Source organism: Coptis chinensis, chromosome 4, assembly GCF_015680905.1.
Source record: "Coptis chinensis isolate HL-2020 chromosome 4, ASM1568090v1, whole genome shotgun sequence".
NCBI classification, from domain to species: domain Eukaryota; kingdom Viridiplantae; phylum Streptophyta; class Magnoliopsida; order Ranunculales; family Ranunculaceae; genus Coptis; species Coptis chinensis.
Window position 1 is genome coordinate 25,528,197 of NC_141459.1, and position 72,089 is coordinate 25,600,285.

The following is a 72,089-nucleotide window of genomic DNA, read 5'->3' on the forward strand; positions in this document are numbered from 1 at the left end:
CCCACTAGATGAAAACAAAATACACAAAAAAAAGTCAAAGTGGGTTGACCTAATTTTTTTGTGTGTTCAATACTTCCCTAATTTCTATCTAGTGGGGAAATCCTAATTGGCTCATCTAGTTTAATATAGATTCAAAATTAAAAGGTAGTGATTCGTTTCCATCCAAAAGTACTTATGCAGCCACATTACTTGTCTAACCACTTGGAGACGCAATCAAAAATTAAGTTAAAGAGATGTATTTGAGAATTCAATAATGACATTATTGTAAGCAAATAAATTGCTAAATTCAATAATGACATGGTAAGAAATAATCATGGTAAAGTAATTAGGTTTTAACGTGAATAAAGAAATTACCGTTTTCCATTTGTTCATCCACTTAAGTAAGCAATCGGTTAGACCTCCATCTTTCTTCCATCTTGGATATCCGTTGGTTTCATTGGAGAAGAAAGATAAAAACACAACATCTATTGGGCACAAAAATTGATTCAAATTGGCAAAAAAATCATCTTTCAGTAAAGAAAAGCTAATAAGAAAATTGTCAAATTTCAAATGAATCAAAAATAAAGGTGGCAAAGAGCATACCTTGAGGCCTGCTAAAATCGTTTGAACCCCATTGATGACATATTAGCAATTTTGAGACCACCCTTCTTCATTTTTAAGTGTTGTATGATGATGCTTTCACTTATCATTGGAATCACAAAGAATTCTATAAGAAAAAACCAAGTAGCGTATGAGATGCCAACAATATGAAATTTTTACAACGACTGAGGTATCATATGGGTCGTCAAAAAGTTCCATGGTCAGAAATTCAAGCACCCAACACACAGGAAAACTGAACAAAACAATGTATGAATACCATGTAAACTCCTAAACCAATCAAGAGGAACCAATGTATCTCTCAGGATTCAGTTCCTATAAACGACTAATGACTACACTCATAATTTTTCAGCTTCAGTCCTTAATTTCAAGAATACCAAATCTACAATGTGCACCTATTTAAATGCATTTCAGTGTGCTCTAATCCTAGCCACACGTTTCGAATCTGTAATCAGAAAGTAATTAAAACATAAACAGGACAAAACCGACATAAAACTTTTAATTTGAACACCTGGTTAGACCCATAGTGGCTTCCATCTTTTTATCTTCTTCTCAAAGCCAAAATTGAGACTAAAATCTTCAAAACTTTCCCACCTTCTAAACCCTTTTTAATGCTACTCATTAGATTACAGTCTTTTTTTCTATGAAAACCGTTTAGCAATAGCATCATGTCAAAAACTTCAGTTGATCGAACTCCCGTTCGCGGCCACCGGTTCATTTTTTAGTTCTTGGGATGGGATGATAGTTGATATATGCTTGGAGAACACTACTTAGAGTTTTGAACTCTCTAAATTAATGTAAAAGCAATCAAGATTCCTTACTCACGATCTTCGTTTCGTAGAGTTTGAATAAGGATTCGAACTAACCTAAAGCTTAGAACAACTAAAAATTAGATGTTACAATAAAGGGAAATTAAGGAGTAAGGATATAATATAAATGTTAGATTTTTCTTTCCTATACAAACATTAATAAAAACATTAACAATGAAAACATGCACTTAATACCGAAATGGAAATTTGAAAGAGAAATTGGAGAGTTAATCCTCCTCATGTGAAACTATCATTAGTGTTGATTTGAAATAGGTTTTGATTCTTCCTAGACTCATAGACAAGTCCCTAACGGAAAAATAGATTTGATCCCTAGCATGCATGGCTCACTAAAGAGCTCATACATGCTAGCAAGTGAAACCAAACAATGACTTATCTCTAATCTCATTGCTTGATTTCTAACTAAACTCTACACCAACTACCATTTTGGGGTAGGATGTAGAGTTAGTTGTTCTTCCTAAACCTACCAAACCAACAATTGGTTTACCCTCACATGAGTTAGACTAACTCCCCAAAAGGGAAGTTAGCTCATGATCCTTGGGACAAAGACTTATGAACTAATAAAAACACCAAAGAGAAAGAGAGAGAGAGAGAGAGAGAAGAAATATCCACAACCAAACTCACTTCTATATTTTCTAGAATAACAAGTGTTCCTCCATTAAAACTATTACAAGCTTTTTTTTAATAAAAACCAAAACTAACTTCTCATTTTCACTAAGGAACTAAAATAATGTCATGTGAGGAAAATAAGTTAAGGGAGTAAATGGAGTGTCCCCACATTTGTCTAATTTCTTCTCCATTTGAGAGAAATCTCATTTCCTCCCACGTGAATTATCAAACCACATTGATTCATTTTTATCTACCACATTAAAACAAAGTGACACCTTGCCTTTTTTTTCTATTAACACCTAATCTAATTTATTACATGCAAGGTGTCAACTTTGCACCAATAATTTGTTATCTTTGTCTTGACATGCTCCATGATTGATGACTCATCCAATCTTGTGGCCCCCATATAGTGGGTCCATGTGCAGTCCATCGATGGCGATCCGGGTATTTTGGCGGTTTACAAACTTCCCGCCTATCGTATAGAGTTCATCGCCTCGATTGTCCGAAAGCGACTCTCTTGTCGCGATTCGAGTCCCGGTTCGAGAGGTAGGAGCTTTGGAAGTTTGATGCTTCTACATGGATTTGAGAGAATTCATATATCTGCCGCCTCGCTGCTATTGTGCGAGTTTAACCAATATTTCCATGTTTACTTGCAAATACCCGCAAAAGTATGAAAACATATTTATTTCATGATTATTAAACACATAATGAACCAAATTTATATGTCTCAATGGGGTTTCATAATACACTTTTGGGTGCTTATCACACTACCCCAATGACTTTGCTTGTCCTCAAGCAAAGAAGAGACACTAAATTAGATAAGTGACAAAAAATGTGTAGTCCTAAACTAATTCTCGTTTTCAGAGTGCGATTGCATTGACCATATGCAACAAGGCCTTAAACCACTAGGAATTTCCTAGTGGACGAAGTTATAGCCTCGTGAGAGTTTTCCGAAAAGATACTCACAAACTTCATTTATACTACAACGACTTCGACGTAAAAACTTGTTTCCTAAATTAATCTCGGATATCCATACATCTCCTTAGCGGGGAATGAGGATTTATTTCTTTGAAACTCAAGTTAATATGTATTCAATAATTAAAACATCTACATATGATTATTCATGCGGTAAACTTTTCATTGAAATATACTAGCGGGGTTGTTTACCGGATCCTTGGAGAGTATACCTAAATGGGTTCTCCACGGTATGTGTTGAAACACATATTCACTCAAAATTTTTTCACTTTCGTTTTGTTAACTCCGATTAATGCGGTGGGCACCGCGTTTCCTTACATCTCAATGATGATCGGAGGAGCCGATGTCGATCAATCACGTCTACTACTTATTATCACACCACCCTACTCCTAATTGAGCTAGAGGTCTTTATTAGGTATTGTGGGGCTTAGGTGATAGTGTACAAGAAAATGGAAATGGATAATCAAAATTTACGAGTATGAGAGAATAGGGTCTTCATATATTTACACTAGAGAAATCCTTGTTTCCTTTCCTTCTTCTAACTGAGTTTTTCCAACCTTGTTCTTAAGCCTCTGGCTACTAAGGATTTTTTTTTTTAATATATATATATATATATATATATATATATATATATATATATGTGTGGCTTAAGAACATGATTCTATTTTCCTTTCTTGAAGCAAGTAACTGACTTATATTTAGGACAAGTCTTTCTCTTTATTCTTCCACATTTCATCCTATTTCTCATACTCATCACTTAGGTAGGTTCTTTTATTTGGTTTAATAGATGGGTAAGGAATTTTTGTGGTGAAAGTGAAAGGTTTGATGAAAGGTTCAGTGGAGTGACTAGCGGTAATATCTCAGAATGGTAAGAATTTTTTTAGCTATGTCGATCCAAAGAAGGCCTAAATTCTCGCCTAGGGTTCGGTTGGTGATCAAGTAAGTAGATCGTAATTTCCTCTAATCGAAAAACTACTCCTCGTGTCATCACACACAAATCACTCATATCAAGGCTTTTGGTTAGATTCTCACAGGATTTATAGTTTAAGTAACTAACCGTTGGTTCCGAAACTTCTTGTTATGTACAATCAATGATACTCGATTACATGAATATTCATGAAAAGATGTATAAACTATTGCATAATGTTATTATCTAAAGTTTCTTAAAAACAAATCCTAATTCAGATACTAATGTGAGATTTCTAGACAATTTTCATCATTGAAAAGGAAACAAGACTTTGTCACTAAGTACAATTATTAATATGAAAATAAAACTATATATAGGCTACAAGATGCCTAATTTTTTGCTTTTCTGAGTTTAAAGCACCCCCAAAACGGAATGATGCTTAGTCCTCGAAGGATCAATAATTAAAGAGAGAAAGTACACGAGAACCGTAAGCAAAAAATTAGGGCTAGATTACATTGAACAGAGGTTGGAGATCATAATATATTATTCGAGAAAAGAACAAGAAAATGTTCAATAGCACACTAAACATAGCACCGCGATATAATGAACCATAGCGTCATTTAAACATGAAAAACAATAGCACACCAAATAGAAGGTTTAGCTAGATATATGTACAATGGCAAACTCAAGTTTACCATCCGTGGGGGCGTGAAGATGTCAAGGCGTCCTCTTTAAGGAAATGCATTTCCTTAGCATCACGCCAATAGATAATAGTGCGCCATTTTTCGCCCATTCTTTGTCTCCTGATTCCCTCAAATTGGTCTTCATCTTTTTCGTCCTTTGGGTAACATCGAACATGCCTCGGTGTCGAAATGGACGCTTCCATTGATGAAACCTTTAATGAAGCGATGATTACGCTTTTGTCACATGGAATCCACCTTGATCCATCATGAAAAGTAGCCGCAAAACCGTGGGAAATGTGTCTTCATGATTCGCAAAGCGGTGACCGGTAAAAGTATATACTTATCCCGAAAAGTGCGAGCTCGTTTTTGTTTGGAGACAACACAACCTAAAATGTTAAATAAAGCATGACCCCGAAGCTAGTGCAAAAGAATCGACGACGCGGCGACCTCATTGGCGAGAGAAATGCCAATCTCCCATAATGTTCGTGAGTACAAATAACATTGCAAAATCCCCATGTTCATGGTCATGCTTGCTAATGGAATGGTGATGTTGCGCCATGGTACATGGCCATCTCCTTCTCGTTTGATCTCAAGACCATTACCATAAGAGTCGCGAAATGCTTGCCAATCAAAAGAACGGTAAGAATTATGATAGATGTAATGCCAAGATCAAAGCAGGTTCGTGATATGGAAGGTCCAAAGTTAGGGCAAGTTGTTGTTCGAGAAAAGATATGGGGTGTGTCACCAACTCGGATTGTGAACCCTTCTAAGTAGAAACCATGTGCATGGTTGAATCTGGTGTGTCTTCCATATTAGCATAAAAGTATGCAGCCAAACTTGGAGAATACGTTTGGTCAGGTTGAAGAATTAGGGAAGACCACCCAATGTTTGTGATGTAATCATGGAAGAGATGGCCATAGGCATTGGAATCCATCATAGATCGAAAAGGATTACTTTCGGGGAATGAGTTTGGGAGGGACCATGGATGATGAAGATGCTGTGTTTGATGAAGATGCCATGATGGATGAAGTAATGAACTAGGTACGGCAACTGGATGGAAAAATGAGTATGTAAGAAAATAGACCCTCATGTAGCACATGTTAAAATTATATTAGTCACAATGGAAATGATGACAATTCTACAAAAGCATTTCATACAATCTTTGGTTTTTATTTATTTATCCTTTATATACAAATGTACAAGTCGAGAAGAACGTGTCAACAACATCGGAAATCCAAATAAAACAACACATCACAACAAAAGCAACTTCGAGGGCAACTTTCATGTCGGCTGGGGTGAACCCAATCCAGCCGGTGTGGCTTATCCTTTATGTTTTGGGGGCCTAGGGTTTAGGGCGGTACCATCCTTGACCAATGTGCAATGGTCTAATAATAATATTACCCTTAGTACATATGGTATAGCCTCAAACCGCCCAAAACGATCACATAGAAAACTGAACGGGGTTGGCCTGGGGGAATCCATTGCCCGTACGAACTAGGAAATGTCCGATGGTGCATATCACGACTCTCTTTGGGCACCATGCTGGGTGCTAATAAAACAAAACGAGTATATACATGTTGAGTCTTTTAACGTCAGATCCTCAAGACGAAAGTGAGTCTTTTAACGTCAGATCCTCAAGACGAATGTGAGTCTTTTAACGTCAGATCCTCAAGACGAATCCCAACCTGTGGGAGCAACGGGACGACGACGAAGTTTATCCTGTTGAGCTGGTGTCAGACAATAATATACCTTATACCGGCTCATCTCGGATAAAAGATCAAGACACAGACAGAAAAGGAGTTTGACAGTTCATACACCACCCCATCCTTTTAAGCTCGTTAAACTTCGAGCAAAAGTACTACGACCATTACCAATTCGAGATGGGTGAGATTTGGACCAAATGATGAGTTGGAGTTCGCGAGGAAAAGAATAGAAAAGGGAGGAGAAAGAAGGAGTTGAAATTTTGGTACCCATTGTTTTCTGGAGGCACGCGTTTGCTCGATTATCGAAGACATTTATACTCGTTCACGAAGTAGAGTTTTCGTGGACTAAGGTTCAGTTGCAACCACACACTCTAGGGAATTTTAGAAAAGAAAATAGAAGAGGGCCCAGCTACCCTAATGGCATACTTTTCCTGTTTAAATACATGGAAAGAAGTACACCAGCGAATCTATTAGTCTGTGTAGACTGGATCATTGAGAAGAGTCTCTTCGACATCTGGAGAGCGCAACTCATGATAATGTTTAAGGCGCTGGCCATTTACTTGGAATTCGCTACCATCATTTTCGTTTTTCACAGAGATAGCCCCATAAGGGGTGACAACAGAGACAGTGAAAGGACCAGACTATCGAGTTTTTAATTTTCCTGGAAAAATGTGTAATCTTGAGTTGTACATCAAAACTTTTTGACCGACTTTGAACTTTTTTCGCAATATGTGCTTGTCATGCACTCTTTTCATGTTGGCTTTATAGGATTTCGAGAGATCATAGGCATCACTCTGAATTTCCTCAAGCTCATTTAACTGCAATTTTCTTTTTTCGCCTGCCATGTTAGTGTTATAATTGAGGCTTTTGATGGCCCATAGAGCACGGTGCTCAAGTTCAACCGATGACAAGGTTTTCCAAAACGAGGCGATCACGGAGACATCCCTATAGGTGTCTTAAAAGTCGCTCAGATGCCCACAAGGCATCAGATAATCGTAGAGACCAGTCTTTTCTAGATGGATTGACAGTTTTTTCCAAAATGGATTTTATTTCTCTATTAGAGACTTCTACTTGACCACTGGTTTGAGGATGATACGGAGTTGCCACTTTGTGCGTGACTCCATATTTCTTTACTAATGATTCAAAAATTTTATTGCAGAAATGTTTTCCCCCGTCACTAATTATAGCTTTTGGAACACCAAATCGAGAGAAAATATTTTCTTTTATAAACAAAACGACCGTTTTATGATCGTTAGCTCGACATGCCAATGCCTCAATCCATTTTGACACATAGTCAACTGCTACAAGTATGTATAGGAAGCCATGAGAATTTGGAAATGGACCCATGAAGTCGATGCCCCATACATCAAAGATTTCCACAATTAGAATGGGATTTAAGGGCATCATATTACGTTGAGTAATGCGACCTAACTGCTGGCAGCGATTGCATGTTTTGCAATGCTCATGTGCATCTCTAAACAGTGTTGGCCAATAAAAACCACATTGTAGAACCTTGGCTGCAGTTTTCTTACCACTAAAATGACCACCACAAGATTGTTCATGGCAGAAAGATAACACATCGTTGTGTTCCCAGTCGGGAATGCAACGGCGGATTAGTTGGTCTGAACAATACTTGAAGAGGTAGGGATCATCCCAGAAATAGAATTTCACAGTGGATAAAAACTTTTTCCGGTCATTCTGAGACCAAGATAAAGGAACTTCCTCGGTAACTAAAGTAATTTACTATGTCGTCATCGCCAAGGGGGACGAAAAATATAGAGTACAAGTGTTCATCCGAAAGGAATCACGAGATAGGTTCGATGATCGATATCAACATCACCGACAAGTCTTGATAAATGGTCTGCAACCACATTTTCGCTACCTTTTTATCTCTAATTTCGAGTAAACTCTTGCAAAAGGAGATCCATCGGATCAACCTTTGTTTTGCATCTTTTTCTCGCTAATAGATAAACGGCGCCGCATGGTCGTGCAGTAGACAATAGTTGGAGAACCCACTAGGTAAGGACGAAACTTATCTAACGCGATATACAACGGCGAAAACTCTTTTCTCGGTGGTGGTATAGTTACGTTGAGCTTCATTAAGGGTTTTACTCGCATAGTAAATGACAACCGGCTTATCTTCTCCGGCGTTGCCTTAGTACGTACTCCTATAGCATAGTCGCCGCAAGCGTCATACATTAATTCAAAAGGTTTAGACCAACCAGGTGGTTGAATTATGGGAGCGGTAGTTAATCGCGGTTTTAATACCTCAAAGGCTTGTTTGCAAATCAAATCCGAAATAAAAAGCGGCATCTTTAAGCGGGAGATTGGTTAAAGGTCTAGCAATCTTTGAGAAATCTTGAATAAATCTCCTATAGAAACCTCGCGTGTCCTAAGAATGTCGCGAATGTCTCGAATCGCTTTTTGGTATAGGAAGTGAAGCAATTTTTTCTATCTTAGCTTTGTCGACTTCGATTCCGTCCTTTGAAACGATATGTCCTAAAACTATTCCTTTAGTAACCATGAAATGACATTTTTCCCAATTAAGAACAAGGTTTTCTCTTCACAACGTGTAAAGACCTTTTCAAGATTTGATAGACAGCTATCGAAAGAATCTCCATAAATTGAGAAGTCGTCCATGAATACCTCCATAAACCGTTCAACCATATCACTGAAAATATGAAGCATGCAAAAGAAAAGTACCAGTGCATTGGAAAGGCCAAAAGGCATTCGTCTATATGCAAATGTACCAAATGGACAGGTGAACGTTGTCTTTTCTTGATCAGCAGGGTCTATGACTATCTAAAAATAACCGGAATAACCATCAAGAAAGCAATAATAGGCATGACCGGCTAAACGCTTAAAGCATCCGATCGATGAATGGAAGTGGAAAGTGATCCTTACGAAAGTGACGGCATTAAGTTTCGCGATAGTCAATGCATATTCGCCATTTTATTTGATACGAAAGCGGAAATGCATTCATCTTTATCATTTCGCACAACCGTAATGTCAGATTTCTTTGGAACTACGGTAATGCAGACTCACCCAAACACTATCGAGAGATAGGGTAAATAATACCCGCATCTAGTAATTTTAACACCTCCTCTCGACCACATCTTTCATGGTAGGGTTTAGGCGACGTTGTGGTTCACGCGGCGCCCTAGCATTTTCTTCCGGTGTATCACGATGGGTGCACACATTAGGTTCAATGCCTTTAATGTCATCGAGGGACCATCCAATAGCGTAATCGATGTTGTTGAATGACATTAATTAAACGAGCTTCCCGATCGATCGATCGGTGTGAAGAAAATAATAACCGGTGGCGACCATCGATCAAAGTCAAGCCGCACGTTATTTTAATCCGGGAAGAGGTTTTAATTCAAAGGAATTGGGTATTAAAGATTCTTGAGGAAGGTCATCATCCATGTAGTAAACAGTTGATGATCATCCAAGTTACTAGACATCACCATTGTAGGGTCAAATAATGGTAATGCCGACTCTACTAACTCATTTACTTCTTGTGTATAATCATCGCCCTCCTCAAACTCGAGTCGCTAAAGGAAAGAAATTGGTACACTTCATCTTCGTGAAAGAGTTTGTAAAATACTCTTTAAGCGGAATCTTTGTCAACCCCGCTGACCTCACCATCAATGTCGCTCGAAGTTGTTTCATCAACTTGAACACATTCACCTCGACCGAAAGATTTCCGGGACATGGTCATGGAACCATCTCTACAGTTAATAAGAGCATTAGCAAAGGGGCGAGGAACGGACGCCCTAAGATGATAGGAATGGAATCACATGCAACTTCGTATCCAAAATAACAAAGTCTACGGGATAGAAAAATCTTGGACTTTTACAAGGACGTTTTCCACAATTCCTTTTGGATACTTTATGGAACGATCTGCTAACTGTAGAGCCATGGTGGTAGGTTTAAGTTCATGAAGACCTAGTTGTTTAAATAAATAATATGGAAGTAAGTTCACACTAGCTCCTAGTTCTAGTAGAGCAGTAACCGTGTATTTGTCACCTAAGGTGCATGGAACCGTTGGTCTACCAGGGTCCTTGTATTTTACTATACCATTGTGTTCTAGGTAATGGAGGAAACCGATGAGGAACGCTTGTTGAGGAACGTTAGTTCTTCTTTTTGTGGTGCACATATCTTTCATAAATTTTGCATGTTTTGGTAATAATTTTAAGGCATCGAGAAAAGGTAAGTTTATTGTTAAATTTTGAAAAGTCTCTCGAATTTTAGCAAAATTGTCATCAGGCTTATTCTTTTCGCAAGCCGCGGTGAAAAGCGGTGCCTTAGGGCGGAATTTGGCAAAGGGGTCTACTTGCTTGTTTCCTACATTCGGAGGTGTTGACTTTGTTGAATCTGGGGAATCTTCCGTAGGTTCATTCTTAGAAATAGATTCCTTGGAACCCTCCTGTTTTTTTGGTTGATCATCCGCATAATGATCCGATTGTCGACGTTTTTCCAGATCGTAGAGTCGTGATTGCATGGACCTCACCTTGGGTGGGAGTGCTTGTACCAGGGGCATTGGTCAGTTCAAAGGCTGTGTTTGCTGGTTTAGGGTTTGGAACTGCTTGTGCAGAAACACGCCTTTCTGACTCTTTTCTTGCGCCAATTGCTTTGAAGTGATTGTTGGATAGACGTTAAAATTTGAGATCCGTTGGTTCATGTAAGCCAGAAAGTCTCATTTGTCCTATCCGTAATGGTTGGTTGGAGGTTGTTACAACAAATAGTAGTTCTCGATTATTGCTTAGAAGTTGTTGATTATAGTTGGGATTTGGATTAGCCGAACAAGGCTACGGTTGGTCGATAATTAGCATTAGAATTATTTTGAAATTGACCTTGTTGGTATTGTTGATTATTTCCTTGGCGGTATGGAATAAAATTATTGGTAGGTCGAATGGGTTGATTAAACCGAAACCAAGAGGAGCCCCCATTTGTTGGTTATTTTGGCCGCTTAAATTCGGATGTTGTCTCCACGGTGCATTGGGAATGTTGAATGCACATGCCTCCTCCGCTTGTTGAGTAGGGAAGCATATAACAAGGGGCAATATGCATCGGGATGATCGGGACTAAGACAAAGGACACAAGGAGCGGTGTCAACGCTTCATGGTAGTTTTTGGTAGTTGATCGTTTACTTGAACCTGCAAGGGCATCTACTTTTTAGTTAGGGATTCTATCAAATTTTTATTTCGGGATCGGGTTTTACCTCAAAAAAATAGATGTGGCTTTTGTAAACAAGATCCTTTGATGATCTAGACGGCTCGGTGTTACCCAGTGTGTACCTTTTTTTTCGCTTGTTTTCAAGAAAAGTATAAGCTTCCGTTAGCTCCTTTGTCCATGAAGCAACCTCCGCTCATTATATCAAGAGTTTCTTTTTGATGATCGACGCACCATTAAAGAATGAACGAACAAGGACAGACTTTTCTAGTTGGTGGTGAGGACATTCTAACAGTAAGATCGATAAAAGCGACTCCATGCTTCCGTAAAAGGGATTCATGAGGAATTTGACGGAAGAATTGAATTTTCTCAAGCATTTCGTTGTTTTCTTCGAGTGTAAACCTGAAGCATAAAAGCTTGAACTAGTTTATTCCATGTGTCTATGGATTGTGATTGTTGTCCCGCTAGCCCGATTGACGCTTTTTCCGCTAAAGTGAATGGAAACAAATGGAAGAAAGAGTTGTTCCTTAGAGATCTTTGGATGATGAAATGTTGTTGCCACTTGTTGAAGTCTACGAAGATGATTTATGCGGTTTTTCATGCTCCAAACCATGATATATTGGTAACAAACTGAAAAACGTTTGGTGGGATCTGAAAATCACCGACAATGTCCTCAAGTTTGATGCAGAAGAAGAAGGTCCTTCCTGTAATGCAAGATATAGAAGTCCGAGAGGGCTTCTCTCATTGGAGGATCGTCGGCCATAATGATAGAAGTTGATGGCGAATGAAGGATTGTGATGAAGGTAATTAGCGAAGAAGAACAATTTTTATTTGAGAACTTACGCAATTGCTTATCGTTTTTTTTCGACGATAGGTATGTTCAATTTCTTTAGTGGAACCGGACCTTAATCTCATGCAAGCATAAAATTAAATCTAACTTACGTAAGGAATTATGAGGACTCGAATTTTATTATTATCTTAAGCATTAGGGTTGAACAACATATGCCTAAGCTGCCTAGCAACGAAAGGGGAAGCTAGGAATACGCGGTGCATAAACCAAATGCCCGGCCAGTCACAAGAGAGATATGAGGGAGGATTTCGTGCAAAGCACGGTTCTAATTAAGTAACCTCAATCTTTCAAGTTTCCTAGACACCATTGGAATATGATTAAGATTTATGGAATTAAAATTTATGCAAAGGTGGTATTAAATTAATTTTAATTTAATTTAATTTTTTTTTTTTTTTTTTTTTATTTTTTATTTTTATTATTATTATTTTTTTAAGATTTATGCAAGGGTTAAAATACAAACATGCAAATACGATCTACTCAGACAATACTATGTGCAGTAGCATGTGAAGGTACTCTACTCCTACGTCATACGAATAGGCAAGCTTGTGTCATCGATAATTATTTCCATACGTACAGGCAAATAAACATCAAGAATAATGATATGTACGCTTAATTTGTAAATCGATATTACGTAAATGTATATCAACAAGAATGAAATTTGAATCACTCATAATTATATAAATACCTTAGCATACCTAATACAAGATACATACATGCGAATAGATGACAAAACTAAACATGCAAAGTATTATACCTAAACTAAAATACGAACTCTTGTATTGCATAATAAATCGATTTCGACAATACTCATTGAGATTGCGAATGTCCTATAGAGAGCGAAATTTACCCCGTAGGGTTTAGAAACAACTTTACCCAACTCAGATTTTAACCCTCGTTGGAATGTTCTCCTCTTTCTTGACAAAATTGACTTATTAGACAAGACCGTAATGCGATATCGTGAAAATATCAAACATGTAACAAGAAACATTTATACGTGAAAAGACATATACCCATGCAATACAAGCACCATTAATATGTAAATATACATTCATATGCAATTCATGTCCGTGTAATCGTATATAAATATTTACCGGTATACTGAACTTGATTCATGCATAATTCTAGACTAAAACTTAAATAATAATCCATAAATATTTCCTAATACTATATACATGGCATACATGCAGAAAAACATAAAAAAAAAAAACACTAATACTGAAAATTGGAACTCAGAAGCTTCCGCTGCGTTTTAAGAACTCAAACAAACGTTTTTAAATTGCGATCGCGATTAATCTCAAAGGATTATCGAATTTTTCATGTACAAGGGATCAGATATTTAGGCCCTGGAAATGTAGCAATATAGATCCTGTAGATCTTTGGTGGTTGAACGTAGCAACAAAAAAGAAAAAATCACTCCACGGATGCTGGTCACACTTGCTAGCGACTACACACCACCACAAGACGCGTGTCAAATAATCCACAGTAAGTTCAATTTTTTATGGAAGTCTTATAATCTCCTGTAGTTTTGTTTCCCAGTCCTAACTTTGTGTACCTGCAAGTGGAACGAAAAAATTTAAATCGAACAGGTCTATTGTAAGTGAAAAAAAATAAATTTGAACTAAAAATGCAAACGAATCCAAAGGAAAGGAATGAAGAGAATGGGGGTTCCCCCTTGATGCAACTTCCGATCTTTAGCACACGTTCTATGGCTTTAGAACAGCAGCGGCGCCATTTGATATATGCTTAGAGAACACTACTTAGAGTTTTGAACTCTCTAAATTAATGTAAAAGCAATCAAGATTCCTTACTCACGATCTTCGTTTCGTAGAGTTTGAATAAGGATTCGAACTAACCTAAAGCTTAGAACAACTAAAAATTAGATGTTACAATAAAGGGAAATTAAGGAGTAAGGATATAATATAAATGTTAGATTTTTCCTTCCTATACAAACATTAATAAAAACATTAACAATGAAAACATACACTTAATACCGAAATGGAAATTTGAAAGAGAAATTGGAGAGTTAATCCTCCTCATGTGAAACTATCATTAGTGTTGATTTGAAATAGGTTTTGATTCTTCCTAGACTCATAGACAAGTCCCTAACGGAAAAATAGATTTGATCCCTAGCATGCATGGCTCACTAAAAGAGCTCATACATGCTAGCAAGTGAAACCAAACAAACAATGACTTATCTCTAAGCTCATTGCTTGATTTCTAACTAAACTCTACACCAACTACCATTTTGGGGTAGGATGTAGAGTTAGTTGTTCTTCCTAAACCTACCAAACCAACAATTGGTTTACCCTCACATGAGTTAGACTAACTCCCCAAAAGGGAAGTTAGCTCATGATCCTTGGGACAAAGACTTATGAACTAATAAAAACACCAAAGAGAAAGAGAGAGAGAGAGAGAAGAAATATCCACAACCAAACTCGCTTCTATATTTTCTAGAAGAACAAGTGTTCCTCCATTAAAACTATTACAAGCTTTTTTTAATAAAAACCAAAACTAACTTCTCATTTTCACTAAGGAACTAAAATAATGTCATGTGAGGAAAATAAGTTAAGGGAGTAAATGGAGTGTCCCCACATTTGTCTAATTTCTTCTCCATTTGAGAGAAATCTTATTTTCTCCCACGTGAATTATCAAACCACATTGATTTATTTTTATCTACCACATTAAAACAAAGTGACACCTTGCCTTTTTTTCACTATTAACACCTAATCTAATTTATTACATGCAAGGTGTCAACTTTGCACCAATAATTTGTTATCTTTGTCTTGACATGCTCCATGATTGATGACTCATCCAATCTTGTGGCCCCGCATAGTGGGTCCATGTGCAGATCGATGGCATCCGGTATTTTGGCGCTTTTACAACTTCCGCCTATGCGTAGAGTTCATCGCCCTGATTGTCTGAGCAGCTCTCTTGTCGCATTCGGAGTCCTGGTTCGAGAGGTAGGAGCTTTGGAAGTTTGATGCTTCTACATGGATTTGGGAGAATTCATATATACGCCGTTCCTCATGCTTTATTGCAGGTTTAACCAATATTTCCATGTTTACTGCAAATACCTGCAAAAGTATGAAAACATATTTATTTCATGATTATTAAACACATAATGAACCAAATTTATATGTCTCAATGGGGTTTTATAATACACTTTTGGGTGCTTATCAATAGTGTTGAACTTTGGATAATTGATAGGCCTATTAGTGATAGAACTTTTACAGTTAATGGTGTTTACCTGCAATTCAGATTCCAAACGATGGAGGTACCTCTGGCTATCTGTTCCAAGTCTAAACTTCAACAGTCGTCTTTGGCGACTTCCAAATAAAGGGGAATGGGATATAAGGAAGGAAGGGTTCATGGAATTTGTAGAGAAAACTTTAAGTCTTCACGATGGTTTTAATGTTGACAAATTCAATCTGTACTATTATAATCCCAGCGATGCATGTGCTCGAAATCATGAATGGATCGCATTAGCAGTATCAAGACACGTTCAACACCTCTGTCTTGGGTATATAACCTTGCTTCCTGCCTGGTTACTTGGTCAGGTTGCGACTTTAGAACTAAGATCTGTCCGTATTCCAAATCAGTTCGAATATCAATTCCCTGTTTTTCTGCATTTGGTTTCTTTGACCTTTGATATTCTGTACGTGTCTTCTCATTGATTCTCCCTAAAATCATATGAATTTTTTGGATTTTTCCCCGATGAAACCAAACCCAACTCTCCCTCTCTCTTTCTTCCCACCCTCCCTCATGCCCCACCGCATGATCGCAGCTTATTCTAGTCTAATCCCTTTACCGCTTGTCAATATCTAAAAGAAATGGGACTATGACAGCTTCACACTTTCACCGATTAAAAGAAAACAATATAAAAGAATTACGTGGAGAATGTCTCCATAAAGAGATTCCCAAAAAAAAAAATCAAGGCCCTCTCTATAAAGAAAACGGATATTAGATGATGCATAAGACACGAGGCAAACTTATTTCATACCTCCGTGATGAAATTTCATGTAAGGTGTTATCAGACATTACACACGACCTTTCAAAACAAATCGGATAGAATCTTCGCTTTGTGTTGTTTAACTTCATCGATGGAAATAAACCTTTTACTTGATGCTCCCTTTAATCTCAACAAAGTAACTTTATTTGAGTAGCAATCATTAACCGTTAAAGCCGGGAATACACAGTACAATGATGAGCTAAAAATAGCAATTATAAAATCCCTACCGTGGCAGTAGTTTATAACTTTATAAGTAGCCTTAAATCTACTTGCTTCCATCAAACTAAAATTCTTGGTTCTCATACAAGAACCGATCTTTGCTCTTTTCATTATTTAATCCGATGGCTATTCGGTAATACTATAACAAAAGTAATACAGTAACTTTACGCTTCACTCGAAAACCAATCAATCAACAACTACAGTCATCCGAATACCAAATAAAATAAAATAACAAATCGGTTTTCTCGAGAAGTACCCGCAAGGTCGATGAGTCTTGCGTTAGCTTTAACCAAATCCATTTGGCTATACCCTTTCTCAAACGGCACCTTAGCTCGAACTTTATCGGTGGTGGTACCGCTTGTTTAGACAATGAAGTTTTCTCTAATGATTTACCCTTCCACAACAAAGTGTCACCGATTTGTATAATTATTATCTGTATACTTATATCAATCGATGTTCATCCTATAGAAAGGTTGCCGATGATTTTAACTTGGGTTCGACATATATACAAATTGCACATAGTACTCCATCACAATACACTTTCACAAAAACACGCTCAATAGGTCATATTGCTAAATCGGTTACAACTTACAACTACAACTATCTAAAGTAGAATTATTAGAGCAATATACCCTATGCAAACCCAAAGACTTGAGGAAAGGCCCACCAATGTACACCAACAGTTGTCGGTAAGATTAATTCAATACCTCAATAAGTTGTTTGAACACCGGACCTTTTACATAAGATAAATGAACACCATAGCTTGATTTAGTATCAAAAGCCAACATGTTCGGGAAGCCAAAAAGAGAAAGAGGGAAGAAAACATACATGTGCTAAGAGAACCATCTCTATTGGTCTCTCGTTCCTTGATAATTGTCTTAGTCACTTTCTCATGAAAGATTATAGCTTTGGAATCAACCCGGTGGAAGACCTTTTATTATCATCTTGAGATGGTTCCCCATGAACAAATGCAAAGATCTTCAATAATTGAAACAACCCAATTGTTGAGATGGGTTAGAAAGTTGAAGTATTTGATACGGGGTGTAAACAAAATAAGAATAAGGCTCATAATCAGAATCAGGTGTATTATTCATGAATGGTATTGGGTCGAGAGGCGTCTAATGATCTTGAGATTGTGATTTGTTTAGAGATTTGGTTTGGAAAAAGAAAAGAATAAGAGAAAGGGTTTGAAGAGATGAATTTTTTTTTGAAGAGTGGAAAGTATTTTGTAAAATTAAAAAGAGAGTATGAAAATAGGTTTTTATGTATTTTGGGTTACGAACAATTGAAATCGGCAAAAAAAGGCGTACAATTCCTTTTTTTTATATAAAATCTGATGTGTTGGTCTCGAGAAAAAAAAGAGAGCGACGGGGTCACCGGGAGCATTCTCAACTATACAAAGATTAATGGTCTTAGATTACTACCGTGTGCGAATCCTCTATCTCTCGGCCGCCCAGAATAATTTCGAACATTGTCAAAACCCACTTTCGTGTGGGCTTGTGGTTACACTTGAGTTTAGGCCTCACAGACTAACATAGAAGTCCATAAGTAGTGAATCATACAGGCCCAGACCGGCCCAATAAGTTTCTTTCTTCATTTTCCCTAAAACCCATCTCCATCCTTAAACCCTCTTTCTCTGAGTCTCTCCTCTCCAAAAAAAAAAAAAAAAAAAATGTCCCCTCAATTCTTCACAACAATGGAGAATGGTGACGTCATCATCCCAACTGCCTTGGAATTAAAACTAATAGAGCTCTTAAAAGAAGTTCAACTTGATTACAACTCACCTTCCATTACCACTTTCATAGAAAACACTGTTTCCACCATCAAAAACTCCATACAAAACATTCCACAAAATCTCAAGGTAATCTTTTTTGTTTATTTTCAGTTCAAAGTCTTAAAGTTTTAATCTTTTTTGTTTAAATTTGTAGGTTGATGCTAGTTTAGCTCCAGGTTTTATTAGAGATATTGGTGCTGATAAAGTTGAATTCACTTTCAAGAAGCCGAAATTTATTGAAATTGGTGGAAGTTATTTAACACAGACGATTGCTAAGCCGTGTACCAGTATCGATGTTTTCATTTGTTTGCCCAAGGTATTATCATTATAAACATTTGAGTTTTACTGTGTAGTGTGACATTTGAATATTGAAGTTTGTAATTAATAGTATTTCATATTGTTTATGGTGGGCAGGAGTGTTTTCATGAAAAAGACTATTTGAATCATAGATACCATGGAAAGAGATGTCTGTATTTATGTGTTATTAAGAAGTATTTAAGTAAATGTTCCGGGGTTAAAAAGATCGAATGGGAGACGTTTCAAAATGAGGGGCGGAAACCTATTTTAGTTGTATATCCAGGTGTGTTGTTTTACACAATGTTGTTTTTATCTGGAATTTTATAAAGAGTGTAGTGTTGAACTAATTATGTCTTTGGGTAGTAGTCAAGGAGCTGGTTGAACTACCTGGGTTTTCTATTAGGTTAATTCCAGTAGCTACGTCGTTGTTTGACATTGGAAAGCTGAAATTGACTCGAAATAACCTTCACACGCTAAAGCAAGGTCAGTATGAACTATTTTATTTGAAAGTATTTGTTATCTGGTTCCGTTTTCCAACTGATTTTTTTATTTTTGTGGAATTTGGTTAGAAGGGGATACATGCCCACCTACACCAAAGTATAATACTAGCATTTTGGAAGATATGTTCCTAGTGGAGAATTCAGAGTATATTAGGAAGGTGTTCGTCGGGTGGAAGGAATTGGGTGAAGCTTTAATTTTGACGAAAGTACGTTGCATAGTACTTGGACTGTTTGGTAGTTGAATTGCTTTCTACTATTTGCTCTTTTAGGGTGATCGAATTTAAATCAGCATTTTTTATGTTGTAGGTGTGGGCCCGGCAAAGAAGTTCTATTTATGCTTATGATTGCATAAATGGGTTCCTACTTTCTGTCATCATGTCGTTCCTTGCGACGAAGTTGGAAGGGAAACACATTATTAATAGGTCCATGAACACCTTGCAGATATTTCGTGCTATATTGGACTTCATTGGTATGTTTTTCATCATACCCAACGTCTCCGCAATCACTAGTCCCTCCCCCCCTCTTACTTACTTTGTATTTATTTATTTACTCCGAGTTTCTAGTTTTTTTGGCTGATTTGTTACCCGAAACTTGTTATTATTTAACATTCTTAAAGAAAAGGGCTACCCCTGTCCCATGAGGCTCCCTCCAAATCTGGTTGTGTGTAAGGTCAAATGTTGGCAGCCTTGTTCCAGCAAGTTAATGAGCTGTTTCCATGAGTCAAACCCATGAGCTACAGACCCCAATGGGGCAACCTCACTATTGTCCCAAGGTCCGCCGTCAATTATTTATTTATTTATTGTTATTTTTTTTACCTTTAGACTGGTTTCAGTTGATACTGGAGTTTTCTGAAAAAGATGAATATTGAGAACATTGTTGTAAACTTGATGTTACACGTGTGTTGTTGTGACGGAACAATCAAACTTAGGCACAACTACAACGTGCTTAAGGAAATAAGAACGACAGTAACAAATTTTATGATTCTTTTTTGGCCTCTTAGAAAGAAAGCAAGCTATCTGTTGGGAATAGAGGGTTGCACCTAGATGCTAGGTGGAATCTCTCAGTATTGGATCTTACTTGGTCTTGACTAATTAGTGAACCAAAAACTCAAGGTATGAGTTCCATCTCAAAGTTGCATACTTGCATCATGTATATATACACTGAACGTGGTTATGGAGATCTGGCGAGGCATTTCAGTGTCGTGGGAGTGTCATTTTGTCATATATAGGGTGCATAATGTGTGGATTGAGTGAAGCAAGTTGTGCATTTTACGGATGCCTAGTTACTTTCAATGTAGTTGTGGTAGACAAGTAGAGTCGAAAGGCGCTTACTTTCAATGTAGTTGTGGGAGATTACGCTGTAAGTTTCTGAGCACACAGAAGCAGGCATAGTTTTAAGAATTTTTTTCCTTTCGCTGTTCAACAAGTACCTGCTGTGGGCTGTTGTGGTTTTCTCTTTGGTACTTGAAATTCTACGAGAGACTTAAAATATTAGGGAATAGTTTGAGAACTAAAATCAAATCCTTAGATACCTCAATCTTGACCACTTCGAGCAAAAATAGGCGATCATGGATCTGTTGAATCTGTTTGTTCTACATTTGTTTTGTTTATTCATGCATTTAACTTCGAATCCTTGTGCATTTCCTTGGGGTCCTAGAAAGATTCCAAACTTCTAAAGCTGTGTCTTTCTTGGATTCTATGTCTGTACTTGATAGCTTGGTAACCCAACACAGATATTAGGAGTTTTTCATCTTTGTGCAAAGCATGTGTACAATTGGTTGACCGCTCTTTGATTCATTGCATCCTAGCTCAGGATGTTTGGTATTTATGTATGGTACTTACAGGAGTGTGAATCTAAATGCATTCATCCTAAGCAGTGTAGTGTTAGATATGCTTCAGAGGCGGCTACAAAGGCTCCAATAAAAACAAAAAAGAAGGTTGAGTATATGAAAAACCTTTTTTTAACTGATCAGCATTTTTTCCCACATCTTTTGAATTGATCAGCATTTCTTAATTAGATAGACAATCTTACTTGTTCCCATGAGTTTGTGAGAGCCAATTGTGCATGCAAGTTCGTCTAAGCACATGTTCGGGAGTGATGACCTGGGTGTTTTTATTTTCTTTAATTTAAAGGCGGATGAGGTGTTTAGAGAATTCTCAATAATCCTTTTTTGTGTTATTTTTTACCCTCAATTAATAAAATGCCTTCATGTTTTACATCAATTGGAGATATCTATGTTATTCTCTTGCCAGTTCTATCCTCTTTCTGTGTCTGCACGTCTTTTGTTGTGGTTGATCATCTTATTATTATTTTTTATACTCATAAATGGCCCATTGACACCAAGTATGGTGTGGGTTGAAAATGGTAAACTTTGTTTAAAAAAAAAAAAAACTTATTCGATTTAAATCAGAACACCTCGCAAAAATGGAAAGAAAGGCGAAAAAATGTTGGGGAAATAAAACGGAACTAAAAAAAAAATCAAATCAAAACCGACATTCGACAATAGATATTTACGAAATTCTAGCTTCAACACCATAAGAGAACTTGACAAGTATCAATAGAAATATATTTAGGGTTCGCAACATCACTAGAAGGTAGGAAAAATGAATATAGAGGTTTTAGAAAATAATATAATCCTTTCTTTTTTTCAAATAGAAATATGGAAATTTTAAACTTGATATTTTGAATATCACGTAATATACGCTTTTAAAAATGTTTAGAATGGATTATAAACTGAATCTCGGGTTACAAACAAATATAATACACCTCATCATAATCTCGGGTTTTAAACAACTTTTTTTAAATAAAAAGGAGTACTTTGGTGACAGTAGTCATAACACGTGATGTTGGATGAAATCATTTGAGGATGCAAGTTCTCAATAATCCATTAGCCATCGTGAAATTGTAGTTTGGCTTTAAGTAAGTTTCAGAAATATTATAGTTTGATGAGGACCATTTTTGGTGTATAGTGGTGGCAGATAAGTATGTGGAGGGGCTAGTAAGTGGTTTATGAAGGAACCTAGTGATCCTTATGGAACTTTTTTGTGGAGAGTATTGTTATTGGATGGAGCAACCTTGTCAAAGGTGTAGTAGCTTTCACACCTGCCACTGTAGAAACTTTTTCCGTTTGGGAAGATACAATATTTGGGTGGGGGAAGGACTTTGAAGGAACAATTTTGAGAAATGTACTTGTTAGCCAACAACAAAAGGGCGACTTACCTAGAATGAATTCGTAATTGGTATACTCTTCCATTGTAAGGAGGATGTAATTGGGCGCTAGCGCACTTTTCGATGCTCAAGTAGCATCTTGCTACGAGACTCACTTTTGTAAACTATTGTAACACTTGTGATGTAAAGCATTGAAACTAATTGAGTTTTATAGTTGAAATAAATATTCTTTGCTAAATTGCAAATAAATATTGTGTTTTCATTTTTTTGTCGTAGCCGGTTTTGAACTGCACTTATTTAGATTTCTAATCTTGTCAGCTTGAAGCTTGAAACTTGCTTCTCCACTTTGCTTGGCGATGTGATATTTTCAACCTATAATAAAAGTATATATGATTTTATGGCTTTAGTAAGTATTTATGTCTTCACGTTTCTTTTGCTACTATAATTTCATCTATGCATTCCTATAATATAGATGCTAATTGTTTTCATTCTTCTTTCTCGACTAAGCTATTGAATATTGATATTCAAGCACGAACTAATGAATCTGATAAATTCTTCACAGCATCTTCAAAACTGTGGGTCAGAGGCCTTTTGCTGCAGCCTGAAGGTGCTTTTCATGAGAAAGAAGTAATTTTGTCAAAGACGGTTGCTGATAAAAAAAAGGATTTTATCTCAAAAAAGGTCGTTATCCTGCTGCTCTTGTTCTTACTGTACTTACACTAGATTAGAGGTTCTAAAATTTGTTGTATTTATTAATTTTGTAAACAATTTATTTAATTATTTCTAATTATATGAGCTAAAATCATTCTAATATAGAGGTGTTGTAATATCAACAGCTGTTTCCAGTAGTTATTGTGGATTCGTCTTCTCATTTTAACTTGACATTTCGGCTTACAAGGAGTGGTTATCTTGAGGTAATATTCTGAGAACGAACATGTGGCTTACACTATTATTTATGCACTGTTGCATTTCAATGACCACATTTCCTATTTCCCTATTTCCCCATTTCTCCTTTTCCATTTTTGTTGGATATGAAAACAAGTTTTCCCCACCTGATGATTTCCAACATTCCAGCTCCAAGACGAGGCTTCTCTAACTCTTAAATGCCTCGACAAATGTAGAGATGGTGGTTTTGAGGAGGTTTTCATGACGAAGGTTGAGTTTCCTGCTAAATATGACAATATCATAAGGTAAGTAGAGTAAAGTCTATATATGTTAAATACATCATGTTATTCAAGGAAAAAACTGTATCCCGGTTCTCTTTGACCAACTACAGTATGCTCTTACTTGAGCTGTGGTTCCGTTAATTATATCAAATTATCAATTATGAGGATTATTCACTTCTTCTTCATAAACTTCGCCAGGTGAATAAGTGTTGAGTTTACAGTACTGTTGGCACAAGTTTTGTGAACCTCATACCTTAATAATATTGCCAATGCTCTTTCATAATGTAACCATCTTTAAGTGTTTGGCAACGAACTATATAGATGTATTTTATGCAACATTGTCATTCCATAAAATTTGAGCTTTCAGCAATACCCATTTTCTTTACTTTTACTAGTTGAGGATGAATATGAATGCAGCTCTTCGCCCTATGTCACTTTTATTGTGTGTAATCTGACAATTGTTTACAGGTCATGAAGTTAGAGTAGGAGCCATACTTACTGTCATTTTTTTTAGATAAGATTGTTACAACTGTTAAGTCACAACTCAAAACATTGGGTGCTGTGCCTGGATTTGGAGGTTTCATAGGCCAGTGTTCTTCTCTCCAGTTACTTATTTCATGCATGTTTGCTCTCTTTAGCTTGAATATGAGAGGAGGTAATATGGTGTATGCATCTGGATATTGCTTGGACAATGAATGCTGGAGAACATACGAGGAAAAGGTACATTCACTTTTGGAACAAGGACTGACTGATAGAGCGAAATTCATCCGCATTACTTGGAGAAACAGTTCTTCTGAATGGAAAATTGAAGAGGTGAGATCCTAACTTCAATACAATGTCTAGAGAATCAGCATTATGCTGTAACAGTCATTTTAAAATCGCCTTGACTCCTTTTAGAAATGCCTCTGATTATAGGGTTTCTCTAAGTTCGGTAATGATCCCTTGCTTGCTGGAATATTAGTCAGTTCATCTGAAAACAGTTTTAGAGTGGTTGATATTGGTCCAGATGCTGATAACAAAGTGGAGGTATTACCACCGTCATCACCGGCTCACCGCCACATCATTATTACATATTGCTGTTGGTTTTTATAATTGCTTTTATTATTATTGTGTTTTTGTTATTGTTGTTCTCCTTGATACATATTGATGTTAACACATCGCTCAACTAGACTGCGAAATTCAGAAGGTTTTGGGGTGAAAAGGCAGAGCTTCTCGAGATTCAAAGATGGGAGGATTGCAGAAAGCACAGGTATGACTTGCAATCTTATATTGGCTATTCATATTTTGCTCTCGTTATGTGAGTTTGTCCATTATCTAATGTGCTTCTGTCTCATGTTTTCTTGAACAGTATGGGAATGTGGGCAATGGGAAAGACATCTCATTATTAAAAGAATTACAGAGTATGTTCTTATACGTCATCTTTCTATATCGAAGGATAATATGGTACATGTTGCAGATCAACTTGATTTCTCTCTTCTCCATGGCGTGGGAGGTAATTTCTATTATTATCCTTTTGTGAACACTTTTCATTTTCACAAGGCGTCTTGTTGCAAATGAGTTTTGTGAAGCTTTGCAGATCCAATCTCATTCTGTGCAAATTTGCTTGGGGCATTCAAAGTTCTGTCAAAGCGCTTATGCAACCCTAGAAGACATTCCTTTGAGGGTATCTAGCGTGCAGCCTTTGGATTCAGGTTATTTTTCCTGAATTTAATGTAACTGTTTACAAAATAAATGCTACTTGCATAGACTCAACTGGATATTGTTCAACAGTTCAACCATTCAAACCCCTCATATTGCTTGAGGCAAATTTTAATTTTAGTGGAAAAGCCTTTGGATTCAAGTTCTTCCCCCTCAACGCTTTGTAATTATTGGCCAATTAAACAATATACACTGATTTCTGTACACTTCATTCATACTTTGCTCAGCGGCTCCACATTTCCACCCTTGCATCCCCTTCCCTTGTCGAAATCATATTAATTGAGGCAAGATTAAGTAGAGGGAAAGCCAATGGTTTGAACGCTTCCCAACAGACAATTTATTTAAATATAGTTTTCTGTTGCCGTAAAACTCGTAGATGTAAAATGAGCTATCTTTGACGCCATAAAAGTCTTACAAATTAAAGTGAGAAGCATTTTATTGTGTGGTGCATCACATGTCCCGGGACCCTGAAAGGTTTACATTAGGAACTACGTCTTGGTAGAGATAGAAAGAGATACCAGTTGGCCTTAACATTCTTTTGGTATATTATACTAAATGGTTTAAATATGCCATCGTGTACATGTAGATATTGCAAACTCTGAATCTTGTGAGGATACTATCTGTGATATTCTACTGCGCCCCTTCAAATACTTACTCATAGATGACTACAGATATTTAATCAAATAGTTTGTCAATATATTTATTTATTTTCATATTATCATAAAGATGGTATAATAAATTTAACTACTTAGTCATAACTGGGTCCAAAAATATGTACTGCCCTTGACATATTATAGTAATCCTAAACCGCTTGCATTTTCTTAGTGTGTGCTCGTGTAGTCTGGGTTGGACTTACCATTATTAAAGTAAGACTACTTTAGTGGGAATTAGTTGTTTACCATTATTAATATTTTGACAAGTCACTATTTTATATATGCACGCAGCATTTAGGTTCACATCTGTTTTTCCTCCTGAACCTCATCCCATGGCCTATGAAAAGGATGTTAGCCGAAAATCACCTAAGTTCAGTCCAACTTGTGTTCAACCACTGAAAGTCATGATTCAGGTAAGACAGCTGGCAACCAATCTCTTTTTGTGCATGTCACGGTCCATCTATTTTGTCTGATGACTGTTTTCTTGCTTGGGTTTAGTTGGAGGGTTCAGGAAACTGGCCAATGGATGATGTTGCCATTCAGAAGACTAAATCTGCTTTCCTTTTACAAATTGGGGAGAGGTGGGTCTTTTGGATGTTTATTATTCTAGAGAAAGTTTTATTCCAATAACAATATGTTATTTTTCTGGAAATTTTCTGATATTGTTTTTGCAGTCTACAGAAGACTTGGGGTATGACATGTATTGCTAGTGAGGATGATGTTGATGTTCTTATGTCTGGCTATGCATTTCGTCTTGAAATCTTGCATGAGAGAGGGCTGAACATGGTGAAAAAGCAATGTGAGGCTTTTTATTATTGTTACTTTTTTCGTATCACTATTTTTTGCATATACTTGCTTTTACTCATGAAAATTTTCTTTGTAGTTGACAATGTTCAAATGAAGCGGATCTCTTGCGTAGACAAGGAGCTATTCATCCGCGGTCAGCATTCTAGCATGATTAATGGTTTGCAGGGTTGTTACCCTATATACGCCCCTGTTGTCCGGTGAGGGTCTTCCCATTCTAGAATGATACTTGTCTAATTCTTTCCGTCTTACCCCTTTAAGTTCTCTTTTTCTGAAGGCTTGCAAAACGGTGGATCTCTTCACATCTGTTCTCCTCATACCTAGCAGAAGAAGCAATTGAGTTATTGGTTGCTCATCTCTTTCTGAAACCTTTACCGTTCTCTGTCCCCTGCTCACGGATCACTGGATTTTTAAGGTGTAGCTCATCACTCATTATCAGTGTTCTAAAAAACGCTAGGCGGTAGTCGGGCGGTGGGAGAATGCCTAGGCCTTCTAGGCAGTGCCTAGACAGGCTAGGTGCTAGGCGGTTTTTTTTCCTAATATATATAGTAATACACACCTATACTACGAGAAATGAAGAAAATCATTTACCATAACTCAAAAAATAAACACAAACAAAAATACTTATTACAAAAATGCATAATAGTTGAAGAATATCGACTTAATATAAAAACATACTCTTTGTTATCATATAATTTACATTAGACTTTAATCTTTTAAACTCATTCAAATCTTAAGCCTACACGGGCCTTTAATTTTCGACATTTAATCATTCAAAAAAATAAAAATAAAAAAATGACTAAACCGCCTAGCCCTCCTAATCGGTCCGCCTAGTTGGTCCACCAATTTTTTAAACGACTTGGGCCTAGGCGACGGTTGGGCACATCCTAGCTTAGAGATCGCCTAGGCGGCCGCCTAGACCGATTTTTAGAACAGTGCTCATTATTACAATATAACTGTAACTTTGTTATCTTTGAGCCATATTCTTTCTGTTGACTTGTGATATCTTGGATATAAACACTCACTTTATACAAGATGACACTCATACTTTTCTCCTTTTTTTTTGTGTGTCAACTAAATGTACCAATAAGGAACAAGGATGATAAAATTAATGTCGAGTGAGTTTTTCTGCATGGCAGGGATGGAAGTTTAGCTGAAGTCCTGAACTGACCTGGGTCAGCCCAAACTTTTTAGCTTTACCCAGCATGTGCCATAGTGGAATCATTAGGGCTGGTTATGAATGTATGTCCTTTGAAGCCCGAGCGAATAGACAAGCACAGAACATAGTGTACATATTTTAATTTATATGGGCACGTGTCAAGTTTAGTTTTTTAATTAGATAGACTGGTATAGGCAATATATTTCATATGCCAAGTTTTGTTTTCGTTGTACAAGTATAGTGTAGGCAACCAAATTCATGTGGCAAGTTCAAATTACATTGTATCAACTACTGTGTAGTCAACACAATTCATGTGAAATTCTAATTGAATGGAGAATAGCTTGGACAACATAATTCACATTGCTAGTTTAGTTTTCATAGTTTTGTTAATTAATTCATGTCACGATTTTTATTTTCATTGTATAACTATTGTGTAGCTTGTAAATTCAATGTCTGTGCAACTCTTATTTCCTACTTGTCTTTGAGGTTTAAAACCTGAAGCTGAGCTCAAGCCTGAAACATACCCTGATCTGACCTTAGAAGTAAAAGCCAATGGCAGCCAGCTACAAACGCTTAGGGTGGGGTTGGGATTTTGTCTTTGTGATTTTGTAGGGAAAGCCAGATGATCCCAAAGACACCAAGGGTCAACCTGGGCTAACAACCACATTGACATCTTCGATGATTAAAAAGAAAAGTGTGTATGTTTGAAGGGTTTTTAAAGAGTACAAATAGTTGGTTTGGGATGGGTGTGTATGTTTGATATTGATGTGTTTTATGTTCTCTTCTCAGTGTGGGGGGTGGGTTCAAAACTAAGGGATTCCATATAGGTTCAGTATTATCATGCTTATGTTACTATCCAATTATTACACTGGTAAATGAATAACTGTATTAAGTCTAGGTGCTTGATCAGCATTGGGCGTGTAGGAAGTCTTACTAATTAGAAATTATAACCGTCTAAGATTTCCTGGACTATAATTTTCTGTTACTTTTGTCTTAGGAGAATTCGATGGGTGGGTGGAATAAGATCATCTGATTAGATGATTGTTATCCAAATTTCTTACATTGGACTCTGTGATCCTAAGATCATCCTTTGCTTATGAATATTGACCTATTCTGTTACTGGAACAAGATCAGAACTATTTGTGGTTGGTCACATATATTCTTTATTTCTTCGAGAGTTGCACTTGCACATTCATCTTCCGGTGAATTGATTTCTTTGTGACATCATTAAATATAGGATGAATGCCTCTTCCTTGTAATTTGACAACATCTTTGTTTTTATCACAAATGGACTGACCTGTATCACTGACCACATTTTAATATTCTATACGTTGGAAAGTTGGTGTCTTACTAATACTGCTTGTTGCATGAATGTTGACGACTCTTTTGCCAGGTTCTTGCGGTTTCTGTCGAACTATGATTGGATGTTTACTCCTTTAATTATTGACATAAACAATGATTTGACCTCGAAAGATGAAAAGGAGATTAATGTAAGTGCCACAACTTTGAATTTTATGAGCAAATGGAACTGTAGACGTCTATTTGTTTCATGATGTTATAATATTCCCAATCTTCCGAATAGGAGAACTTCATGCTGAGCAGAAAGAACTATGATGAAATTGTACAAAATATGGAACCAGCAATGTTTTTGGCGACTACCTATGACAATGCATCTGAAGCTTGGACAAGATCCTCACCAACTTCATATGTATGTTGTGCCCATAATGACTTTTATAAATGTTTTGTTGCTTTTTAAGATTAATCTTCTTTAGGTTTATGTCTCACTTGATGATGTGTTATATTGTATAAATAACGTATAAAGAGGTTTAACCATATTGTCCTCGCCGAACCCTGATCTTTCATCAACTTTAATGTATCCAAGTGGATGGTTCACAAAGGTCGGTTGTGAACTTTCAGGTTGGTGGTAAATATTTTCTATCATGAATATGCATAATTGACAACATTTTCGGTCATTCTAAAATAGGGTAATGTCCGTTTAGGGATTACTTTGTTCATTGATGAACTGATTTTGCATATTTTGTACGAAAAAGGAGCTTAAAAGGTTGGTGGCCTATGCACGAAGTAGCGCGGACTTTCTGACAAACTTGATCCTGCAAATTCAGAGTGATTCTCGAAAATGGGAGGTGAGTGGGTCTGAGCCATTAATACTCATACGCCATGATATGTTTACACCTTGTATCTGATTCATTTTCTTGTTTGCCTGCGACACATTTTGGCTTTTAGTGCTTGTTCCGGACTCCTTTGAACAACTATGATGCTGTAATTCTTATCCATAGGGATAAACTACCTTTCCCTCAACGCCTTCTCTTCCCTTCAGATATGAACCAAGGTTTTTTCCCTTTTTCCTATTTAATTCCATCTTCTTCGTACCATGCCATTTGGTGCTAATGGCCTTACGATGCACAATTTTGAACAGGGAGACATGTCGCACAAGGGGATCCTAGTAGTGAGTTTCATCCATTCATGTTGCATGGAAATATGAAGGAGAGTTTGGAGGAAATGAAGAAGACACTGATGGTAAACTTTGACCCAGTGAGGTGCTTCATGGAGGATCTCAAGGTAAGTTGTGTGTTTACCTGTTTTCACATATGGGCTTGGTGAGTGGTGACAGCTCTTCCAATGCTATGCAATATCCATTAGCCTGGATTTCTGATCAAGTCATCTTTTTCTTTTTAAATTGTAGGGAGAATTTCAGAACACATTTAAGTTGTGGCATGATTCGCTTGGAGGTGATGCTATCGGCCTGACATGGGAGAAACCAGATTCAAATGTAAGTAAACATGGGCCTGCAACCTTGTATAAATTTTGGTTTCAACAGAGTTCAGCTGAGTGGAAACACCAATATGACCACCTACTATCCACTTATTTCGTTTAATAATCTTGCAGAAACGTGTTCGAGAAGAAACTGATGAAAATCGAGACCCTATTGATATCCTAAGAGATGTTGGTGAGGTCGGCAAGGGGTTTGTGAGGAGTGTTCATTTGCTCAAGGCTCCCAAGCTTAGAAACTGATTAGAATTGTAACAATAGTATCAATTTTTTAAAAAGAATGGTATCTTTCCCGTGGATTTCCATATATTTTTAAGTGGCGCGGTAGAGTGTATCGTTGGCTTCTCGTATTGCATTTGCTGGTGAGAGTGTAACAAGGCCATTAAATGCATTTTGATGTGTATTAAAATTTCAGTTTGTATAATTTCTTAACTGAGTAACCCCATTTTTTCCTGCTCAAAGAATTCCGGATTTGGAAGTTTTGTGAACTCTTTTTTGGACAAGAAAAAAAAAACAATGATGTTAATAGTTGCGGAAGGTTTGTTATTCAGTTATTCTACTCACAGTCAGTCAATAATTCCTTTTATGTGTTCTTTGTTTCAAGATATTTGGATTCCACATTCAACATTTTCAATTGCAAGTGAAGACTCAACTCCAACCGTCCACCGAATGGTTATAATGTAGATGGTATCCACTATCCACCTAATTGTTCAGCAAATGGTTGTAACCGAAATTACTATATATATCAACTACAGAGGTTTGAGTTTCTGGGGAATGAAAGCAGCGGGTTCAAATTTAAATAGGCATACGCAACACTGGATGTATAAAAGCATCCTGAGGTATTCAACGCATATACAAATTCCCATTTTGTAGTTTTTTTTTTTTTTTATTAAGATAATTCGTAAGTCACATATCAATCATATTCACTCCTGCATTGTAGTTTTATTCAACAAATAAAATTATAAGAAGTACGTCGCACACTATTTTCTAAGTCTGATACTAAAGATTCTCCAGCCAGCTCAGTCAGCCACCCATATTGCCAGGGATCAAAGTCTCTGCAAACTCTTATTTCAGCACAATCAATCAGGAAACTAACACCCACATTCTCCTCGAATAACTCGTCTTTAATAGTAACATCTCAGAAATTTTATAGTCTCACTCAGCAGCCAGTAGCAAAGGAGCAGCAGAAACTTTCTCCTTCTTCAAAACCTGCTCCAATCCACCAAGAAACCTCTTCTTGAAAATCACCATAACAGTACAATTAACAGTACGTACATCAACAACATCTGAAAACTTCAAATACGAAGAAACCGGTGCAGCAGCTTTCATAACATCTCTAGCCGGTACAACATTCCCCGCCACACGTCTCAATACAACCCCAACACGTCCCTCCTTCAAAACTCTTTCCATTTCCAATACCATTCTAGCTGGTACTTTAACTCCATCAATCATAGCAGTTGAAAATACAAAATCAAATGAATCTTCCTTTAACGGTAATGCATATATGTCCCCTCGTTTCACTAACGATGAACACGGCTTTGAGTTTACACCAACCGTGTCCCGAAGCCTAGCTTTCTCATTACCATTACGGCTCTCGCTGATTCGCTACCTATGATAAGTGTTTTCTTCAAGTTTGGGTTGAGGTAGTTTGTGGAGAGTAGAGTGTGGAATGAGGAGTTGAGTTCTGTAACGTTCATGTGAAGATTGATTGTTTGGAATGTTATTGGTGAGTTTATAATGTTGCAACCGTTGAGTACGTAGATGAGATCAAAGCATGGGATTAATGCCATGAGTGTAGCGAAGATGAAGATTTTGAGGAGAAGAGTTTTGGAGGAGTGAGTTTGGTATATGAGTTGTAGCTTCAAAAGCTTTATTTCCATTCTATTGAATTATGAAATTAGCGAGAGCAGAATCTTGAAGAAGTGTGGTTTCCACCCACGAGGAGAAATTGAGATTTTTGGGTTTGAAGAAGCCAAACACGAAGGGGGCTGCGTTTCGAGTGCCGGAGTCGGAATGGAGCCATTTTGAGATGTGTTTACATTTGGTTTTTGGAGAAATTGAGATGATGAATAGAGAAGAAGAGAAAGCTCCCTTGGCCTCTTTAAAATGTTTAAATGCCACTTTTTCAGTTGGTGAAATCGCTATATAATTCTTGATTATGGAATTTATTAACGATTAGCTAATCATTTATATATAAGTTTTTTTTTTGAGTGGGTCAATTTATGAGTGAGTGACAGAGCTATTAAGCATTGGTTGGTTTTGGTGGGAATGGGACCATTAGTACGATTCCATGCCATCTAGTCTTCAAGATCAAGAAAGAGATGTTCGTTTTAAGCTTCGTTAGAAAATAGAAAGTAAGAAATACAGACACTGTACAGTATAGAAATATAACTCGGTTGATCTGTAATTTTAGAGACAAACGACGCTAACATGTTCGTGTATATATCTGTGTAATTTCATTGCAAAAGACAATTAAGTACGTTTGATTTTTCTTCTTTTTTACAAATTTAATGTAGAAGTCCATTTTGATGCAGAGACTGAACCAGGAATCTAAGTTCCGGGTTGCAATAGTAACATTTTTTCTAAAGCATTTGGGGGTCACAAGTCCTCATAATAGGCTCATAGCTTCGTGTATTAAATTATTAATAGCTAAACATAGAAATAACAGTTCAATGACGACTGATAAAGTTGAAGATTGACGCCTAATAAAATGGAGATTGAGAAGACTGCAAGAGAAGAAACATTGCAAAGAAAGGTAAAGAAATAGAGTAAAATTACTATTTTTACGCAAAGGGAGAGCCAGGCCACGCCCCCCCCAGGCACCAGTCGCCTTCAATGGGGACAATCGTACATCGATCATTAATAAGCCATTGAAAGTTCGAAACGATGTGAACTGGTGAGCAACAAAATTAGCTGACTCCGACTAATATGTACTGGGGATACACATGTCAATTCGTCCATGGGTGGGACGGAGTTTTCATTAACAAATTGAATAGACAGTTACTGATTGAAAGTGATATTCTGTTTCGTTAGATTGTCCTATCGTCATAGAAAGAAAAGAGAATGAACTTATTATGAACCTATCCCTGAGTGACCCACATTTAAGTACGGGAAGGGTGTGATCATCACTACCTTCCACTAAATAATGGAGCTTCTCTGCTTCTAATTGTCCTGTCCAGGGGAGGTTGTTTCTTCACTTTTTAAAGCTCGACTAGGCGACTAGCAACCACTCAGTCCAGCAAAAGTCCGTGTGCAAATATTACTGCGTTCAAATATATTTGGACATCAAAGTGTAAGAGCATCATCAACGCAAAAAAACTGTGACACATCAATTTTTTTCTGCTAGTAAAATTGCTAAAATCTTTTTTGTTGAAAGTTAAGTAGTTGGGATTATAGCCTCCCTACTTCCATTAATATAAAGATCTATAGTACACTTTTCTTTCCCTATCTTCTATTACAAGTTTAGAAAGAGTTTCAGTAAGAGGGGTACGGTAGAAAACAATATTACACAAGTACCTGTATCCATACCAGTACTATACAGAGAAACTAAGTGGTCTGCAACCATATTTGATTATCTGTATATGTGCTTAAACTCTATCACCTCAAACAATGGAATAAGACTCAAAATTGCTATAAGAATATTCAAGCAATACTAAGGTGGTTGCTTCGAGCCTTTCATAGCTTGTATTACTCTCATTGAATCTGACTCCACATCTACTCTTGAGTACTGCAACAAGATGCAAGCATTCAGTCCTTTTTTAATGGTCAGTAACTCTTGGTATATAACTGAAGTATTCGAGTTAAGCCCAGTAAAAGTCATAACAACTTCACCAAGCTCATTCCATATAGCACCACCAATACCAGCTTGACCATTTCCTACACATCCATCCGTATTGAGTTTCATTTTCCCATCTATTGGCTTGTGCCAGATGCACTGAATTGGGGACATATCCTTGAAGTTAGCATGTAACCTCAATCTATTAAGCAAAACTCTGTTCTCGATCGAGTCCGGTACCTATTCCATATTGGCTTGAATATAAAACCTTGTATCAGCAATGATCCTTTGAACTAGAACTTGAGATGATTATCGAGTGTTTTGAAATCTTATGTTGTTTCTTTCATGTCATATGAAACCGACTTGAAGCACATATAAAAAGCCCTTATAACCTCAAATTTTGTCTTGTTAGCCAAACAAATTCTGAAGATACTTGACCATTCATGATTAGCATTCCTAGTATCCGTGTTTTATACCCAAGAAATTTTTATACCCTCTAATACTTCTTTAGAAAAAAGGTATTCGAAAAACAAATGCTTCGGATTCTCATTGTTGTTGTTGCAGAAACAACATTGAGAGTGCTCCAAGACCTTCTTCTTTATCAGCCTATCTTGTGTTTGTAAGCTATTAGAGAATAGATGCCATGTACAAAAGGAGTGTCGAGGATGTACCAGTTTTCCCCATACAAGACTAGCCCATCTGATATGTGGTGCCTCTCTTCTTAGAGCTTGGTATGCCGAACTTGTGGTGAAATTTCCAAGCTGTGATGGTGTCCTTTTCTAGATTGCCATGGATCTCAGTGTTAAGAATCCAATGTTTCAAATCATCATCATACAATAAATGCACAAGGTGGTTCCACTCGCCATCACTAATAAGAACATCTACTGTAGCTTCCAGCCCAATGATAGTAGCCCAATCAAACTTAGCTTGCTGATTATGGTACAAAGGGATGTCACTACACCATAGATCGTGCCAGACCTTAGTTTTCTTCCCATTTGCCAGTCTTTGTCTAATGAACCTTCCTGCAAGTACTCTTGTCTTTAAAACATTTCTCCAAATCCATGAACAACCTCGAGAGATATCCATAGACCAAAAGTGTTTATTTTTTATAAGTTGGGCATACACACATCTGACCCATCGACTATCATCCTTAGTGGCCACTTTAAAGACTAAACCACAATATGCAGCCTTACTCCACTTTTGTGTATATCCATAATATTAAGCCCACCTTGTTCCCCAGTTAAGCTCATAGTGCTCCAGCTTGCTTGATGTATCTTGTTGGAGAGTTCAGGCCCACTCCTCAAAAAGTTAGAACAAATACTGACAATGTGATCTAGTATAGCTTTAGGAAGCATGAAAGATCTAGACCAATACACATGGAACGAAGAGAGAACTAAAATAATCAGATGAAGTCGTCGACCTGCATGAGAGAGGAATCTCGTCTTCCAGCTGGTGATTCTTTTAGTAACCTTCTCCATTAAAGGAAGACAGTCCTCAATACCCAATCTGGATGCTACTAAAGGAACTCCCAAGTAAGTAACTGGAGGAGACACCAACTGAATTTGCATAGTACTTACCATAGCTTTTGTATCATCATCACTCATGCCTCCTACCATGATAGTAGTCTTTGTTGTATTGATCATGAGGCCTGTTGCAGCAGTAAAAATTTGCAATTTCTGGTTTATAGAGTTAATAGACTCAAAATCACCCTTTGAGAATATCAACAAATCATTAGCAAAACACAAGTGTGTGAGTTGAATCTTCTTGCATTTGGGATGAGGTTTGATAGTCTTAGAATTGATACCATCATGTAAAAATTTGCTTAGAACCTCTATAACCATTACAAAGAGATAAGGGGAGAGAGAATCACCTTGTCTGAGCCCCCTCTTCCCTTGAAAGAACCCTTCCAAAGAACCATTCAACAAGATGGAATAATGTGGAGTAGTTATGCAAATCAAAATTCAGTCAATCATCCTTTGAGGGATATTAAATCTCTCAAAGGCAATCTTTGCGCCTTTGCTAGGAAGATTTGGAAGTTTGCACAGGAAATCTTTCAAATTCAGCGAGAACTGGAGTCCTTCTCTGATGTGAGGCAGCAGAGCAAGCATTATAGCTCTCTCATCTTGGATATGTGGAAAACTTGCTCCTTGACGATCATGGTCAGTCTTTGGAAAACCAGGAACAAAGCCCTCTATGACGACAAAGTTCCAAGCTACACACAAGTTTGCTTCTTGGTCAGGAGAGCGATTACAAGAGCGCACCATAAGTCCTCGGGGATTATGGAAAACTCGATGCATGACCTCAAGATTCTAAAGCATTTTCAGCTACAGCTCAAAATTTGCAGGTCCCCAAAAATCTTTGAGTGTTATTGGCTACCTCCTCCTCCGGGTATACTCAAGATAAACACTGACGGATGTTCGAAAGGAAATTCGGGAAGATCGGGGTGGGGATATGTCTTCAAAAACTACAGAGGAGACTTCTTGGGAGCGGCTGCTGGTGGGATGGGTATATCCACTAACTACATGGTAGAAACAATGGCTATTATCCAGGCCATTAAACAGGCGATTGATTTGGGTTGGCGCTATATTTGGGTGGAATGTGATTCTACTTCAGTTGTCCAGGCTTTCCAGAACAACACAACGCATTGGAGAGTCAAAGAAATCTGGCAATCTTTGAAAGGAAAAGCGGCATGGATTAATCTCACTCCATCTTGGAGAGAGACTAATCTGGGAGCGGACAGCTGCGCCAGACAGGGGGCTGCATTAACACAGGGAGATAGTATATGGTGGATTTCTCGACCTTCTTTCTTGATTCATCTGGAGAACCATCATACGACTTATTATCGTTTTGTTCACTAGATTTTCATTTATAGTGTAGGCTTGTATTTTATTTTTTTCTCTATTCTGCTACCTTTGATATCATGTAAGCCTTATTCTTTATAATTAATCAATTACCTTTAACAAAAAAAAAAAGGATATTAAATCTCTTTAATATATGAAAAATAGCCTCCCAACTCACTTGTATCATAATAACCTTCCTTATGTCTATCTTAATAGAGCATCTTGGAGAGATGTGAGCTCTACCATAGCTTCCTAGCACTTCATGAGATAAGAGAAGGTTGTCTTGAATATTGCACCCAAGTATAAAAAGCGGTTTGGTTGGGTGCAACTAATTCTTCAATGACACTCTTAAACTCATTTAGTAAAATTGCTAAAATCACGCTATATACTAACGATTTTTTCTAAATTTTGGTTTCTATTTCGGTCGGGAATACTTGTCCCATCCCAATTTTAATTTTTTTTTTACATGTAAATTTGTCCAGTTCATTATTCCCTCAATTTCCTTGGCCAATTCATTTTGGCTCATCATTTTCCTCCATTTTCTAGGATATATGATAAAGTGAAACACCATTCATCCATATATATCTTCATCTCCTCTCATCGGTTTAAGTTTTTAGTCATAAATTTGTTATATTTTGTCATAGGTTCTAGTAGTAATAGTAGCGAGTAAGTGAACTAATTTTCGACGATGATGATGAAACCGCCGCAATCATTCAACAAATGCAAAGTGATACTGATTGCAAAGGTGATAATGATTCCGCTATCAACGATTTATTTGTACTAAAATGGGGTGGATTTGTTTAAGGTAGAGAATACACTAACCGCGATCGTGTTGGTGCGCATGAACGATTGGTGGCGATTATTTTGTTTGCTATACCCAATTATAAAGCAAATAAGTTTTGTCGTAGGTTTCATATGAGAAAACCACTTTATCACCGTGATATTGGAAATTGTAACTAATTTTGATCCATACTTTAAGCCTTTTTGTGATGCTCTTGGTTTTGCCCGGGTTTTGAAGTTTGGTGAAGATGACGGTTGCAATACGATGCTTACTTATGGTTGTCCAACCGATTCAATGGATCACTAGATAAAACTTGTTGAGAGTATGGCTCGTGAATCACTTCATCATTTATGCAATGCAGTTGTCAACCTGTTTTGAAAAACAATACCGAAAACCCAACGGAAGAAGATGTAACACGCTTGCTTGCATTAGGTGAAGAACGCCGTTGACCGGTATGTTGGGTAGTTTAGATTGCATGCATTGGGTATGGAAAATTTGTCCAATTGCGCGTGGCATGGAACTCATTTGGGCCATGTTAGAAAAGCCGAATCGCGGATTTTGGAAGCGATGAGTAGACCATGAGCTATGGTTTTGCACGCATACTTTGGAATGGCTGGATCGTGTAATGATCTTAATGTGTTAGATAATTCTCATTTATTTGATAATTTAGTTAAAAGAATAACTCTAACTCGTGTTTATCAAGTTAATAACAATCCTTACAACATGGACTATTACCAAGGGCTACACTGATTCAAACAATCTCATCTCCTGCTAGTCCCATGGATACTAACATTGCAAAAATGCAATAATCAACTCGTAAAGATGTGGAACGTGGTTTTGGTGTTTTACAGGTTAGATTTGTAATTGTTAGCAAGTATGCTCATCAGTGGGACAGAGGAACCCTATCTCATATAATGAAGACATGTATTATACTTCACAACATGATTGTTGAGAATGAGCATAATGTACAACTACCAAACTGGAAACCACATTCATATGAACGATTGCGACATGAAGTTGAGATGCAGAGTAATGAACATGTGATTTTGCAAAACACGGTAGCCAGGACATTAAGTATTTGTTGTAGAGCTACTAATGAACAATTAAATAATGATCCGGGTTTAACATCATTGGAGCACGCGTTATGGTGCACGCCACAACTAAAAAATTTGTTTAAGTTTGATTTGTCTTAACTGTATTTTCTGTTAAGTGTGTTTTTAAGTGTGCTTTCATCAAGTTTGTTTTGTTTAAATAAAATTGTGATTTGTTGAATAAGATTGTTGTCAATACAACTTCAAATTAAAAATGTTACAACTAAAAATCATCAGCTTCATATTCTTCATTTTCATCCCTCAGAAATGGATTGGGAGAGCGTACGTGTTCGTCTACCACGAGACTGACTAACACTGCTTGTTGATCAAGAAGAAGAAAACGACCTAAACTGCTAAGAAGGAGGGGTGGAATGTATGGGCTAGGAGGGGTTGGAGTGTATGGACTAAGAGGGGTGGTTAGAATGTATGGAGTAGGAGAGGTTGGAAAATTTGGATAATAAGGAACATAATGAGCAATATGAATACCTTGTTATTGTTCAACCCACTTACGATAGATAGTTGTTTGCTTAGCTTTTCAAAATGTATGTTGAATACCGTTAAACTTGCTTAGATCAAGCATCATGATATCTTGTACTTTTTTTTGCTCCAAGTCTCAATCTTTTCTCTTCTTTATCATTTTTCATTGAGAGGAACATTTGTCGTTTAAGGTATGTTTGTTATTGAGAGGAACATTTGTTGTTTAAGGTATGTTTGTTTTTGTAGATATTTTGCAGTTGTAAGTTGATTGGCTCTGACCTCCTCCAGAGTTTGTGTCATTTGGTATGCAACTTCATCAACATCTTTTTCTTAAACTTCCTTCCATTTGGGCATTTTTTCTAATCCGGCACTTCACTCGATGGTTGACTTTTTTCATCTAACGAAATATTGGCTATTCTAATATTGTTAGCGGTTGATCTACCACTGACGCCACCACTAACATCACTACTAGAAGTGATTTTCTATTTTGTTGAACCACAATCACTTATAGCTTAATAGTAGTGATTCCATTTGGACTTAAAGTTAAACCCAATAACAATATATGCTCAAATTTAAATGGTTTATTTACAACAGTTAAATAAATAGTACGAGCTTGTGACATTGTATCATCCGCATTAGTTCCACTAGCATTCACTCAGGCCCGACCCTGAGCAGGTGCCATGTGGGCGACCGCACAGGGCCCGAATATGTAAGGCCCTAAAAATATATGTTTAGGTGAAAATGCTTATTTGGCAAATTAAAATTCCAAACCAACCAAAAGCTCAAAAATTCGGAAATTTCACAATAAACAACCGAAATGTCCTCTCATATTCTCTTTCCTCATTAATTATTTTCGTAAAAAAAATAAAATAAGAGATATAATAAATGAGGAGATCTTCTCAACGGCCAGATATCTCTCTCTCCCTAATTAATAACGTTTTTTTTGGAAAATCACTCCAATTACTTGTTGCTTAAGTCGCCCCTCAATTACTCAAATATAAAAAAAAGAGTAAAAAAAAAAAAAAAAAAAAAAATTTACCTTCCTCGATCATCTAGTATCCTCTCGTTCTCAAAATTTCTTTATTTACAATTGTAGATTTGTATTAGTTTTCACTTTGATCAATCTCAATTACTTATTCACCTAACTTTTGATTTTTCTTCAAGTAAGCATAGCTTATAGAATTTTGTTGACTGTTCCCATTACTGTCGCGTTTGCAGAAATAAGTTTTTCAAAATTAAAATGATTGAAATCATATCTTAGATCTACTATATCACAAAAAAGACTAAAAAGCTTCATTGATGATTTTGCAACTAAAAATGCGAGAAGAGCAATATTTCGATGATCCATTTTGTATTGATAAAAGACTGGAAGAGAGCCACATTTTGTTGTTTGCACAGGGCCATTGAAAACTCAGGGACGGCCCTGCATTCACTCTTGATTGTTGATCATAATAACCTTGAAATAAATTTACCGCATGTTGGATTTGGTGAAAACGAGCTTGTATCGATCAACCATTTTGTGGTTGGCCTACATAACCAAACTGGCTCATAAGCTTGTTCAGTTCTTCAACAATTTTGTCAAAAAAAAAATATATTTTGCCCTGTTTCAACAACTGCATCTTCTGAAATAAAAATCCAACTATGACATAAAATTATATTTCATTTTCTACGATTGTGAATTTTTTTGAACGATTTTGAACATGGGTATGTTGGCTATTTTCTTGACTTTGGTTTTGGCTATTTCTACCTCTCCTATTTCCTCTACCTCTAGACCTTTGTGAGAACATTTTGTTGAAAAATGAAAAAAGAAAGATGAGCGAATTGGTGAAAATTGAGTGAGACAATAATGCAATATATATAGGCCACCAGTCCAACAGATCTAACAGTACAAAATCTAGCCGTTTCAATTTTTTATTAAAAAAAAATAGAAAAAAGTTTGTACGACAAAACTTGACTTGTCCTATTTGTGGGATGGGACTGCTAAAATTCGGAATATTTTGGTTGTAAATTTAACAATTGTTGAGATAGAAACGAGATTTTAGCAGCGCGTTAGTGATGACCCAAATTGCCAAAAAAATTGCTACCTGTCACATTAGAAATGGTTTTTAGCAACGTGTTGATATGATGCTCTAACAATGCCATATGGATCTCAAACATTCAGAAATGGTTTTTTCTCTTTCTATGTACTGAGCCCATTGCTCATGAGACGCCCATGATCATTATTATTTCTAAGGTGTTTCTAAGAGAACTTTTTTTTAGAATTTCAAACCGGCCTTACCAGATATACCTCACAATTTTGAATTATTTAGAATCGTTTTATTCACGGTCAGTTTTAGATATATAGAAATACTATTTTGGCAAGGGTAAACTTTTATTTATTTTGTAGTAGAATGATTTCATACCATGGTTCCAATTTTTTTTTGCTTGCTATATACGTTGTTGTTGTTGTTGTTGTTGTTGTTGTTGTTGTTGTTGTTGTTGTTGTTTTCATTTTATTTTTATTATTATTTTTTAATATATGCTATAAACATTTGTACACTACTTTAAAAAGTTAAAAGCAATTACTAGTTGACTACTGTTTTAGTCACTAGCCCGTTTTAATTTTCTAACAAATTATTTTAATTAAATTTTAAAAACCCATTTTTTTTCAATTGGGAGAGAGATCATGTTTTAATAGGAGAATAATTTCCGTTTTAATTAGATATGTTAGATTTTCCCTTTTCAATAGGAGAGGAATTCTCATTTTAATAGGAGAATGATTTCCGCTTCAATTAGAAGTGCTAGAATTTGTTTTAATAGGAGAAGAATTCTCGTTATAATATGAGAGGAATTCTCGTTGTAAAAAAAGATTTCCGTTTTTCAAATAGGAGATAAATTCTCGTTTTAATAGGAGATGACGTGGAATTTTAATAGAGCTCGAAAAATACCCCTTGTAAGAGCTTTAATATTAAGATATAGATATATGTGCATGTCGGTGAAAAATATTCTTTTTCTAATTTTTTTTTTTTGGCAAGCATGTTTCTAGATGAGTTCAGTAATTAGTAATTTAGTTGCTGGCAAATTTGAAATCCAGACATGTGGTATCATCACCCAAAGGCTGCCAACTGAGATAGCTGACACTTTCAAAATGTTCCAACTTACATTATCACATTTTTGCTGACGTAAATTAGTAATATAGGACATTTTCTTCTATCTAACAAAATAGGAAAGTGTGGAGCCTAAAAGGCCCCATCCAATGGTAGGTAATCATTCTCACCAAAATATAACTTGGCATATCCAAGTGTTTGGAGGATTTGTGCAATTTTGTTAAGTGTAATCCATACCATGTAATATATCCAAAAGTTAACAATTGCGGCTGGGCTTATAAAATGTTGGGTTAGCCCATAAACTGTTGGGCCTCCAAATTTAACATAGTACTGTACAATTGGCTGGCCCAATTGATTTAGGCTTATGTAATGGGCAATTGGGCTGGCCTTTTAATCGGCGCGCCGACGAGATGTTTCAAGCCAAAAAGCGCGCTAATATCTTGCCGAAGGTTTTCGCCCGAAGCGCGCGCAGATTACTTTGCAACCGGCGATCGAGGTATCGCGGGCCATAGGCACGGGCATACCCTAGTCCTTAAAGAGACTGGCATTATGCATGTGCTGACACACATTTTTGCTGACCCATATGTTGTTTTTATGTCCAAACTAAATGATTAAGACAGTAAGGGTAATATCGTAAATATAGAAAAATAACATGAGCAAAACTGTTCTAAAAAATGTGACCAAGAGTCTCAAATTACAGAATAAAAAAATATTATAGTACTGTTGCGGGACTGTAGGTCAGGGTCAGAATTTTTAAATTAGTAAAAGATTATGCATGGATTCTTGATTGTGCATTTTCAAATTCTCAATACGTTGGAATCTGATACTATTTTTTTGGCTGAGTAAGACTAACTCCAATGGTTTGGTGCGCCATCGCACCAAACTACGATAATATAGTGTATAGAGTTAGCAGGTTAGCGTTTTCACATGCAATGGTTTTTCTCACAGCCGCCAGTACCTAGTACCTATGGCGTACAATTTTTTTTGTTTACTCTCCAGCTACTATTGTCAAAAGTGTGGGAAAAATTTTTTTTAAAAAAAATCTAACCGCCACACAATGTGGCGTGTAGCTTAGATTTATTCTATTCGCTACTCATACTGGCATATAGACTTGACGCTATCTCATTAAAACTAGCACTATAGATAGGTAAACTTATACCGATTGTGTTGGCGGATTAGCGTTTTGACGTACTATTGAATCAAAATTTCTATGATATTTGGTGTTTTGCAGCATCATTGGAATTAGCCTAACATGTGATTTCATCAAAACAAAATGGGTATGTACAATAGGAAGGAAGAAGTTAAGATACAGAATAACAGAAATATTTGTGATTTATTGTATCGCATTTGCATCATTACCAACAGACGACTCTACAAGCTAGCTAGGTAGGCCTCTTGCAGTCTTTCATGCCCACCAATCAGGGAATCATAAGGATACTCTAGCTGACACAACACATGTCTGCAGTAATTATGGTTTGGACTCTCCCACTTAGACAACTAAGTAGGACTTCCTACCTAATTCATGAGCATTAGTGCAGTTAAATTTTTTTGAAGAGGCTATTTCTTTGCACTCTGTTTTTTTTTAGCTAAATAATGAAGTTGGAATTTGTATTATTGTAAAAGATGTGTTACCTGGGTAGAAAAGCTCAGTGTATATCTAGTGTACAAATTTCTACTTTTCCTTTTAATTTGTAGTAGCCATATTTATAGAGAGAGTATGTGTGAATTGGGCTAAGAGATAGGGCCAATATATGTATTGGGCTCAGAGAATAAATCCAAGACCATATTATGCTCCATAAAATAAATCTAAGAGAGGAATATAAAAAGGGAAGAGAAAATAAAAGAGAAGAGGGAGCTGAGATGAGAGGTAGAGAGGGAGGAGGGGTGAGGAGAGAGGAGTGAACTACCGCGGTTTGATCCCGAAATGGGTACGTAGGCAATCTAATTTGTGCAGCCGATAAAAAATAGAGCTTTAATACAAATAAAGTTAAAGGTTGTGGTATTTGGGTGCGATAAATAGAGGGGAAAATCAGAGAAGAAATTGGGAAGGAAAACTTTTTCCTGTTTGGTGCAGAAGCTGATGAAGTTCCCAAGCTGCGCAAGGACAGAGAGAATGGAGTGTTTAAGCCAGATCCACGGTTCAAAGAGGCCAATCAATTTATCAGGAGTGGTGCTTTTGGAAATTACGACTACAATCCGCTCCTTGATTCACTGGAGGGAGACACTGGTTATGGGCGTGGTGATTATTTCCTGGTTGGTCATGACTTTCCTGCCTATATGGATGCTCAGGCCAAGGTAGACACAACTTACAAATATAAAAAAGATGGCTAAAGATGTCTATTTACACCAAGGAAATCTGGAACATAGAGGCATGCCCTGTACCATAAGTTCAAAATCGACAAGCAAGTCTGCTAGATAATATAAATAAACTAGTGTATGCCCGTGCCATACGACACTATTTCAAAATCCAGTCCATCCGACCCAATTTAAATTTCAGCCCAGCACGCCAATAGAAACCCAGCCCCTACAGCTGCTTTTGTTGACTTCTGTTGCTTCTTGATCCACTACACTTGTTGTTTCTTAATAACCTGTCCACTCCCCCACTATCTTTTAGATTTGCCAAGTCATATTTTAGATCCAAGAATAAATAGGTGGGTGTGGGGGGCCCACACCGTTATGTTTTATTAGATAGATTTGTTGTGTTATAACTTGTAACGACAGTAGGTGATCATAGTCTTTGTTGTGTGTGCGTGGTTTTTAAGCATTTTGGTTGGTGGTTGATGTTGGGTGGTGGTGTTCCGGTCAGATCTGGTGGTGAGTGAAGAGATGGGTGGAAAAGATGGGGAAATGGGTCGGTTTGGACCCATTTCAGATCCTAGTAAAATGGGCTTAGTTGGATGTTGTTGGGCCTCTTTACTATTTGGGTTGTATGAATCTCTGTGTAAACTAAGTTTTGGGTGTTTGAGTCGTGGTCAATAAGACCTCCCTCTTTGTTTAGAAAATGTTGATGCTCTTATCAATGGTGTCACGCAATCTATCCAGAGGAGCAACATTTACATGTCATACATTCCCCAGTAAATACAATAAGAATGTGGGTGGACTTATGGCGTGTGGACTGTGGAGTATGGCATAGTATGGGAACTGGTGGCATAGTGGGTGTGTGCATTGGTGGACTAGTAGTGTGCGGATAGGGTTAGTGCGGTAAGAGGATGGCCGGGGTGTACCACTTCGGATTTGTGTTGGGCACTCAAAAAGAGTATTCAATCATGTCGAGTATTGCCAGAGGGGCGGTGGATCTAACAAGGGACAATATAGTCTCCTTTGTGATATCAGTGATTTTAGTTTTTATAAAATATTCAACGTAACAACATCGACGGCGAGGAAGTTGGAGACAGAGGAACAATGAGATCAATAGATTGGGGCTGAGATCAACGGCTTGGAGCCGCCTAAATACGATGGTAAAGATGATTACAAAAACGTAGGAGGGCATACACCGCCGCAAGTAACTCATTTCTTTTACCGTCATGTACATAATAGACGGACAAGTAGTGACTCGACCGTCACCATAGTTGACCGGGGACAAGCAAGCCTTGTCCCCGCCCCCAGAGAGATGTATGGACACATTGGGATTGTCCCCAGACCTTGTGGTATTTCGCGAACCTATTCACTCTAGTTACACTGGGGCAAACAAGCCTTGTCCCTGTCCTTGGCAGAGATGTATGTGGGGACAGATTGGGATTGCCCCCAGATCTCGTGGTATTCCGCAAACCTATTCGCTTTGGGAGGTCGTGGACCATGAATAAGAAACATGGTTGTACACCTTAGGGTAAGGCAGATGGTACACTGTTTGGAGCATATGATCACCATTATATTTGTATGCAAATACTTATGCTGAATTAATGTTCTTTGTTAAAATTCACGTGTTATTTGTGCAAAACTCAAATATGAAAGTTTCAGGTTAAAGAGAAAGAGAAAGATTCGCGGTACCGCGGAACAGAGCTGAGATGGAGCTGGTATTGAGAGATGGATCCATCTCACCTCGTTTACTATCTTATTTGCATACACTATATTGTCATCAAAGAGTTTACTTTATGCATTAAAGGTTTATTGCATGATATAACATTGAGTAAGACCAGGGTCGAGCCCCATACTAGCTATATGGAGTCTGCTGGTGTCTTTATGTTGTGGTGACTTAAAGTTCACATTAAGGGCATGATATCTTTGCACTGAGTTACATACATGTACACTATTATCTTTTAATGCTTTGAGAATTTGTCCGCACATATTTACTAGAGGATGTTTGGTCTACTCTTATATGAGAAGAGATAGAGATGAGCTACCTCTAGGCCAGAGAACGGGGGGATGAGCCCTTCGTGGACCGCTGTGTCTGAATCAAGCTTGGGGAAAAATGAGCTGCCTCTAAGCTAGAGAAACAGGGGATGAGCCCTTTGTGGATTGTTGTGTCCGAATCAAGCTTGGGACAAAATGAGCTGCCTCTAAACCAGAAAATTGGGGGGATGAGCCCTTCGTGGACCGCTGTGTCCGAATCAAGTTTGGGGCAAAATGAGTTACCTCTAAGCTAGAGAACGGGGGGATGAGCCATTCGTGGATCGTTGTGTCCGAATCAAGCTTAGGGCAAAATGAGCTGCCTCTAAGCCAGAGAACGAGGGGGATGTGCCCTTCATGGACCGCTGTGTCCGAATCAAGTTTGGGGCAAAATGAGCTGCCTCTAAGCCAGAGAACGGGGGGGATGAGCCCTTCGTGGACCGTTGTGTCCGGATCAATCTTGGGGCAAAATGAGCTATCTCTAAGCCAAAGAACGGGGGGGATGAGCCCTTCGTGGACCGTTGTGTCCGGATCAATCTTGGGGCAAAATGAGTTGTCTCTAAGCCAGAGAACGAGGGGATGAGCCCTACGTGGACCGCAGTGTCCGAATCAAGCTTGGGGCAAAATGAGCTGCCTCTAAGCCAGAGAGCGGGGGAGATGAAGCCCTTCACGAACATGATGTAGAGTTTTACAGAGCGCAGAGAAGAATGGGATGAGACTCTTACGGAGATGTTGAGTGTTTCAAATAAGAGCGAAGGGGTTGAGACCCTTCGTAGATATGTTGTTGAGTTCTACAAAAGAGAAATAGAGGGGATGAGGCCCTTTGCGGACGGGATATCGAGTTCCATGAGTAAGTACAAAAGGGATGAGACCCTTAGTGGACAATATGTTGAGTTTGAAGAGTGAGAGCAAAAGGGATGGATGAGACTCTTTGTGGACAATATGTTGAGTTTGAAGAGTGAGAGCGAAGGGGAGGAGACCCTTCATGGATACACTAATGAGTTCTATGTACGAGAGCCGATGGGTTATGAAGAGTGAGGGCCAAGGGGAAGAGACCCATCGCGGACATGGTAGTGAGTTCTGTGAGTAAGTGCGAAGGGGATGAGACCCTTTGTGGACATGATGTCGAGTTCTATGAGTAAGTGCGAAGCGGCTGGGATGAGACCCTTTGCGGACAAGATGTTGAGTTGGAGGAGTGAGAGTGAAGGGGATGAGACCCTTTGCGGATACAATGGTGAGTTCTACGAAAGAGAGGTGAGACACTCCGTAGATATGGTAGTGAGTTCTATGAAGGAGAACTTATGGCTAGGCTGAGACATTCCGCATACGTAGTGGTGAGTGCTCTGAAGGAGAGATGGTGGCTGAGGATAGACCCTCCACGAACATGATAGTGTGTTTTATGAAGGAGAACTGGTGTCTAGATTGAGACACATCGCGGACATGGTAGTGAGTTTTGTAGATGAGAGTTGATAGCTGGGTTGAGACACTTCCCAGGCTTGAGGATTGAGTTTGAAGAGTGAGAGCGAAGAGAAGAAACCATTTGCTGATATGTGAGCAAAAGGATTGAGGCGAATAAGGATATGTCGATCAAGATTCGTCTACAAAAATAAAAGGGGCAACCATAGAACGCATATTCCAAATCACAAAGTAGATTAGAACACTCGAGAATAATATGGAGGCAAATTAACTATGCAGAAGGAGCATTGAGTCAGTGAGATTCGGATATGTGATGCAAAGCGCTGAGTACAAGTTGAATAAGAGTAGAGGTCGTGGAATTCTAGATACAAACATTTGATAAACTGAGGATTTGGCAGATAAGGAAGGTCGAGGACTTCTCGGATCCACAGATTTATAGAAGTCCGCGCACCCGAGAGGGGGCAATGTAGTAGCCATATTCATAGAGGGAGCCTGTGTGTATTGGGCTAAGAGATAGGGCCAACACCATAGTATGTATTGGGCCCAGAGAATAGGCCCAAGACCATACTATGTCCCATGAAGTAAACATAAGAGAGGGATATAAAAAGGGAAGAGAAGAGAAGAGAAGATAGAAGAGGGAGCTGAGATGAGATGAGAGGCAAAGAGGGGGGAAGGAGAGATGAGTGAACTATGGCGGCTTGATCCCAAAATGGGTACGTAGGCAACCTAATTGGTATAGCCGATCAAAAATAGAGCTTTAATACAAGTAAAATTAAAGGTCGCGGTATTTGAGTGCGACACAATCAAACCTATAATAGTAGGTCATGTCGGGCACCTCCCATTTATAGAGCCATGGGGGTTTTCCTGAATTGGCACAAAATTGGGTTAGTAGTAGTCTATCGAACTCCTACGTTTGCTGTTGTATCCGCAACAAAGTTCACCTCTCCATGAGTTGGTGACTTTGCAAACAATAAAGTCTTAATAGTGGACTTACAAGATATATTGAGAGCTAATTTTTTGTGAAGATATACATCACATGATAGAGACCACCCCCACAATAGAGACCACCCCCCACAAAAAATCAGCTCAATTGAATACATTTATCATTGTCAAAAGTTGTACTGAAATTAAAAAAATATAAGCCGTTAGATAATTTCATAACATTATAAACGATTTTTGATGAGATTGTACATCTTCAAATAAATTGATTTTTTGTGAAGATGATCTCTATTGAGTGAAGTACTTCTCCACTAAAAATTAGTTTCTAATTCATTGTATTTAGTTTGTGGAGTTTTTTTGGAGTCCCATTTTAAATGGAGTTTATATAACCATCCCCTTATTTATAAGTGCACTAATGGTGAGTTTAAAACCCAACCCTCATCTTGTAGTAACACTGTAACATTATGAGATGGGCCATCCAGCAAGGGTTTGACCTGGCATGCAGGGCTATGCTCTTAAAGTCCAAACTCCAAATACCAGTCCGTCCTGCTGGTCACTTCTAAACGAACTTCGACCCAGACCATTGCGGTTTGAATGGGCCAGGCTGACTAGTTATCCTAAGTAAGCGCCGCTCAAAGTACAAGAAAAGGTCACTAAATCCCAATGTCTTGGCTGGGCCTTACTACGTGAATGCTAAAACAGCTTGCTCAAAATTTGTTACACGGGTCAATTCTGTATATCTGTAGAATAGACCAATATCCGTTTCATGAACCATGAAACCCAAAGAGAGATAAACAAACAAAAAAAAAAAAAATATATATATATATATATATATATATATATATATATATATATATATATATATATATATATATATATCTATATCTTAATATTAAAGCTCCATAAAGGGGTATTTTTTTCGAGCTCTATTAAAATTCCACGTCATCTCCTATTAAAACGAGTTTCTCTCCTATTTGAAAACAATTTCTCTTCTATTATAACGAGAATTCTTCTCATATTAAAACAAATTCTAACACTTTTAATTAAAGCGGGAATCCTTCTCCTATTAAAATGAGAATTCCTCTCCTATTGAAAAGTGAAAATCTAACATATCTAATTAAAACGGGAGTTATTATCCTATTAAAACATTATCTCTGTCCCAATTGAAAAAAACGGGTTTTTAAAACTTAATTAAAACAATTTGTTAGAAAATTAAAATGGGTTAGCGATTAAAACAGTAGTCCTAATTTTCTAAAAAAATCTAAATATTTTCAAAAGAACCGGTGCGTATGCACGGGCCTACAAGCTAGTATATATATTAAAGCTTCCACAATGATATTTTTCGAGCTCTATTAAAATTCTATGTCATCTCCTATTAAAACATAAATTTCTCTTTTATTTGAAAAACGAAAATTATTTTTTACAACAGGAATTCCTCTCCTATTATAATGGGAATTATTATCCTATTAAAACAAATTCTAGCACTTCTAATTAAAGCGGAAATCATTCTCCTATTAAAACAGAATCTCTCTCTCTCAATTGAAAAAACGGGTTTTTAAAACTTAATTAAAAATAATTTGTTATAAAATTAAAACGGGTTAGCGACTAAAACAGTAGTCCCATTTTTCTAAAAAAAATCGAAATGTTTTCAAAACTTAATATATCTATATCTTAATATTAAAGCTCCCACAAGGGGTATTTTTTGAGCTCTATTAAAATTCCACGTCATCTCCTATTAAAACCAAAATTTTTCTCCTATTTGAAAAACGGGAATTTCTCTTCTATTATAACGTGAATTCTTCTCCTATTAAAACAAATTTTAGCACTTTTAATTAAAGCGGGAATCATTCTCCTATTAAAACGAGAATTCTTCTCCTATTGAAAATTAAGCAAAAATCTAGCGTATCTAATTAAAACGGGAATCATTCTCCTATTAAAATAGAATATATCTCTCTCCCAATTGAAAAAACAGGTTTTTAAACTTAATTTAAAACAATCTGTTAGAAAATTAAAATGGATTACCGACTAAAACAGTAGTCCCAATTTTCTAAAAAAAATATATATGTTTTCAAAAGAGCCGGTGAGTATGCACGGGCCTATAAGCTAGTATATATAAAAGCTCGCACCTTACCTCTCTCCTCAGCATATCTCTCTATTTTCCAAACCCATCAATAGTAGTGGCTCCTAAAAAAAAAAAGGTGCTAATAATTAGAAATACATACCTAGATTTGTTACTTTCTCCTTCATGTATTTTGTATTTATTTGAGCTTCCTCAAATATCAAAATACACGTATAAACAAATTTCTAAAGAAACCCTTCGAGCCTTTCATACGAATCCTAATTAAACAAAATTCCTAAAACCTACTAAACCAAAAACTCGACTTCTTATATCAAACTCACTCTCAAACCTAGCAAACCAACTTTCTTAAAACTCTCAAACCCAGCAGCAGAGTTAGATTTTGATAACTTTGAACTTGAAAGTAAAGACTTGAGTTAATGTGTGCTAAGACTGCTAGCTCGAATAGTGAATAGCTACCATGATGTATGACCAAGTGCAAAAAGTTGTTCTCTAGATCATTCATCTTCCTGGCTACGCAACCTAGCCAGTTTGTTTGTGAGAACAATATCAAGATGTGCATCTCGCTCAATATGATATCCTTTAAGGTATAATTTTTTTCGTGTCTTAGTACCCTTGGTTTAACTCTAATTTGATTATTCACTTGAATCACATATGCTATGTTCTTGGCTAAGCAAATTTCTTTTTATCTTTTGGTTTTGTTTTTCATTTCTAATTTGTTGTTTTCTTTACTGAATATATATGGGATTAGAATTAAACTTCCCAGACTATTTGTTGAAGTGCCTAATAGAAGTATTTATATTCTAATCTTTAATATTGTTTGTTAAAATGCCTTAATGAAGTAGCTCTTTTGTTCTTAACACAGGTCCAATGACAAACTTGCAGTCGATCAAGTCCAGCAATCAAAACTCAACGTTGACCATTAATTGGAAATGTTGTTTATGGTAAAACGTGCTTTCACCAGTAAAGTTAAATTGGGCATCACTTTTCTGTCATAACCAGTAAAGTCTCAGGTAAGTTTTACATTACAGATTACATTACGTGTCCTTAGTCAGCCATGCTTGACAAAATGAAGTTTTTCTTTGTTTCTTACCATTTTTTCTTAATGTTATTAGTCCATTTTTTTTGCATGTTTAGTCAGTAATGGTTGTCATCGTGAAACTGTTGAAAAAGTTTGGTGATCAATGTAGGGTGGATTTTGTGTGTTTGGGTGTTTAGCCAATGAAGTTTTTTAAATGGAGAAGAGTATTGGATGATTTTTTATTTGGGAGGGTGTACAAGATCGGGGTGGGTCGGCGAGGCTACTCAGAATTTGATGTAGGAGTATGAGGAGGCAGCACAAGGAGGAGGAATACAGAGTTTGGCATTGGCTGCTTTGAAGAATAGTTTTTTGGTTGGTGGTTATGGTGTTAAGGCTGTTAAGAATTTTAGTAATGGGATTAATGGAAGGGTGCTTATGTGAAGTTTGATTATGGGAGTTCTAGATTTGGTTCACATTTTGGCCATTCGGTTTCGACACCGAAAAAAGCTATTCTAAATATGAGGTTAGTTCTCATTCGACTGGGCTTCATCAACTTGATATTGAAACGGGGAGGATGGTTTCAGAATGGAATTTTGAGAAAAAGTGGACTGATATTAGCAATAGTAAGGGATCTCAGTTGGACCCTTCAACATCGACATTCTTGGGTTTGGATGATAATAGGCTTTGTAGGTGGGATAAGTGTGATCGAAAAGATATAGTTTAGAATCTCGCAAGTGAGAGTACAACTGTCTTGAATTGGACTCAAGGACATCAGTTTTCTAGAGGGACAAACTTTCAGCAGCAATTTGTTGCTTTATATCCCTAAAGTCTACTTCAACTGATTTTCTTTTCAACTGTCACTGGAATAGTATGTGTAGATTGTAGTGTTGACATGGTGGATAGGTGTGCAAAATGTTTTTTTTTTCTTCGTTAAGTCATTTTTATGTTTTCCATCATGTTGTCCACACTCTCATCCACAATCTATTTCTTTTGTCAAAAAAAAAAAAATAATGATGCAGGTATATGCTATGAATGACAGTTAATGATTCGTCGGGGGACACCACATTTGTTGCTTTTGATAAAAACGACGAACACTTGATTTAGAAACCAGTGCAAGAATTGGTCCATATTTCCAAGGCATGCTATTATTTAATTGTGCATCATTTTATTTTTATTTTATTTATTTATTTATTTATCAAAGTTATTGTTTATTGGATTATAACTTTTTTTCACTATTGTTAAATGTTTCATCACCAATTTCACTTTTGCTCAACGAGGTATTTATGCAATTCCCCTTAGTACTGTTAATTTTAGTAGTGTGGTACTTTTATATGGGATCATGTAGTTTATTTAGTAGTTGTGTAGTTTTTTTTTAGTAAATTTGCGTACTGTTGAAGATGATGTCTAGGGGATACACATCAATTTTTTCTTCCAGATGACTGCTTCATTCACGAGGCACTCAGTTTTTAAACATTTGTACTGTAAATTTTTGTAGTTAAAGAGAATGGAATCATTAGCTAGTCAAACATTTAATTCCTTTGTAATCAAACACATTCTATCATGGTGGAGCTTTTCTTAATCAAAAATATTAGATCAATAACCTGATTAGTGATTACATTAGTTTTCTCCCACGCAGGTACTTAAATTGAAGAGTTAAGAAATTCTTCAACGATCTATTTTAGTTTTCCTCCCACCATTTGAAGTCTCAAGCCTCTCAAGTCAGTTCTTCTCTCACCGTCTCACACACAAAATGTAGGCATTTAAAGATCTAAGGTAACTTATATGCATGACACAAGTTATTGTTGATAGGTTTTGGCCATCTTTGAATTGGCTCTAGAGTACGAATATTTATTTTGTATTTCCAATTTTATTTGATGTGCTCATGGGGCATGCAGTAGCAAGCAAAACCAAGATTAGCAAGGTACTTATGGCTGGGTGCTGAATGTTGACATCGTGGTAAGGGGCTTTTGTTACACGGCTTTGTAACATAAATTCTTTGTTGTAAGTTCTATGAATTTATTCAGTTTCTATAGATTACAAAGGATTAGTTGCTATTCGCCTATTCCTAGATATTGAGTTTATGTTTGCTAGCCCTACCCTTTTATTTAGAAGCTAAACTAATATATATATAGAGACAGAAAAAAAGATAGAAATAGATGAAAGACTTTAGTTGTGCATTAGGTTCTCCACAAAATTTAAACTTTTAGGTGGTCATCATGCTTGCATGCGGTTAGGAGTATAAGGTATCAGTCACGCGAAGTGTGGAAAAACATGTATATGTGCGTGCGTGTGTGTGATGAAGACGATAGACTATGTGATTGATGAAATTTTGGTTTGCTTCTTCCTTAGATTCCATGGTTTATACTAAATCTTTCATGAATATTGTGATTTAGATTATTACCATCTGAATATGCTGACAACCTTATGCATGTGACCTATTTGTTGGATTGTTGATATCGACCAAGGAAAATCAGTACACTATCGAAAAGACTTCCTGCCTAAAGTATCATAAGTATGTAGTATGCACCATCTGTATAATTGTCTATCATGTGCCTTCTCTATTCTTGCACACTTGACCCTAGTTTATGTGATATTGTACACTCAAAAGAGCTATTTTGAATCTTAATGCAGCACCTATTTGCTAAAGTACCCATGCATGGTGTTGATCCAATGCAAATAGGAATGTCCATTTTTTTGGCAGAATGTTTGTTTAATTCTATAATGGGTATATGGTAAATCCTCCTATTAATAAAAAAAAAAAAAAAGAGAGAAAGAGACGGCAAATCCTCATATTTCCTTGGGTTTTAAATCAAATTTAATACAAAATTAATGGGCTTTAATCACGAAACACATAACTAAAAGAAAGAAACACACACAACCAAGAAGGCAATATTTATCCCAGGTTGTTTGTTCCACAGCCTGCTCTCTCTATTTTTCTAGTAAGGCCAACTCTTGCAATATTCCGACTTTCTACAATTTGTTTGTTCTCATTTATTTATTTTTTTTAGTTTTTGCTCTTCTGATTTTTCTTTTTCTATTTCCTTTAGATTGCAACTTCAGAACCTTAATGGGTCATGTAAAGGGTGAAAAGCTATTGGTAAGGATTTTTGTTACGATTTATACTGATTTTGTAAGGATTTTTGTTTGGCTTTCAATAATGTTATTGACTTTGAGTTCAATTTGATTACAGGTAGACATCGATGACGCTTGAGGACAATAATTACACTTGAGGTCATCTCTTTATGTAATCCCTTTAAAATTTATATGATTATTAATGGATTGCACTGTCATTTTAACCCATATCCATTCATTATATTCTCAGTGATTACGAGTTTAACTATTATTAAGTGTTTCCTAGATTGAATCTCTATTAATTTGTGGAAATGTAGCTGGAACAACAGAGTAATGTCATGTAGTTATGCTATTTAATTTGTTTCTTCCAAATCATATAGGAGATCGTATGATATGGAAATATGACCCCAAATGGGAATTTACTGTGGCTAGCGCTTATGAGTAGATAAGAAAGAGAGCTCATAACCTAATGCGGACTAACACGTACTATGTGGAATAAAGAGTAGTTAATTCCAAGCTTTTATAGTTAGCATGCAACTATAGCCTTATGTTTTGGAACGTTTATGCTATTAGTTTTTAGTGATATTTGTAATGTTAGTGACTACTGTATTAGATTATATTACAAAATATTGACAATTGTGCATTGTCAAAATTACAAATATGTATTGGAACCACAACACAATGCAAGCAGCATAGCATCTTTCCTTATATTTTCCAAGCGAACTCCAACTGTATCTTCAAGCCAACTCTAACTGTTGGATCGTTATTATTTTCTTCAGAGCATTGAGCAGAGTGTGGAAGGAAAAATCAAAACAACGATTATAATACATTTTTCGGTGAGGCTTATTGAAGATTGTGTAGGCTTGACCAAGTTGTTGATGATAGACGTAACAATTGGAAGCTGGGACTTGGTACATATCCTCACTGCCTTAATTTTTTTCAGTAGGCTACAAAAGCAAGTTCGATTAATGGAGATGAGAATATATGAAGTGAAACCTACAGTGGCTGGAAAGATGTCCGGATCATGTTTCAAGGTTTTGTCCTCTCAATATATTTCATTCGGTGTAGTTAGAGTTATTTTTACTGTTCTGTCAGTTTCTAGCTTTTTTGTGTTTCACCATGTAATTTTACTTCTCAAATATATATATTCATTCGCAACTCAGGTATATATTCCCCCCCTCGCATACATGCATGATTATCGTGCTCCTTTTTTCTTCCATTTCATTTATACATCACAAACCAGCTTAAGTTTAAGCTTCAAGATCGATTATTCTTTATAGTGTTTCCCTGCATTAGCTTTTCACTAATGTAACATGTGTATCTGCTATGTTTTTTAATCTCTTTATTTGGTCCCCTTTTCCATCTTTGTTTTACATTATCTGTTGAGTTTAAATGTTCTTTTTTGGGGTCCAAATTGAAATTAATCACAGTTCAAGAATTTCAACCCCTATTTTTCAATCGAAACACCTGATGTGTTTGGCAATGATCATGATCATGACAAGGTGCAGGGGATTGACTAAGATTTCAATTGCACATCACTACTTAAAAGCAATTTCATTTAAAAAAAAAAATCATGGTAACAAGTTGACTGGACAAAAGATAAAGAAAAAATTTTAGGGAAGTGTATAAATTTGGGTGCAAATAATAACAGTGAGGGGTTATTCTAGACGGGTTATTGAAGTAGTGTTGGCAGGAAATTCAAATTAGTCTAGGTGTAAGTTGTTCTATGTTTGCATCTTGATTTGCATAGCATCAAAGTTTCCAATTTTACAACACAAGTTCCGAATTGATCCAAACAAAAACTATCATAACTACTTTCAATATGATTTACTAATTAATATATGGTTTCCTCTACAGTTTGCATTGTACTTTTTCACAGATGGAGTGTTATGTTTCAAATGTACTGGCCAAGGCAAGGAACCGAAGGCAACTGTTTTTGCAGAAAGGAATTCTATTTTTTTGTTTTGTAGAATGAGCATAAAGGAATTCAAAAAAGCAGGTGAATATATAATTTTTTCTGGCTCTCAAGGGTTGTTTGTTTAACATGGTAGTTGACACTATGACATTAAGAAGTGGGATTGCAGGCAGTCATGGGAACCACCTAACCAATCAATGTAGACATGTCATCAAATGACAATCCTGGCGTAGCGTAGCAGGTTTTGGCGTGATATGTAGAGATCATGACTGCCATACTTCAAGTGCTATGCATGAGCTCTGTGGTTGAGTGTTTGGCGATTTTGAAGTGCATCGAGGAGGGCGTCATGAAAGGGTGGAGGAGACTATGGGTGAGGAATATGACTCTGTGGCTGTTATGATAGCATATGGATCTTCGGAGCTACCGTATTTAGTGAACCCTAAATGGTTAAAGTGTTAAAGATTGGTAGAATTCTCTTTTAGTACTTGGCGTGAAGCAAACTTTACGGCTACCACACAGCCAACAAAATCATGAGATTATAGTTGGAAAACCCACTTGGCTTACTATGTGGGAAGTGTCATATGCAATATATTTGAGAATTGTAAAGCAATTAGAGAGTGTATATAACTTTCTATTAAAATTTAGTAATTAATTTTTTGTACTTATTTAAAAGCAATGTAGAGTGTTCGTATTTTAAGTACTACTAATGTATTTGTTTGATAATTCTTTTTTTTTTCACTAAAAAAAAAAAAAAAACATCTTAGATTCTCTGCATCTCTCCTCTTTGCTCTTCATCTTTTGTATTTTCACAAATTTCCAGGAGTTTTGATTCCTCAAACCAAACATAGCCTAAATGAATTTGAATAGCATAAGAGTGATATATAGGGCTGCCTTTAGATATTTGTTTTATACTATGTTGGCGTTTAGTATGTTTGTTTTTCTTTCTGAACAACAATAACTACTATCACAACATAGCTCATTACACAAAACTACGTGCACCTTTCAGTTGAAGCAATGCAGTGCAACGTTCGACAAGTGCCCATGCCATTGGGCAAGTTTTTTTTATTGTCTGCAAAGTTCAAACATAAAAGAATAGTTGGTCTTTACATATACGTACTTGAGGCCTTCATGCGAGTAATTCATTTTTTAATAGAAAATATGTGACTTTCTTTAAATATTAATTTGCATGTCCGTAGGTCAATGAGATTGGAGAACTATACATCTTTGATACCAACTTAAGTGATTAGATATACATTTTGTTTTCCCGATAATTAGTGATTATATATGACTTTTTTCATATTTTTATTTTATGATTGGTATTCCTTTTTATAGATCTATTGATCAGAGGAAATATTTTCCTTTTGTAGTTAATTGCTTATGTTTTAAGTGCACAGTCAACATGTCTATAAATCATGAGCGAAAGATATTTTTTACACACAAGAGGGTCAAAGAGATGAGTATTGTACCAGGAACTCAAAGCAATGGAGATAGGAATTAATATCTATGTGGGCAGCAAAGCATCAATAAAGTCTCTGTCTGTTCAAACGTTCTTAAGAAAATTCAAAATCTCAAAGGGCTAGAGGACGCACAATATATTGCAGAAACTTCCTTGCATCCATAAAAATATCTACAGGGATCAAACTCTCAACTACAACCATGTGTACCGAGAAGTAAAGATGTAATGGTTAGTTTATCTCATTCCATAAAGGTTCTCATGTATGTACTATTCCTCCACTAGATAAAAGTCTAATTGATATTATAACAAACAAAGTTAATCGACTGATTTACATCAGGTTTTAATGCAGGCGAGGGTTTGCCTAACCCCATTATCTTTGTTTTAGGTTTTCATTTCCTACTTTTATTGAAAGTGTATGACATTCTGTTGTAGTTAGTCGTATTCTATTGTAGTTAAAGAAGTTTGTACTTGTAAAATCATCTCTTACTTTTCACGAATATGCGAAGGTATATCAAATTTTTAACTCTCTCGGATCATTTCATTGAGTGTGGCCTAAGCTTCGTGCACTGACTTCATAATGAAACTTATGTTGAGTAATTAAATTGGAGCCTACAAAATGAGATGTATATAATTGATTAGTACAGATCCAATTGGAAAAGGCCGAAAGGGCTATATAATAATCAACATAGATGACAACTTGATCAAGGTAGATGACTATATTTGAAGTCATTGGACTTCAATGTACTTGCAAAAAATTGTTTTTAGTGTTATTAATCTTAATCGTTGGTTTAGGTTTTCATTTCCTACTTTTATTGAGAGCGTATGACATTCTATTGTAGTTAGTGGCATTCTGTTGTAGTTAGAGAAGTTTGTACCTATAAAATCATCTCTTACTTTTCACGAATATGCGAAGGTATATCAAAATTTTAACTCTTTGATCATTTCATTGAGCGTGGCCTAAGCTTCGTGCACTGACTTCATAATGAAACTTATCCTACCTACATTAATATCGATTCTTCCAGGATGCTCATAGTGAGCCACGTCAGCAAAGTTTTTAAAATAGTTTCTATTTGAAAAGTAATTACTTGCCTTCTTACCAAAATAACCCTGAATTTGGTGTCCTCTCTAATTTAATATAAGTCAAAATTGTCTTTTCATGTGTGTTGGAAAAAAATAAAATAAAAGTACATCTTTTATTTCAATTCTACCGCGGCCTATTTTAGTAAATATCAAATAAAAAAGACACGACCCTTCGTTTTTTTTTTTTCCGATAAGAACTAAGATGATTTTCGTTCGTGTGGAACGAATCTGGAATCAGTTTCTTCTAAAACTGAGTTAAAGATCTCTAGCTTCTGAAGTATGAAAGTTCTTCTTTGTAGGCACTTGCTCAGTGTAATATCAGCTTGAACAAATTGGCTGTTGTCAAGGAAAGCGTTGATGATCACTACACCAGAATGGTCAATTTGTAACAGACCAAAACTTTCATTTCTAACGGATATACTCGTTACCAATGTTGTGACGGATATAAGCGTTAGTGATCAAGTTATCCGTTACTTTATTTCATTTTATTCTTTAAATTATTTTATAAATATTTTCTAATATTATCTAACGTTAATATCCGTTAGAAAGCATTTAAAATACAACGAATTCTGTAGTGCAATGGTCTCACAGCTGGTTTACTAGCTGAATGTCCCCAGTTCGATACTAGTAGGCAGCAACACCGGTTTTTGTTTTTTTTTATCAATAAAAAATGAAAAACGTAAGATAAATTTATAATCTTAACTCGACATTCTCGTATGTCCTCTCTTCAGTCTTCACTCCTCTTTCAAACCTGCGTTTCTCATCCAATCAAAACCTTTATAATCTTTACCAATTTTTTCGTCACCATCCAAAATCGCAGTGATTCACTTCAACAAAGCAACCTAAAAAACTCAACTTCCCTTCTATTGAAGCCGCCCAATTAACCCTAGATTTGGGTGAATAACTATCCTTCGCTAATGGGGATAAATTATGAACGGAAGAAGAACCATTTCAAGACCCCTATGTTTTTCTCAATCCTCAAACACTCGTCCCATCAATTTTTATTTTGTTGTGGTGGCGCATTCGGAGGTAGAAGAAGACATGTTGTCGTGACTCGTGAATGCACTCTCAATGGTAACTTTATTATCTCCTGTTTTTTCACTTTTTATTGATTCATCATATCTCATTTGTTTGCTTTTGTGTTTACAGTTTGGTTTTTCTTCTTTGCCATACAAGAGAACTCCATTAAGTTGGCTCAGAATCTCTTCACAAGACACCTGGTATCAATTCGTTACTTTTTTTTATCTGTTTTCAATAGTTATTGTTGGATTTGAAATATAAATGTTAAGAAAAATAGTTGCTTTGGGGTTTTCAGTTCTAAGTGAAGTCTATCTAGTTACTAAATAATTAGCTCCTAGGTTTAGCTTATACATATGGAGCAAAGAAAGTAGTTCAGGTAGTTCTTTCTTAATTCAGGAAATCAGTTGATTTGTGCTTCATGGCTCGTTGGGATTCTTTGGTCATAGTTACTTATGTATATTTCTGTAGTGCTAGTTAGAAAATTTGAGCATTTCAGATTTGTCACTCATTAATAATTTTGCATATATATATAGAATATGTTTAAGAGATTTAATATCAGTCATGTATATCTTGCCTTGTCATTCATATGTTTCAGGTTACACAATTTCTTTATCATAGTCTTGTATCTTGTTCTAATTGTCATCATATCTTAAAACTTGCTATGATAAGTTTTCTTGGAATAATGTGATTTTATACCGACTATTGTAGCCTTATTCAATTTCTTCTCATACTCTGTTGGCGATGGTTGGTCAGTTTTTAGTGCTTTGAATTTTGGTATGCAGGAGAGAAGTTGAGTGTTTGGGGCAAGTTGTACCATCCAATCTGATGATGTTGGTTGGGGACTACGAGAATATCCTCAACCTTACCGGTATGCTTCATGATTCAAGGAAGCTATGAGGATCATTTGACTACTGATATGCTTCTCAAGGCATCACTATCTTCCGCTTTGTTTAAGTCAACCGTTAGTTTATCTTTTTATTTTCTTGATAGTACACTATGCCGATTAGGAATTTAAAGTCATGATTAACAATGCTAGTCAGGTGTCTTTTCTAACAACGAACAGATGTGTGTCTTTATTCCTCAAATGCGGGTCGTTAATCCATCAAAAAACAGTTTGCAGCTTTATAAAGTGAAGGCGACGAACTAGAATGGAGGGGCCATACTATTTATTAATTGTCCAAATGTGACATTCCCTTCCCTTACCTTGATATCTTCTGTGTACACCTACTATCTGTAGATTGAGTTCTTTTTCATTTTAATTTTTAGATGTAGTTAATTTTATTTAAAAAAAGTGTCGTTGGTGTTGTTCAATTAAGAAATGAAAAACCTAGAAACATGTATACATGTAGTCATCCTATTAATATTACATGTAGACGCCATTTCTCTTTTAATATTTAAATATTGCTTGTAAAAGTCTAGACGACATTATTTACTTCTTCATTTGTGCTTTCCTTTTTATTTTTGAGGGTCCTTTTTTGTATTTCAGCTAATAATGCTTAGCACTCACTTCTTGAGTGTTTTAGCTGCGTGGAACTTGCTTTAGCAGCCAGCCAGCCACCATGTGATAACTTGAACCTCTTTTCGATTACCTTCTATCAAAATTTTCTTGTTGGCTACTCACTACTGAATAGTCTTTTAAATTGGTTGCAGTCTTACAATGACGTAGTACTATTGCTATATATACATGTTGTGGTGTATGTGTTTTGCCCCAGTGTTGTATTGTGAGTTTGTCCACCTGTTGTTACACTTGGTATTGTTGTGCTCCTTTTTTCCCTGTTAAGTTATTAGAACTCAATCCTTTCTATAACACAATCTTCATGGTTGAGTTTGTCTCAGATTTGATTTTTTTTTTTGTCTGAATTTACTTGTAGCAATGCCAAATTGTAGTGCTTCTCTTTTCCTCCTTACATCTTGTATTTTCTTCATATAATGATTAACTTGCATTGGCATGTGTTTGTGGGAAATTTCTGCCTAGTGGTTTAATTAGTTCTTTCTTATTGCATTTGTGAGGTAATAGTTTTGCTTGTCGTGTATCTTGGTGAGGAATTGTTTGCGTGGATGTTTGGAAAGCTCAACTGCCTAGGACAGTCATGGCCAGCAATTTTCACTCGTTTTGTTTAGGTATGACTATGATACTATTGTATTCCTTTCTCCTATATAATTAAAGAGCTTTTACTGTTACTACGGTCTTGGTGTTATGTTTCTTCATCATGATGGTTTGGTATTTTTTTCAAGAGGACCTTGTCACAAGTTAGTTTTATCCTAATTTCCCTGAGATGAACATTAGAAAAACAACTTCACAATTTTTACGCTGCAAGTTCTACACTAGCACTTCTTAATCTTTCATGGTTGGTGATGAACATTAGAAAAATGTCTTTGTTTTCAACAAATAAGGAACACATAATTCTGATTTGATTTTCCGCCATTTGATAGTTTGACTATTTGTTTTAGAAGAAAAGTTATTGATTGACTTTAAGGAACTCAAGGGGTCTCTTTCATTGATGTGACCCACTGCATAATATAATCCAAACTGACTGTCGGTCTTAATATTTTATATTGGGTCCAACGAAACTAGATTCCCTACTGAAGATACACTTCAAATTTATTCACTTAGTTGTTCACATTTAGTTTTTTTTATCAATGAGTAGTCATTAATGGGCTTGTTACTTGAGGTTTCTTTTGTGATCAAAATACTTATTGATGATTTGGTGTTTGATTGCAAGCAGGAATCAAACGCAAAGAGTGAGTCTTTTGGATAGCTTGTCTAGCACTAGCCACAAGGATTGAAGAGAACCAAAATTTTTACAATTGGTAATTTTTTTTTCTCACACTAGTAGAGTAGATAAAACGTATTTTGTTTAAGTGCTTTCCAATTATTGCTGAAATGGAGTTGTGGGAATATGATGGACTGGAATTGACTTGGCCCAAGCATATTACATATGCCATATCTAAGTTTCCACTATCCAGTGGCTCATCAAGAATAGAATCTACACTACCCCTATACATTGATGGTTGAGATAGATAGAACCTCCTATGATCTATAGAATGTATGTGCTTTGTATATCTGGTATGACCAAGAAATTTGATTATTTGGTTCGTTTTGTGCCGAGACATGTACATACATATACTTAGTTAGCTTTTAGAATCCCTCCCATAATTATTTGGACTGATGGTACTGTTGTACATATTATCCAATGTGTCGTCCACATTATATACCTTGAAATAGAATATGATTTAGTGTATTTTTCATGTGGAGCTATTGATCAAGTTCTTACACTCTTTCTTACTTCTTTTTTTCTTTCTATTTAGTTCTTGGCATTCTGTAAGAGAAAATGCGCAAATTCATTCTTAAGAGAAATAAATAAGAAATGAAGAGGGTAGATAATTATATTGATAGGAAATCTTCAGGGCTTGATACTTTGATGTTTTACTTGAGATTGAACTCACTTACTATTAAATGATGTTGAGCTAGACTTGCTTGTTAAGTGTTATATCCTATTGTGCTTTTGAATGCAGGTCTTGAGAAAAATCGGCTTCTAGTGGAATTATGTGCAAGAAAACGGGATGAAATATAATTCTGGTTTGGGGAATCTTTGTGTTTTATTAAAGCATTGTATTACTTAACTAATTGCTAGTTGCTATTGGTACAATTTGGTATAGCCTGTGGATGTACAGAATGTTTTGGTTAAACACATGAATTTTGGATGAATGAATAAAATACAATTGAAGTATTGTTTGAAGTTCAGTGTTGTGGTATATTTGTCAAGTTATTTGAATGGTAGAGTTGGTGTAGTTTGTGGATGAATGGCTTTAGAGGTTTTATACATGTATTACTTGTTTCAATTTTTCTGAAGTTACTCCTAGGAAACAATTTGACCCAGGATTTTTTTTTTTTTTTTTTTTAGTTGGTAATACCTTTACTAATGGATATTTCCATTACAAAAACAATTACTAATAAACTGACACATATTACTAACGGATATATATGTGACAGAGCAAAAATCTTGCACGCCAAATATTACTAACACTTACATCCGTTAGAAGTTACAAATTTAAACGGCTATCAACAGTTGGCTATCCGTTATAGAGAATTTTAGTAACGGATATAACTGTTACTAAAACTAATTTTGGTAACGGTTGTATCCGTTACTAAATTTGGCCTAAGTGACAGTGACGCCCCAGAGCTAACGGATATAACCGTTAGTAAAAATATAAGTAACGGATATAGCTGTTGGTAAACGCCTTTTTTGGTGTAGTGGATACTGCAGGTGCCGCTCAGGTGATTTATATGATGATAGTATTGAGTATGCATCCAGATTGGCAAGAGAAAGCGAGGGAAGACGTATTGCAAGTCTTTGGGAGAAAAACTCCATATTTTGATGGGTTGAACCACCTAAAAATAGTAAGTGGTACGGTGCACTTCATGAATCCTATTTTCTTGAGCTTATTAATTTATTATATCCATTAACATAAATACAAATATTTTGATGTACTGATGTGGTCATCGTACCTTCTTCTCAGGTTGCTATGATTTTGTATGAGGTTCTTCGGTTATACCCTATGATATATTGTTTTACTTATAAGAGGTACTAATAAGAAAATGAAACTTGGAGAAGTCATTCTACCACCAGGCACTGAAATCGCACTCCAAACACTTTTAGTTCACCGTGATCTTGGTCTTTGGGGTGAAGATGCTGAAGAGTTCAATCCAGAGAGATTCTCTGGAGGAGTTTCTAAGGCTACAAAGAATCCAGTTTCATTCTTTCCCTTTGATTGGGGTCCAAGGATATGCCTTGGCTAGAGTTTTGCCTTGATAGAATCAAAGATGGCTATAGCCATGATCCTACAACATTTTTCTTTCGAGCTTTCATCCACCTATGTCCATGCACCGTGCACTGTCATAACTCTTCAACCCCAACATGGTGCTCAGCTCATCTTACATAAACTGTAAGTTCTGTTCCATGTAAGTCCTGTGAAGTTGTTAAATACAGTTTTACAGCTACTGTCACATACCTGGAGGTTAACGTAAGCCATAAAATGGTATCTAGCAGTGTTAATGTAGTCTAAGAAAAGTATCTAGCATACAATTTTCTAAGAACAATACAGAAAATATAAGTCTGTTATGCTTTTGGTCAGTTTCCGTACTAGAATTGCATGTGGTTTGCTTCCGTACAAGAATTACATCAATGATATTAGTTGATGATTATGTTTTGAGCTCTTATTCCAATTGCTATTTTGGCATGAAATAAGAAGAGACAGATAATTTTGTGGAGCAAACTTCTTTATTATGTGTTATTTTAGTACTTTTGGTCTTTAACTGCTGCAGTGTGTGTGAAAACGCAGTAGTTGATTAAGCACTACACCAGACTTGCAAATTCTCACTGATTCTCACACAAATTGAACCCCAGAAACAATTGAAATTAAGTAAAATAGAAATGAGGAGTACCTTCAACGATGACTATGGTCTTGACCAACAACATAAAGAGTAATTCTTCCCATATTCTATTCTTCTTTAGAGAGAGAGAGAGATAATAGGTAAGTGAATCACAAGAGACGAACACAATACTAATCAGCACATATAAAATAGATTTATTTAGTTATATTAAAGTGGGGGTTAAAGTGAGACTAAAATTGGGAAGAGAGGATGACTCTTGCCTATTTGAAAGTATTTAACGTAGATAGCGTCCCTGACCTTTCTTCTTCAAACGATTAAAAGAGAGAGATGAAGGTGTTAGACCTATAACTCTTTGGTTAACTTATATTACTGTGAGATGATATCCTGCTTAACCAGAGAATATGTGTACCAGTTGGTAGCGTCAAGCAATTTAAGAGATACTAGAGCTATAGCCAGTGCACGAGCTGCAGAGATATATGGGCTCAACATCCTTGCAGAAAGAATTGAGGTAGTATGTTTGTCAGTGTCATGTTAGGCTTCTTTCAAGCTCCATTTTGTTTTTCGTATCTTGGTTGACGCTCGGACATAATGTTAAACTACTTGATTTTTTATAGTAAGTTGTTGTATCCACGTGAGTTGGACAATCAAATTGTTCTCCCTTAGCTTCCAATTTAGTTATTTTTTGTTATATCTCTTACATTCTTGAGGGATCAAATAGGTACCCACCTTCCCCAAGGAAAGAAATTTGATCTGCGATATATAGTCTTGGTATATTTGTTAATGGTTATTACTATGAATTTGTTTCTTTCCTTGCTGAATGTTATGTCATAATATTATTCCAAGGAAAGAAATTTGATCTGCGATATATAGTCTTGGTATATTTGTTAATGGCTATTACTATGAATTTGTTTATTTCCTTGCTGAATGTTATGTCGCAACATTATTGTTAGTGCTTCCTCCATGATTCATCTTCTAAATTTCCTTGCTCTGTATACATAGGGAATCAATGTAAAATGGATTTTACAGAGGCTACAAAAACTGTTTACGATAGAATTCAAACTTTAGAGCCTGATCATGTTTCTAAGATCATTGGGTATCTTTTATTACAAGACAATGGCGAAAGAGATATGATTCGGTTGGCCTTTGGCCCTGATATTTCAATTCAATCATTAATTACCCAAGCCAAACGTGAGCTTGGACTATCTCCAAAGCCTGGAATCTCAGCACCAATACTCCCCCCCCGCTTCTATTAATCCGGCACCCACTTATAATATCATTTTTTAAATAGTATGTCTTGAAAGCTACCAATCTCTTATAATCCATGAATTGCATTGTAATTTATTAGTACTTTCATTTTTTGTGTCGATTTTGTAGGTTATGACAATAAATTGGTGAATGTTTCATGAATACAATGCATCCTAACCCTTCAGATTGTGAGCCACAGGTCATTTGACTCCCAATCATATAAATAATGGATCTAGATGATATAAAGTTTATTATTGAATAAATGATTTTTCAGGATCTTTTGTTTAGGTGAGTAATGTAGCAAGGTCAATCAAAAAGCCTTCCCATTCTTCACATTTTCTAATGTACGTCATATTATGCTCTATTATTTTTCTCTAATTAATCGAAATTGATGTGACAAATTTCAAGGTACATGCTTATTTACCTAGATTAATACACATTAGATTTCAAGCCTGCTCATTGCTTTTGAAGAGAATAACAGTAATTGAGGTACTTTTACAGTTTTTCATGACACCTTCATTACAAACTGATGTGACATATTCATTGGTTCAAACAATAGCCTTACGTGTATTTATATCTCAAGAACAAAATTATGCTCCATCATGGGTTCAAGGGAAGCTCTTCCTCTTTGTATAACCCCCTTTCAGTAAATCAAGGCTAATGTATCCTGTTGATACAAAGGACAAGTAGTTTTGTGCTTTTCTTTTTTAAATCACCAGTTAACAATAGTATGTACCTATTACTAATAGAGTTGACATTTTCGATGGATTTTAAAGCATTTTATATGGGTTCAAGGCACTTCTCAAGTGACGACTCATTGTACGTTCGTTTTTGTTGAGACTAAAATTTTTAATTCTATCATCCAATATTATTAGTTCAGTAGGGAAGTGTAGTTGAGTAGTTATCTTCCTTTTTGGAACCCAGCTGTGAAAAAAAAGGACATATGGTAGGCTCGATGAAATACATGAAAACTATTTTGCATATAGGAATATTTTGTGTGTCACCTTCATCGATCATTCCACTTCACAATCATCCAGGAATTCTATTGAGCAAACTCCTCTTTGGTTCATTACAGGTAAAATCATACAACTATCTTGATTTGCTTGGGCCTACTGATCCGTCAAAAGGTATGTTTCTCTTTCCACCCAAGTACTAATTTATATACTAATATGCTTCAGTTTTTACTTTAAAAAAATAGTATGTAGGTAGAAACAACTCACACTGCAATCATTTATATATATATGCACCTCATTTCATTGTTTTATGTATTTTTGCATAAATGACAACTAAAATATTTCACATAATCGAATAAAGAAGTAGTGTTTGACGTGAAAAGAAATGATGTCCATATGCATATAAGGTTTCCTATTGGACAATATAGTGGCATTTATGTTGACTTAGGAAAACTATCTAAGAAATTTATATGACTTACCATGTGGCCATTTAGGAAGGCCTTATACTCAGTCCATTTCTCCAATGGTACATATCTTACTTCAAAATTACTCTTTTCTATTTTCTTTCAATTAGTCAATAGTTGTCTTATGATGCTTGAATGCATATGTAATGAGAACCAAACGAGAGTCTTCAATGAAAGTAGTAAAAAATAGTTAAAATCAGAAAATGTATTGTGTTACATTAAATGGCTCTTTTTAAGTTGATTATGATCATAACAATAGATTGTTGCTTTCTAGCACTCCCTTCATTGCAAACAAATAGTTACCGAGCATCACTTGCAATTGCAAGTATTTGGTTTATTTATGCACTTCCTCAAAGTTAGTGATTTGGTTTGACACTCTCATCTGTTTGTTTTTATACATTGTTGGTTCTTATGATCATGTATACAAGAGTTCTAGCTTTGTTCACTATATTTATCCTCACTTTTTTATATGTCAAATTTGTCTGCACAGGATTATTGTCATTGTGGAGTTGAGTTCAATGTGCAGTTCTATGGCAAGTCTAGTACCAGAATGAACATAGAGCATCCATCAATGAGAACTCAAGCTATTCATTTGTCAATTGCAATGTGGGAGGGGACTGGAAGGGTATAGCTTGGTCGTTTCCTAAAGTTACTTTTCATACACATCCACAACTGAAATCATATCAGTTGAAAGATGGAATAATTTTGACTCATTGTTTGTAATTTATTTAGTGTCTAAATGACATGTTTGGCCTACTAATTAATATGTAATGATCTAAAGTCCAAGAGTATTATACTTACCATATCATTAGTGGTGAAGTGTTATTATTGTTACCATACATTGTAGAATTATATTATTATTGTTATTTTCATTGAAAATTATGCTTGCATATGGATGGGTACATAACCAAACACGGATGATAAGAGCGTTATAAAAATAATTAAATAGATAAAATTTTACACTTGGCATTAATGATGGTGTGTTATTATTTGTTACTAATTATTACTAATTTAACAAGAAAAGTATAGCAAGCCCAGCCATCGGCGGGCAGATTTGCTATCCTGTCGAATAACTCAAACAACTAGTGAAAATGTTACCACGTGTTCATTATACAAATGGGCTTATGCATTAAGCATATCAACCAAAATTAAAACCCTGAAAAATAACAGGCCAGACATAATAAATTTTGAAATAGCAAGCTCGGCCACAGGTCGGGCTGCATGGCTAATGTTGAGTAATTAGATATTGACTTAAGATTTTTAGAGTTCATGAAGTCGATCATGTATAGACTGTAAATTGTTCATGATTTTGTGAATAAATGAAATTTTTACTGAAGGAAAAGTACATAATCTACTGATTAATGACTAATGTGTCATGTTTATAGCTTAACTATAAATACTTGCAAGTTTTTAACAAGAAAATTATTTCATTTAATGGCATCCGTTCAGTAAATTCCAAGAGAACCTATAAAACAATAAATAAATAAAATATATATAAGACATGGGAAAAAAATTTACTAAAATTTGACAAGAAGACCTTCAAACAAAGCATTCTTCAAATGTAAAGATATCTCTAATAACTAGAAACAATCAGTATATCAAAAACACTAAGAATATGATATGATTTAAATATCCAACTACACTATAGCTATATGGTATACAAACTTTCACTCAATGAAGAAATCATATGATGCTTAAGTAGCCGTTTCTTATCTACAAAATCTTCATGACCAATTCCCAATTTACCCACCAACAACCTATAAGTTTCAGCATTGGATTTCTTTTCCATGACAGATGAAAAAAAGGCAAGCTTCACACATTCCATCTACATCAGCAAGTTTATCATGAACTTGGCAATGAACAACTAATGATGAGATCTTTGTTTTATGAGCACTACAAATTAAATGTCTATAAAATCTAGGTTTTTCATTTCCAAAAACATGATCAAGCCTTGGGCATAAAAGACATGGAATTTTCAATTGACATAAATGAGCAAATTTTGTTACCAAGTATGAGAACACATCATTAATGAATAGTAGAAAATTAAACAACCACTCAAGGGCACCAGCAGATAAACCAGTCGTAAACCCCTCAGAATATGTCAATACTTTGACAAATTTAACTCTTCGCGTAGCCATTCCCAGCGCAAATGCTTTATAAATCAATCAAGAGATGAAAAACCTATAAATTTACCCACCAACAACCTATAAATTTCAACATTGAATTTCTTTTCCGTGACAGATGAAAAACCTAACTTTACACATTGCATGTACATCAGTAAGCTTATCATGAACTTGTCAACAAACTAACGATAGAAAATTAGAAAACTATAAAAAATGAGAGAGAGTTCAAGGGATATTGGGAAAAATAAAAGTACCTTTAAGAGCGATTGAATTTACTTCTTTGCTAAAGTCAACTGAAGATAGATACTCGAGAGATAGGTTAACCCATTTGCTTTCTTAAAAAAATGAGAGTGGGAATACTCGTGTGGAAATTAGAGATATAAGTGGTGAAAGTGAGACCACGTGTTAATTATACTAATGGGCTAAGAATTAAGCCAACATTTATCATAAAACCCATTAAAAAAATGAAAATTAAAAGACAAGCCAAAATTTGGATATCTTAATACACTATAAGGCCCAAAAAAAAAAAAAACAAAAACAAAAAAACAAAAAAACCTTTTAGTCTAGCAAATTATTGGCAGGAAATTTGATCAATTAATTTACTTTCTGAGTTTCAATATAGTTTGGAAATAATATTTTCGATACATGATAAATAAATAAATTATATAAAAACGGTCCCCATTCAACGAACGGGTCCAAAAATCTAGACCACCTTAATAAGTTCCTATTTAACCCCCCAACTTAAGACATACAAGCTTGACGAACGTCACCAAAATAAAAGCGTCCAAAGTCACCATCAAAAGCTTCGTACCACAGAGCATCCAAAATCTATTCAGCTGAAAAATAAAATAAAATAAATAAATACACCAAAAGATATTAATTAAACTATAAACAAAGCAAAAAATTTATATGATAAAAAACAATTACTGTACCTATCAACAACTTTTACTGCTAAATTCTTTTTTGTCTTTTTT

At 36.1% G+C, this 72,089-nt stretch overlaps 2 protein-coding genes and 1 pseudogene across 2 annotated transcripts; 2 read left to right on the forward strand and 1 right to left on the reverse strand.

Moving 5' to 3' along the window:
• The first annotated feature begins 18,219 nt into the window (after positions 1 to 18,219).
• On the forward strand, positions 18,220 to 31,113 carry LOC147502910 (uncharacterized). Its single transcript, XM_086607728.1, is given in 28 exon segments — positions 18,220 to 18,415; positions 18,483 to 18,644; positions 18,743 to 18,908; positions 18,992 to 19,108; positions 19,198 to 19,331; positions 19,432 to 19,594; positions 22,856 to 22,974; positions 23,130 to 23,207; positions 23,368 to 23,483; positions 24,098 to 24,272; positions 24,375 to 24,485; positions 24,629 to 24,670; positions 24,672 to 24,708; positions 24,808 to 24,951; positions 25,036 to 25,094; positions 25,096 to 25,150; positions 26,102 to 26,223; positions 26,309 to 26,391; positions 26,485 to 26,609; positions 26,694 to 26,814; positions 26,892 to 27,029; positions 29,167 to 29,263; positions 29,356 to 29,481; positions 29,825 to 29,917; positions 30,018 to 30,123; positions 30,211 to 30,353; positions 30,478 to 30,564; positions 30,681 to 31,113. Coding segments are annotated over 28 exon segments (3,234 nt in total). The 5' UTR covers positions 18,220 to 18,226; the 3' UTR covers positions 30,807 to 31,113.
• Positions 31,114 to 31,698: 585 nt separating this feature from the next.
• On the reverse strand, positions 31,699 to 32,579 carry LOC147502911 (uncharacterized; annotated as a pseudogene).
• Positions 32,580 to 36,272: 3,693 nt separating this feature from the next.
• Positions 36,273 to 37,196, forward strand: LOC147502912 (uncharacterized). Its single transcript, XM_086604648.1, has one exon. The coding sequence runs from the start codon at positions 36,273 to 36,275 to the stop codon at positions 37,194 to 37,196; it is 924 nt and encodes a 307-aa protein (XP_086460774.1).
• The last annotated feature ends 34,893 nt before the right edge of the window (positions 37,197 to 72,089 follow it).

Bases quoted from the DNA above. Each gene is read 5' to 3' on its own strand.
- LOC147502912 (XM_086604648.1), top strand. From the start codon at position 36,273: ATGTGGAGTAGTTATGCAAATCAAAATTCAGTCAATCATCCTTTGAGG.